A 72,089-nucleotide genomic window follows, 5' to 3' on the forward strand; every position below is an offset into this window, starting at 1 on the left:
AACCACCCCAGCACTTAGAACAGTGCTTCACACATAGTAAGTGCTTAACAAATACCATAATAATTAATTAATAATTAATTAATGATAAGTATGGCCAGGATATTGCCCAGAAGAGAACTTGGCATTTCATGGGCCATCAAACCCTGGTCCATGTCATCCTCTTGGCCCGGAATGCCCTCCCTCCGCACATCCACCAAACTAGCTCTCTTCCTCACTTCAAAGCCCTACTGAGAGCTCACCTCCTCCAGGAGGCCTTCCCAGACTGAGCCCCCTCCTTCGTCTTCCCCTCCTCCCCCTCTCTATCCCCCCACCTTACCTCTCTCCCCTCCCCAAAGCACCTGTATATATGTCTATATGTTTGTACGTATTTATTACTCTATTCATTAATTTTATTTGTACATATTTATTCTATTTATTTTATTTTGATAACATGTTTTGTTTTGTTCTCTGTCTCCCCCTTCTAGACTGTGAGCCCGCTGTTGGGTAGGGACCATCTCTATATGTTGCCAACTTGTACTTCCCAAGCGCTTAGTACAGTGCTCTGCACACAATAAGCCCTCAATAAATACGAGAGAATGAATGAATGAATGAATGAATCAGAAGTAGAGCTAAGATAGTAAGATGACAGCCAGCATTGCTTTTGACTTCAAAATGTGTTAGGGGTCACCAGTTAATTTCAGGGAGAGCACAAAGAGTATTCTGAAGTGCAGAAAAGTGATCCTACGATGTAAAACCATGGAAGTCTGCGAACATGAGTATGTTCTTGGAGCAGCAGTCAGAGAAAGGCAAACACTCAGATCTTCTGCAGTCTGTACTGCCTGTCAAGGAGAAACATGTTCTGCTGTGACCTTTAGAAACCAACAGCAAAGTTTCCTTCACTAGAGTCTTAAGAAGATTGACCAATCACTTGTTTTTAGTATCCAAGGGCTGGAACTGGCTAAATGTTTCAGCATCAGAGTTTCAGAAAATGTTGTTTTCTTGAAATATGATCTAGGTGTCACCTGGAAATTTGCTTCTGACTGAATATTAGATTTCAAATATTCATCTGTGCGGCATATCCTTTCACAGACCCTCAGTGCAAGAGGCATCATTTTTTAAGTATTCTCTTCATCAACGATTCACTCTCTGTTGAGAAAGAGGGAAGATGATCAAGATTCTACTAAAATTATCATTTCTGAAAGTTACTTGGCAAAGGGAAAAAAAAAACCCAAATGGAATATGGTTTTTCCTTTACTTCGGTTCTTCTATCTCACCCAGCTGCCTCAAAATATCAAGAAAAAGGCTCTTCCGTCGAATCGAGGTTACAGTTGGCATTTCCCCTAACACATCCTGTCCCTGTCTCCTCTTAGCTCCTGGAAGTGCTTGCAGTGTGACATAGAGAAGCAGCGTGGCTTGGTGGAAAGAGAATGGGTTGGGAGTCAGAGGATGTGGGTTCTAACCCCGGCTCCACCTCTTGTCTGCTGTGTGACCTTGGTCAAGTCACTTCACTTTTCTGTGCCTCAGTTACCTCATCTGTAAAATGGGGTTTAAGATTGTGAGCCCCATGTGGGATAACCTGATTATCTTGTATCTACCCCAGCTGTTAGTATAGTGCTTGGCACATGGCAAGCACTTAACAAATACCATTATTATTATTATTATTATTATTATTCTTATAGACTGTGAGCCCCTGGAGGGCCAGAGGCCAGGTCTCATTCCCACTTGCATACTTGCATACTAAGCACTTAATAAATACTATTTCCCCAAGCTCAGAGGGGAAAGAATCCAGTCTCTCCACTCTCCTTCTCAGTTCTCTGGCTACAGTTAGGGAACCAGATGGCCAAAACCTAATGTGGCAACTGCTTGAAAATTCTCTCTATTTTGAACACAAAAATGTGTATTAAAAAAATACAACACCCTGACAACCAAAAGTAAGCTGAGCAAGTGAATCCAGAAAATGACAGATAAGGAAACTCATTGGGTCTTCATTTACTTCCAGTCATGTCCCATCTTGGGGGCCATGCAGTAACTTAAATACCAGATCTTTTCATACTGAATCATGGGGATGGACACACACACACACACACACACACACACACACACACACACACACACACACACCACTAATAATAATGATGGCATTTATTAAGCGCTTACTATGTGCAAAGCACTGTTCTAAGCGCAGGGGAGGTTACAAGGTGATCAGGTTGTCCCTCGTGGGGCTCACAGTCTTAATCCCCATTTTCCAGATGAGGTAACTGAGGCACAGAGAAGTTAAGTGAGTTGCCCAAAGTCACACAGCTGACAAGTGGCACAGCCTGGATTAGAACCCATGACCTCTGACTCCAAAGCCAGGGCTCTTTCCTACTGAGCCACGCATCTTCTCTATGCTCACACACAATCATATACATACATTTACACACACAGAGAAGCAGCATGGCCTAATGGATAGAGCATGCCCTGGGAGTCAGAAGGACTTAATCCTTAATCAGAAGGACTTGTCTGCTGTGTGACCTTGAGCAAGTCACTTCCTTTGTCTTTGCCTCAGTTATCTCACCTGGAAACTGGGAATTAAAACTGGCAGCCCCATGTGGGACAGTGCATCCAACTGATTAGCTTGTATCTACCCCAGAGCTTAGTACAGTGCCTGGCACATAATAACAAATAACAAATACCACAATTATTATTATTGTGCACAGGTGCATGCTCACACACTGACAAATATAGACACACAAATACACACTCACACACACGTATACACGCTTACAAATGCACGCGCACACACACAAAGACATATCAAGCACCTGCCAAAGGGAACTAAGGCCCAGCCCACTCAGGTTTGTAAGAGTCCATTCTTCCCCATTCATTCAGTCACATTTAATCATATTTATTGAGCACTTACTGTGTGCACAGCACTGTACTAAGCGCTTGGGAAGTACAAGTTGGCAACAGAGTACAATCCATCATGCGTTTCATGCTTTTGATCTCTATAAGCATCTCTATGTGCTTCTTGCATAATACTGGCAGTGATGGGACTGAGATTCATATGTCTCTTCCAATGGGAGAATCCATCACCATCATCGATCTCTTAGTGGTATTCATTGAGCAGCTACTATATCCTGAGCACTGTCCCAATTGCCTGAGCACGACCATCATTGCTTGAGACAGGATATCATTAGCAAGGCACATGTTCCCTTTCTTCAAAGCTATCTTTAGCATATTCACAGAGAAACATAGAAAAATACTCAAAAACTGGAAACGGAGAAACAAATCCAGAGAGATTAAAGACGCAGAGATGGAGAGACACAGACAGTCGCAAAGACACACACCAATTTAAGCTCCCAGTCACAAAGCACTCAGATCCAGCCAGGACACAGACATATAGAGAAGGAAGATCCAGATCTTCCTGGAGATCGGAGCTACCGAGGCCCTGGGTACTGGGAGAGAAGGAGGTGCTGAGATGTACACTTGGCATTGTATAATATAATGAATGATGCTACTGAGATTCCATGAGTCATATTCCAGAGACAGATCCTATCCTTACAACATAAAGAAGAATAAACCGTTTTTAATTGTTACAGTAGAAGGAACAAGCCATTTGATACTGGGAAGATGCAGTGTGTGACTTTGGGCAAGTCACTTAACTTCTCTGTGCCTCAGTTACCTCATCTGTAAAATGAGGATTAAAACTGTGAGCCCCCCGTGGGGCAACCTGATCACCTTGTAACTTCTCCAGCGCTTAGAACAGTGCTTTGCACATAGTAAGTGCTTAACAAATACCATTATTTATTGAGCATCATACTTATTGAGCACTTACTGTGTGCAGAGCACTGTATTAAGCGCTTGAGAAAGTACAACATAGTAGAGTTGGTAGACATGTTTCCTGCTCACAAAAGAGCTTATAGTCTAGAGGGGGAGACAGGCATTAATATAAATAAATTATGAATACGTACATAAGTGCTATTCTATTCTATTTATTTTATTTTGTTAGTATGTTTGGTTTTGTTCTCTGTCTCCCCCTTTTAGACTGTGAGCCCACTGTTGGGTAGGGACTGTCTCTATATGTTGCCAATTTGTACTTCCCAAGTGCTTAGTACAGTGCTCTGCACACAGTAAGCACTCAATAAATATGATTGATGATGATGATGATGATGATATGTTGCCAATTTGTACTTCCCAAGCGCTTAGTACAGTGCTCTGCACACAGTGAGTGCTCAATAAATATGATTGATGATGATGATGATGATATGTTGCCAATTTGTACTTCCCAAGCGCTTAGTACAGTGCTCTGCACACAGTAAGCGCTCAATAAATATGATTGATGATGATGATGATGCTATGGGGATGAGAGAAGGGTGAATAAAGGGGGAAAATACAAGTGCTGGGGCAATAAAGAAGGGAGAGAGAGAAAAGGAAATGAGGGCTTAGGGAAAGCTTCTGCGAGGTGGTGTGCCTTCAATAAGGCTTTGAAGGTGGGGGAGTAATTGTCTGTTAGATATGAAGAGGGAAGGTGTTCCTGGCCAGAGGCAGGATGTGAGCTAAGAGTCAGTGGCAAGATAAGTGAGATGGAGGTTCAGTGAGTAGATTGGCATTAGAGGAACAAATTGTGTATGCTGGGTTGTAGTGGTAGAGCAAAAAAGTAAGAAAAAGAAAGGGGCAAAGTGATTGCTTCTGTTTGATGTGCAGGTGGATGGGCAACCACCGGAGGATCTCAAGGAGTGTAATTCTGTAATTTATTTATTTCTAATACTGTCTGTCTCCCCCTCTAGACTGTAACTTAATGTGTGCAGGGAATGTGTTTGTTTATTGTTATATTGTCCTCTCCCAAGCACTTAGTACAGTGCTCTGCACACAGTAAGTGCTCAGTAACTACAATTGACTGACTGAGTGGGGAAACATGGACTGAACAGTTTTGTAGAAAAGTGATCCAGGCAGCAGAGCGTAGTAAAGACTGGAATGGGGAAAAACAGGAGGCAGGGAGGTCAGCAAGGAGGCCAAAACAGTAATCAACTGTTTGAAGTAACTGTTCCCCTGGCCCCCCTCATGTTCAGCTTCCACAGCAGAGAGATAAGTCCCAGGCTGCTTCTAACACCAAGCCTCAGACAAAGAGATTCTGCTACCACGGTGGTTTATCCCTCCTGCTCCTTTCCCTCCTTGGCTTGTGATACAGGAAGGATGGTGATGTGGTCTACAATGAAAGGGAAAATCAAGGGGAGGACAGGGTTTGGGTGGAAAGATAAGGAGTTCTAATTTGGACATGGTAAGTTTGAGATGTCTTGAAGGCAGGATGAAATGTGAGAATGTAGAGAAGGAAAGAGATCAAAGCTGGAGAGATAGATTTGGGAATCATCCATAGTTGAAGCCATGTGAATGAATGAGTTCTCCAAGGTGGGGGGTAGGGAGTAGATGGAGAACAGAAAGGAAACCAAAACTGAACCTTGAAGGACTCCCACAGTTAGGGAGTAGGAGACAGAGGAGGAGCCCACGAAACAGAATGAGAATGAGAGGCCAGAAAAATAGAAGAACCAGAAGACAGTGTCAATATTCTAAATAAACTCTCCTTTGACGCCATGACTCCCTCTAGTTATTATCCCATCTTTCTGCTACCATTCATCTCCAAACTCCTTGATCAAGTTGTCTATCCCCACCATCTCATATTCCTCTCCTCCAATCCTCTCCTTGACCCTGTCCAATCTGATTTCCGTTCTGTTCCGTTCTCGTTTCCGTTCACTTCAAAGAAACTGCTCTCTCAAAGGTGACAAATGATCTCCTTCTTGCCAAATCCAATGGCTTCCACACTATCCTTATCCTCCTCAACCTCTGAGCTGCCTTCAGCACTGCCGCCCACCCTCTTCTCCTAGTAACGTTATCCAACCTTGGCTTCACTGACACTGTCCTCTCCTCCAATCTCTCTGGACGCTCATTCTCAGTCTCTTTCATGGGTTTCTTTCTGCCTCTCTAACTGTGAGTGTCCCTCAAGACACTCTTCTATTCTATTCTATTCTCTCTTCTATTCTCCATCTACACCCACTCCCTTGGAAAACTCATTCACTCTCATGGCTTCAACTACCACCTCTATGCAGATGATGCCCATAGCCTCAAATCCAGCCCTGATCTCTCCCCCTTGCTGCAGCCTTGCATTTCCTCCTTTCTTCAAAACATCTCTACTTGGATGTCCTGCAGACACTGCAAACTTAACACATCCAAAGCAGAACTCCTTCTCTTCCCACCCAAACCCTGTCCTCCCCCGACTTTCCCATCGCTGTAGACAGGGCCACCTTCCTGTTTCATATGCCCATAACCTTGGCATTATCCTTGACTCCTCTCTCTCATTCAACCCACATATTCAGTTCCTATCGATTCAGCATCATGACTTGGCTAAAATCTGCCCTTTCCATCCAAACTGCTACTACATGAATCCAAGCTCTTATCCTATCCCATCTTGATTACTGTATCAGCCTCCTTGCTGATCTCCCTGCCTCCTGTCTTCCCCACTCCAGTCCATACTTCTGGAAATGTTCAGTTCATGCTTCCTCAATCTTCAAGAACCTCTAGGAGTTGCCCATCCACCTCCACAGCAAAGAGAAACACCTCACCATCAGCTTTAAAGCACTCAAGCTCTTTGCCCCCTCCTACTTCACCTCAGTAATACTACAACCCAGCCTGCATGCTTGCTATTCTGGGGCCAGCCTATTCACTCATCTATCTCACTGCTGACCTCTTGCCCATGTCCTGCATTTCCCTGGAATGACCTCTTTTTTCATATTTGGCTGACAATTATTCTCCCCATCTTCAACACCTTATTGAAAGCACAACTCCTCCAAAAGGCCTTCCCTGACTCAAACCTCATTTCTTCCTTTCCCACTCCCTTCTGTGTTGTCTTGACTTGCTCCCTTTATTCACCAACCCTACCCCACCCCGCACCAGCCCCATTCATTCATTCATTCAATCGTATTTATTGAGAGCTTATTGTGTGCAGAGCACTGTACTAAGCGCTTGGGAAGTACAAGTTGGCAACATATAGAGATGGTCCCTACCCAACAGTGGGCTCACAGTCTACAGCACTTATGCACCTCCTGATCTAGAACATAAGCTCATTTTGGTCAGGGAATGTGTCGGTTATACTGTTGTGCGTTTTACACTCCCAAGTGTTTAGTACGGTACAGTAAGCACTCAATAAATATGATGTCACCCCCCTCCTCAAAAATCTCCAGTGGTTGCCTAGTCACCTCCATATCAAACAAAAACTCCTCACTATTGGCTTTAAAGCATTCCAACACCTCGCCCCCTCCTACCTCATCTTTCTTCTCTCCTTCTACAACCCAGCCCATACACTTCACTCCACTGGTACTAACCTTCTCACTGTGCCTCAATCTTGCCTTTCTCACTGCCAACCCCTGGCCCATATTCTACCTCTGGCCTGGAACGTCCTCCCTCCTCAAATCTGCCAAACAATTACTCTCCCTGCCTTCAAAGCCTTACTTAATGCACATCTCCTCCAAGAAGTCTTCCCAGACTAAGCCCCACTTTTCCTCATCTCCTACTTCCTTCTGCATCATCCTGACTTGCTCCCTTTGCTCTTATCCCCTCTCCCCACCCCATAACACTTATACATATATCTGTAAGAGATAGATATCTGTAATTTTATTTATTTATCTAGATGTCTGTTTATTTGTATGGATGTTGGTCACCCCCCACAGACTGTGAGCTCATTGTGGGCAGGGATTGTCACTCTTTATTGCTGTATTGTACTTTCCTAAGCTTTTGGTACAGTGCTCTGCACACAGTAAGCGCTCAGTAAATATGATTAAATGAATGAATGATTGATTGATTAATGGCTCAGTCGGGAAAGTCTTCTTGGAGAAGATGTGACCTTAATAAGGCTTTGACGGTGAGGAGAGTGATGGTCTGTAGGATATGAAGAGAGAGGGCATTCCATACCAGAGGCAGGATGTGGGCAAGAGGCTGGTAGTGATATAGACAAGATCAAGGTGCAGAGAGTAGGTTGGCATTAGAGGAACCAAGTATTCATTCATTCAATCATATTTATTGAGCACTTACTGTGTGCAGAGCACTGTACTAAGTGCTTGGGAAGTACAAGTTGACAACATATAGAGATGGTCCCTACCCATCAGTGGGCTCACAGTCTAGAAGGGAGAGACAGACAACAAAACAAAACAAAACATATTAACAAAATAAAATAGAATAAATATGTACAAGTAAAATAAATAGAGTAATAAATATATAAAAACCCAAGTATGTGGCCTGAGTTATACTAGGAAATCATGGAAGTAAGGTAGGAGGGGGCCACATGATTGAGTACTTTAAAAACTATCAGGAGTTTCTTTTTCAGGTGGAAGTGAATGGACAGACCCTGGAGGTTTTTAAGGAGTGGGAAAACATAGAGTGACCATTTTGTACAAAAATGATCTGGGCAGCAGAGCAAAGTAAAGACTGGAGTGCTGAGATACAGGAGGCCCTCAAATAACTATATATAGAGAGAGGAAGCAACAAAGTATATATACATGAGTGTCATGGAGACATGGTGACTATCAAATAAATGGCTTAGAAGCTACAGATCCAAGTGCATAGGTGACCCAGAAGTGAGGCAGAAATAGATGGGGATAAGAATGGCTAGGGAGAAAGCTTTCTAAAGGAAATTTTATTTGGGCTACGAAGATAGAAACAGTGGAAGTCTGTTGGATATGAAGGGGGATGGAGTTCCAGTAAGAAGAGAGCCTCCTCTCTGATCTCCCATCCTCCTGTCTCTCCTCACTTCAATCCATACTTCACGCCGCTGCCCGGATCGTCTTTGTGCAGAAACGCTCTGGACAAAATCAAAAATCTCCAGTGGCTACTGATCAGCCTACGCATCAGGCAAAAACTCCTTACCCTCGGCTTCAAGGCTGTCCATCACCTCACCCCCTCCTACCTCACCTCCCTTCTCTCCTTCTCCAGCCCACCCCGCACCCTCCGCTCCTCTGCCACTAATCTCCTCACCGGGCCTCATTCTCACCTGTCCCGCCATCGACCCCCGGCCCACGTCATCCCCTTGGCCTGGAATGCCCTCCCTCTGCACATGTGCCAAGGTAGCTCTCTTCCTCCTTTCAAAGCCGTCTAGCCTTGACACAAGACAGTTAGACACAAGAACAAGGTACAGAAAATAGGCTGGCATTAGAGGAGCAAAGTATGCAGGCTGGGATGTAGTCGGAGGGGAGCCAGGTTAGGAAGGACAGGGAGAGCCGACTGAGTGCCTTAAAGCGGAAAAGCCAAGGGTAGATAGTGTTTCCAGGAAAATGAGCCAGTCCAGTGTTCCTCATTCTCACTCAGAGAGCCTCAAGAGATATGGGACTTGAGCTGCCCCTTGACACTCGTTCTGCTGAGCCGTTCTTGGTCGGGCTCTGACATGCAGGCCTGAATTTCACACTGTAGGGAGAGACAGACCTCGAAATTCCTCTCGCAGACAGCCACAACACGACACCCTCTCCACTCCCATCTGGCCCAGAGAACCAAGCTGCAGTAGAAATAGGACCAGATGGCCAAGAAAACTGTGGAGGGCAGGGGATGCCACACCAGGGGGCTTAGCAGGGAAATACAGTCAGGGTCCACGGAGCCCTAACCATGAAATGTTCACGGATACCAACCAATTTGCAAGCATTCATGAATTTAAAGAGCTAAATATATCCAACCTCAAGTATGTAACACTAGTGATAGCTTTCAAATCCCTAGGAAGTCAAAGATTGTCCTTGATAGCTGGAGAAAATAATAGACTACTAAAAATACAGACTCCCCCTCATTTTCTCCCTCTTTACCTTTCTTCTTCCCTCCACGTAGTGTGGCTTGAATTTTGATTATCATAGGTTATTTAAAAGGGAAACTCCTCTAGTCTTCTCTTAAGGAAAGATGTGCAGAATCAATACTAAAACAACCATTTTGTGAAAGAGTACTTAAAAGATCCCAATCCCTGCCCCGACAGGGCAAAAATGATCAATACAGGAACAGACAACAAGGCAGTGACTCTTATTGATGCTCAGAACCAGCCTGATTTCACTATTCTCCCTCTCAGGTTTATTGGGAATTGCATTTAGTTTGGCGATTGCACCTTCTTACTGTAATTGAGTGCCAATACAGTCTTCTTCGTATGCCTCCAGCAACTGATGGAACAGCTCTAATTTTCCTGGAATTTCCTTCTAATCTCTATTGACAAAATACATTTGGAGACTACTTAATAGTCTCTGCACCAACAATCCATCTTTAGATTATTGACCAAATTCCTTTCCGTTATAGTCCAAGCAGACAACTGCATCCCAAGGAAACCCCACTGAGTCGTTAGTTCATCCTATAACTTCAAAATACCCATCACTGGTGTTCTCATGAGAGTTGAAAATTCTTTGGCATACTCTTGGTACCCTTTCAGATTACCATGGAAAAGCAAAAATACGTCTTTATAATGCTGGTAGTTCAAGACAATTTCAATTTCAATCAAGTATCCCAGATGATTCCTCTAGACTGTAATCTCCTCATCTAGACTGTGGGCAGGGAACATGTCTACCAATTTTGTTATATTGTATTCTCCCAAGAATTTAGCGTGGTGCTCTGCATACAGTAAGTGCTCAATAAATACAACTGATTTATTTATTGACTGATTGATTAAGCTCTTCCTACAACTATTAAAATTAAATGATCTAATAAAAGGTTGGATTTTACTATCTGTCTTATGAAATCATGAGATAATCCTCATGATCCAGAAAATTTTGAATGTAGCTTTAAAAATTCTAGAACTTATCCCATGTCCTGCAGTAGAAGCTACTATCTTTGTGTTGCCATGTAGATATTTAGGGACCTTAATCATAAATAAATAACAACAAACAAGCCTCTACTTACCCTTTAATGTACAGAAAATGTATAATGCAGCTGATTCAGGGAATGAAAAAAAAAAAAAACCATTCCTTGGTCCTATATTACAGCCTGAAAAGCATGAACATTGAATTAACCCAATAAAAGTGACAATTCTGACCCTGGGCTATATCAATTACTCGAAGGTTACAGCTTGCAAGCAATCTCAAATTGTTCTCAATGCGGTACTTTACTGAAATACTTATCATTTGGAATCTGTATATACCGCATATTCTTAATAAATAATAACACATTTTATTTTGGTTTACTGAAAATTAACAGGGCACTTGGGAAATTGCTGTTATTGTGAGAGGCTGTTTCACATTTGCCTTGGCAGTACAACAGTTATCTAAGTGGAAAACGAGAGAACCAGTGCTGGATATTTTTTCCCTTCACTGTTGGTATTCAGAGAAAACAATGCAGCTGGTAACATTAATGACATCCTATATCCTCAGAAGAGATGAAAGAAGTCAAACAAAGTTGTAATGGGCTTAACCGTATGAAATAGTCATATTGAGTTGATTAGTTTTGCATCCAGACCCTGTAAATCCATTTTCCTTCCAACTATATTCCAATCTGTAGTCCATTGGTCTGCAATGTTTCAAGATATTTTGATGATTTCCTAGGACAGTTTTGTTAGCATACTTTGCTATGTAGCAGAATGTAAAGAACCCTCCTCTTTGGTTTCCACGAGAACAGCCAATCTGGCTAATTCTGATCTCATGTAACAGAATCCTTCGCAGCTCTGTTTTCGGGAGTTTGCAATTATAACTCCATCACAAATGTCCTCCTGCCTGAAACTGAACAAATGAGAAAGCAGCCCAGAGGGGGTTTATTTTAATTAGAGAAAAATCAGTTCCACTATAGGGATGGAGGGTGGGGAGGGGCTGGAGGAGTTGGGAGGTTGCAAGCCTATTTTGATGGAGGAAGACAAACAAAAACAGATCCTTTGGTGGTTTTCAAGATGTTGTTGATTTTTTTCATTTTCTTCCTGAGAAGCCAAGACCATGTCAATGAAATAACCCGAGGGTAATGAGCTCCATACTTCAGAGGAAAGAATTGTTTACCAATTTCTCAACACCACCGCAACTCTTCCTGCCCCCCCCTTACTTTGTCTACCCTGTTGTCCCCATCATTGTCACCCCCCCGGAAGGGTTTTGATATTTCATGTCTCCTGACTGGACAGTGGCACTTCCAACAGAACCATTCCCTGAGCATGGCCCTTGAAAAAGACTACCACGAAACAAGCAGGCGGTTTAATTCCCTAATTCCCACCGAGACTGTGGGACTTTTGCTTTTGAATTTGGAATGTCAAAAATGTGCCGGCATCTTCTCAAATAAACAAAATACCATGGCTTTTTCCTATCTTCATGAGAATCTGCTTTTGCTGCTTTTAAGCCCCGTTTCTCCTTGAAACCACAACACAAAGCAATTCAAGTAGGAAGCTCTCACACCCCCTGCCAGCAAGCGAGGGGCGCCCAACTACTCTATATGCCTTGAAGCCCCTCCCTTCCCTCTGGCTAATCCAAAAACCAGAAAGGAGTCTGGCTGCACCTAGTAGGGAAGGGACTATTCAACAATGAGCACTTTCGTTGGCGGTGCTGCACTGGGAATGCCAATTAAAGCCAGACAGATTATGGAAGGCACAATCACTCCCAAGGCCATCAGTGCTTTATGTTCCTTATGTTCTGACAAGGGAACAGACTTCTACAGTTCTAATTTCAATTATTCCTAGGTTCATAGCACAATTTGAAGCATCCTTTGTATTACACCAGTTAGACTTGACTAAGGCTAAACCTTGCTTCAGAGAGAATGTATTATGGTTGTCTGAAATAAAAGTGTGAGGGAGTAAGGAGAGGGGAACAACATGTTCTTTCAGGATGAAAGGAGGAGGAGTGAAGAGTTTTTCATCCAGTGTTTAAGGAAAAGAGCAAACTGCCCCCATTAGCATTAAATAAGTAACAAAACAAAACCTGTCAGAAGTCAAAGCCATCAGTGACCTTGTACTCTATGAGCTCTGCTCAGGATTTGAGAGAAAAGGGATTTTTAATATGCCTTAGAATTCTTCAAATTCACAATTGCACAAAACAAAAGCAAACCCTTGAAACCAATTGGAAGGAGTCTGACCACAACCGTTTTATCTTAATTTACTTTTTCAGAGTCCTCTATGTCTTTCAAACAGAAAAGGCCAAGAACAAATGAAAAGCAGAACTTTCTAAAATTCAACCTTTGTTCGACAGGCTTGAATCTAGTCTATTTTTCTTGTAGTCCTTTGACATTTTTGCAGTTCATGATCAAAGACCGGCCCGTCTTTTCTACCCACTAAACATTAAGAAGATGTTAAAAGAAGAAACTTAATTTATGGCTGTAAAGACCAAGAACATTTTTCACATTACGTAATTAAAACTAGGTCAGATAGCAAGGAAGAGAGAGAAAGAGAGAAGAGGTTGTCTAAATATCACACTGATAAATGGCTAAACCACCTTGAAACAATTCCTCACCCATTTCTCACTTTATATAGACATGTCCTCAGGTGTTCATCTTTGCATTTACAGAATGTTTAGTTACTAGGATATCAAGTTATCCAAATCTCCCGTAGGTTTGTTTGTCAAATGTTGCAGATGGAGCTAAAATGATCCTTGGTAATTTGCTGTTCTCTAAATACAAAGGGCGAACTTCTTTGCAGTCAGCGCCACAGACCTCTATTGCATATTCTGCAGTCCTTCCCTGGGCCGAGAGCCCATTAATATTTGTGGAAGTCCCACGTGTAGAATCTATGTGACGAGATCTACAGTGCTGATCAGAGAGAATTCCGTCCTGAGCCCAGCTGGGCATTCCAGAGGGGGAAAAAGAAATAAACAAAAATAATATCAACAAGTGGGGGAAAAAATGCACTGACTCTGCAAGCTAAGGATTTGTGACTCTTCTGTGAATCATATAAAATATCCTCCATGGTGCAATGTGGTGGATGAGGTAAAGCCCAGAAATAACCGGGGGAATAAGATGCCAGAAAAAAAAAAGAAAAATAAGTCAAGGAAATCACTCAAAGTACTGTTTGATGGCCTTCCAGGAAGTCATTCTTCTGGAACACCCAGAACATTATTGACAAAGGGGTAGTTTTGTGTGTTCAGTTTGGGTTGGTTCTGAAACATGGAAGGGACTAATTGCAACAAGTAAACTGGAAGATGGATTAAGTTCTTCCCTGGTGGGGTTCTGCTGATTAACTTCAAAGCCAGTTTCTGCAGCACCTCCATTCCTACCCTTTACCCTCTCCAAGTAGACTATTCTCGCACAGACTGAAAGCGCCTCGTAGGCCAGGAATGGTGTCTGACTTGATTAACTTATATCTACCCCAGCACTTTATTATTATTATTTTATAATGGAATTCCCCATCTTTAACTGTCTTTCAAAATCATCTCTTAGAGTCCTGATAACTGTGAGCTCCCTTGAAAGAATGAACTATGCTACCAACTCTACCAAACTCTCCCAAATGCATGGTATAGTGCTCTATACTAGGTTATCATTCAAAAATATCACTGAATGACTGGCTAGATTGCAGGACAGTTTGGCTTGAGAATCAATTTCCGAGGGCCACTCAACTTCCTAGTTGACCTTAGCAAAGAGAAGCAGTAAGAACTGCTATCGCCAGAGACCAGAGAATGCATTTTTCTGAGGATAAAGGTGATGATGAACCCATCACTTCAACCTTCACAGCACCACTAAAATCCACTCTTTCCTCTCTATCCAAACTGCTACCACGTTAATCCAAGCATTTATCCTATTCCACCTTGATTACTGTATCAACTTCCTTGCTGACCTCCCTCCTGTCTATTGCCTTACTTTCCTCTGTCGACCGGATCCTTTTTCAACAAAAACATTCAGTTATTGTTTCCCCATTCCTCAGGAAGCTTTAGGAGTTGCCATTCTACCTCTACCTCAAACAGAAACTCCTTACCATCAGCTTTAAGCATTAAATCACTGTGCCCTCTCCTTCCCTTATTTCGATGCCACTACATAACCCAGCCCACACACTTGGCTTCTCTAACCTAGTCACTGTATCTTGATCTCATCTATCTCACCACCAAACCCTCGCTCACATGCTGCCACTGGCCTGGAATGCCCTCCCTCTTCATATCTTACAGACAATTACTTTTCCCACCTTCAAAGTCTTACTGAAGGCACATCTCTTCCAAGAGGCCTTCCCTGCCTAAGCTCCCATTTTCTCTACTCCCATTCCCTTCTGCTTCACCATGGAACCTGGATCTGCTCCCTTTATTCATCCCTCCATCATCTCCACAGCACTCATATACATATCCATAATTCATTTATTCATATTTATTATTCATAATATTCATATATCATTCATATTATCACTTCATATTAATGTCTCCCTTCATTTCATATTAATGTCTCCCCCTCTAGACTGTAAGCTCTTTTATGGGCAGGAAACATGCCTACCAAGTCTGTTACGTTGTGATAGTGTACTCTCCCTAGCACTTAGCACAGTGTTCTGCACACAGTAAGCTCTCAATACTATTGATTGATTGATGGGTGAAAAGACAATGAATCAAGAGTCAGACACCTTCAGCTGGCCACGCCACCCGAAAACGGGTCTAATCAAAACCCAAGAGTTTAAGGACAATAATGTAGGTGAAGTTAGCCGAAGTATGACATTTTTGGTTGATTCTCTGGCCTTATAATGCAATTAGCTCTGTGGGCTTCCTGATGCGAGAAAATATTAATCTAACTTTTACTTTGTGTTGAACCTGGGAAACTGGAAAGCAGGCTGAAAAAGGAAAGCAACTGAGTAAATTCACTGCAGTTTAATGGCAAACTGTCCTCAACCTCATCCTCAGTATGTCAAGCCAGGAATCAATAAACTTGTAGCTACTGATTTAGCTACAGCTGAGACCAAGTCACCATCAGATTGCTAGGTGGGAATTTGGAGACAAAGCAGTAGGACTACGATAGTGCTTTATGATATATTCTCCTTCTCCCAGAAATGCATGATTGGCAGGTGATGCCCTGTGATCTTTATCCTGCCCTTCCCCCAATCCTGACCTCAGGCTCAACCTACTGATCAATGCAAACTTTGCTGAATTGTGGTCAAGAAAACTAGTGACTAATCCCTTCTATTTCTGGTTTGAAAAAAAAAGGATAGAACTAAAGTCCTCAGACAACAAGTTATTGGTGTTAATTCCTGGATATTTCAGATTAGCTGCTACAGCACTAGATTTTATTTCTTAAATGCTCTGACTACCCCATGCTCTTGCTGATCACCCCATCACTGTCCCTCACACTCCTCCCCCATGTCTGGCCCCTATCAGCTTACTCCCATCTCCACATCTCATACTGTCTCCCTACCTGCCATTCCACACAAAAACCTCAACAAAGTGTGGCCTGAAGAACTCCTGCTCCAACATCCTTGACCTGTTCCTAATCCAGTCACTGCTCCTTCTCACTATCACTGAAACCTGGCTCTCCCCAAATCACACCCTGTCTCCCCTACTACTCTCTCCAGAGGGGACCTCATCTGCCACTTCCCAAGACTCACTTGGAAAGGAGGAAAGTTTGGCTTCCTTTCTCCATCCCTACACTAATCCTCAGAGTCCTCAACATCCACGTGAATGCTCCCAATGAACTTTCCACTGCCTGTTTCACCTCAGTCCTCAACTCCACCTACCTCCTTCTTAACTTCTAGACTGTGAGCCCACTGTTGGGTAAGGACCATCTCTATATTTTGCCAACTTGTACTTCCCAAGCGCTTAGTACAGTGCTCTGCACACAGTAAGTGCTCAATAAATACGATTGAATGAATGAATGAACTAACCTCCTTCTCCACCCAATCTCACCCACTCACCAACTTGGACACACACTTGGTCTCCATCTCTGCTCATTACACAATCTCCAACCTCACCAACTCTGACCTTCCACATTGTCTCCCATATAACCCCTCCCCACAAAGAAGTTCTGTTCCCACAAAAAGACCTCAAATCTTTGGATTCCTTCTAATTTTTAAATTAATCATGGCCCATCTGATCTCCATACCCAGCCTACCTTTTCTTGATACACAAATCCACATCCTCCAACACCAACCTCTCAACTGAACTCAATTCCCTGCTCCACTCTCCTTGGTCAATCCCGTACCACCAACCCACAGCCTTGGATCACCTCTATAGTATGCTTCCTCTACTCTTCCATCCTTATTGACTCCTGTGCCCATTGCCCACAACTGCTGTTTCAGACCTTTAACTTCTTCCTCAGACTCTGTCTCTCCTATCCCTTCTATCTCTTGGCCCTAATGACATGGTCACATACTTTGTTGGTAAAATTGAAATTATTAGGTGTGATCTCTCTAAAATCTCCAATGCTCCTCTCTAGTCCCTGCCTCCTCCTGCCCCTCTTCGACTATCCCATCCATCTTAACAGTATCTCAAGAGGTGATCCCCTCTCAAATTCTACCCTAACTGCTCTTTGGACAACAGCCCTTCTCACCTCAAGTGATCACCCCTTCCCTTTTTCCCTTCCTGACCACAACCTTTCAGTTTTCAACATCTCCCCCACCACTGCATTCAAATATGTCCATATATCCTAAAAACTAAAACCCCTCCCTTGAGCCAATGGCACCTCCTAGTTATCATGGCATAGTGGACAGAGCATAGGCTTGGGAGTCAGAAGGTCAAGGGTTCTAATCCTGACTCCACCACTTGTCTGCCATGTGAACTTGGGCAAGTCACTTCACTTATCTGTGCCTCAGTTACCTCATCTGTAAAGTGGGGATCAAGAGTGTGAGCCCCATGTGGGACAGGGTTAGTGACCAATCTAATTTGCTTGTATCCACCCCAGCTATTAGTACAGTGCCGGCACATAGTAAGTGCTTAACAAATACCATAATTATTATTATTATCCCATCTCCCTTCTACCACTCCTCTCTAAACCCCTTGAGCAAATTGCCTATACTTGCTGCCTCCACGTCTCCTCCAACATTCTTCTTAACTCCCTGCAATCCGACTTCCATCCCCTCCACTTCACAGAAACAGACTTCCATAAGGTCATCAGTGACTTTTTTCTTGAAATTTCCAATGGCCTATACTCCATCCTAATGTTCCTTGACCTTCTACATTTTTGCCCACTCCCTTCTCCTAGAAACATTGGCTTCATCAAGACTCCGCTCTCCTAGTTCTCCTCCTAAATCTCTGGTCTCTCCCCATTCTCTTTCACTGACTTTTCTGCCTCCTACCTTCTAACTGCAGGTAGGGACCGTCTCTAAATGTTGCCGACTTGTACTTTTCAAGAGCTTAGTACAGTGCTCTGCACACAATAAGGACTCAATAAATACGATCGAATGAATGAATGCAGGGGTGCCTCAAGGCTTAGCTATGGGTTCCCTTCTTTTATCCATATTCATTCAATCATTCATGCATTCAATCGTATTTATTGAGCGTTCACTGTGTGCAGAGCACTGTACTAAGCACTTGGAAAGTACAAATAGGCAACATATAGAGATGGTCCTTACCCAACAACGGGCTCACAATCTAGAATGGGGGAAACAGACACATTCACTCCCTTGGAGAACTCAGTTGCTCCAACCACTTCAACTGCCACCTTTACATGGATGATTCTCAAACCTACCTCTCAAATCCTAACATCTCTCTTTCTCTTCAGCCTTACATTCCTCCAGCCCTGAAGATACGTCTACTTGGATGTCCCACTGACACTTCAAAATTAACGTTTCCAAAACAAAACTCTTCATCTTCCCCTAAAACCTGTCCTCACCCTGATTTTCCTATCACTGTGGGAAGTACCACCATCTTCCATGATTCACAAGTTCATCAACTAGGCATTATCCTCAACCTATAGCTCTTAATCAACCTGCACATTCAATCTGTCATGAAATCTTGTCAGTTCTACCTTCACAACATCTCTAGAATCAGCACTTTCCTCTTCATCCAAACGGCTACCATGCTTATCCAAGCACTTATTTCCCATCTTGACTACTACATCAATCTCCTTGATGACCTCCCTGCCTCCTGTCTTTTTCCTCTCCAACATTTTTTGGAAAAGACACTCAGTCCATATCTCCCCACTCTTCTAAAACCTCCAATGGTTGCCTATCCATCTCTGTAACAAACAGAAATTCCTTTCCATCGACTATATCACACTCAATCAGCTCTCTCCCTCTTAAGCAATCTTGTTGATCTCCTACTAGAACCCAACCCACACACTCCACTCCTCTAACACCAACTCATTTTTTTTTTACAATATTTGTTAAGCATTTACTATGTGCCAGGCACTGTACTAACTTCTGAGGGAGACTCAACCTAACCAGACTGGATACAGTCCGTGTCCCATATGGGGCTCACACTTTTAATCCCAGATAAGGTAACTGAGGGAGAGAGAAGTTAAGTGACTTGCTCAAGGTCACACAGCGGACGAATGGTAAAGCCGAGATTAGAATCCTGGTCCTTCTGACTTCCAAGCCCAAGCTCTATCCACTAGACCATGCTGCTTCTTTTTGTACCTCAATCTTGTCTATTTTTTGCCGACTCCTTGTCCACCTATTGCCTCAGGCCTGGGACTTCCTTCCCCTACATATACATCAGTCCACTACTCTCCCCATCTTCAGAACCCTTCTGAAATTCCATCACCTCCAAGATGCCTTCCCTGACCAATCCCTCATTTCCCCTATCTGCCCTCCCCTCTGCCATCAACTATGGTATTTGGCTGTGTACCGCTTAAACATTTTGAGACTCATCTCAGCCCCATAGCACTTATGAAATATCTTTATGCTCTACTATTTCCCCAATCTTAAATTAATTTTAATGTCTGTTTCCCCCTGGACATTGTAAGCTCCTTATGGGCAGAGTTGATGTCTTGTTGTTGTTGTCTAATGCTGTCGAGTCATATCTGATCCATAGTGACACCATAGGCACATCTCTCCCAGAACACCTCACCTCCACCTGCAATCGCCTTGGTAGCATAGCCATAGAGTTTTTTTTTCGAAGAAAACATGGAAGTGGTTTACCATTGTCCCCTTCTGCACAGTAAACAAGTCTCCACCATCAACTCTCTCCCATGCTGCTGCCCAGAACAGGTGAGTTTTTATTTGTAGCAGATTGCCTTCCACTCACTAGCCACTGGCCAAGTTAGGAATGGAGTGGGTATACCTCTGCTTGACTCTCCCTCCTATAGACATGACTGGCAGAGTACTGGAAACTCTCCAGGTGCTCCCCTGAGAGGGGAGAGTTAATGTCTACCAACTCCATTATGTCGTACTTTCGCAAGCGCTTAGTACAATGCTCTGCACACAGGAATTGTTCAATAAATACCATTGAGTGATTGATTTGATTTTTTTTCCACCTCTGAAGAGTTCATCTTTAAAAAGCAAAAATTCAATTTTGTGTTGCTCTGTTTAGACTTCACTGATTGTATTTATTGACTGTCTACTCTGTAGATCACTGTACTAAGCATTTTGGAGAGTGCATTACAACAGAATTGGTAGGCAAGGAGTTCACAATCTACAAGGGTTGACAGATGTTAAAAAAATTACAGATACATACGTAAGTGCTGTGGAGCTGAGGGTGGGACACATATAAAGTGCTTAAAGGATACATAATAATAATAATGGCATTTGTAAAGTGCTTACTATGTGCAAAGCACTGTTCTAAGCACCGGGGAGGATACAAGGTGATCAGATTGTCCCACATGGGGCTCACATCCCTATTTTCCAGATGAGGTAACTGAGGCCCAGAGAAGTTAAGTGACTTGGCCAAAGTCACACAGAGGACAATTGGCAGAGCCAGGATTTGAACCCATGACCTCTGACTCCGTAGCCCGGGCTCTTTCCATTCAGGCACGCTGCTTATTCCAAGTGCATAGATGACACAGAAGGGAGATGGAGCTGGGGAAAAGAGGGTTTAACTGGTGAAGGCCTCTTGAAGGAAATATGATTTTAATATAGCTTTGAAGGAGGGGAAAGTGGTGTTCCGGTGAGAAGCAGTGTGGCTCAGTAGAAAGAGCACGGGCTTTGGAGTCAGAGGTCATGGGTTCAAATCCCAACTCCGCCAATTGTCAGCTGTGTGACTTTGGGCAAGTCACTTAACTTCTCTGTGCCTCAGTTACCTCATCTGTAAAATGGGAATTAAGACTGTGAGCCCCCTGTGGGACAACCTGATCACCTTGTTACCTCCCCAGCACTTAGAACAGTGCTTTGCACATAGTAAGCGCTTAACAAATGTCATCATTATTATTATTATTATTGTATCCCCCAGTGATTAGAACAGTGCTTGGCACATAGTAAGTGCTTAAATACCAACATTATTATTCTGGTGAGTGTGGAGGGGGAGGGAATTCCAGGCCAGAGGGAGGATGTGGGCAAAGTGTTGGCAGTGAGAAAGATGAGATCAAGATACAGGGAGTAGTTTGGTGTTAAAGAAGCAAAGTGAGTGGACTGGGTTGTTGTGGAATTCTTGTTGTGCAGAAGGGATATATGAATTTTCTGTGAAAAATTGAATACATTGTTTATCTTCTGTCAGTGCAGCATTCTTCTAGACTGTGAATCTGCTGTTGGGTAGGGACCATCTCTATATGTTGCCAACTTGTACTTCCCAAGCACTTACTACAATGCTCTGCACACAGTAAGCACTCAATAAATACAATTGAATGAATGAATGAATTCTTCTCTTTACAATGTGCTAATGAATTTTTATGTTGGTATGATCATTTTAAAGGCAATTCTGCTGATGTTTTGCTCTGAATCCATGGGTGTCTAGCTGACCAGAATACACCTGCAACATCCTTTCTAATTACAGATTGAAAAAATAAGTTGCATAGCACTTAAGTGACAATACTAAGCTTGCTCCAGAGCAAGTCAATGAAAAAGTTGAGAACAGCAGCAACGTGGCGTAGTGGAAAAAGCACAGGCCTAAGAGTCAGAAGGTTTTAATCCCGGCTCTGCCAGTTGTTTGCAGTGTGATCTTGGGCAAGTCACTTCATTATTTCTCTGGACCTCAGCTACCTCATCTGTAAAATGGGGAGTAAGACTGTGAGCCCCATGAGGGACGGGGACTGTGTCCAACCCGATTTGCTTGTTGTCTTTCCCAGCACTTAGAACAGTTCCTGGCACATAGTAAGCACTTAACAAATACCATAATTATTAGTAGTATTATTATCCAATTCTTAGTCCCTGCCAAGTCCCTGACCACATTTCCTCCCATCTTAGCTCTATTTGAATTCATGTAGATGCTCAAGTAATGGATTCTGGGCCAGTGTCAATAGTAACAAAATACAATTTATAATTTAATTAAAATAAGCTTACCCTAGCTAGAAGAAATTATTCCTTGATATTCTTGAGTCACAATAATAAACAGCCAGACTCTCACTGGTTCCCTCTTTTGCTTCAGGCCTTTAACTCCTCTAGTTCATCACAACATGGTGAAATATTTAGAACAAATTATTAATGAAGAAATATCTAGGGACTTTAAAAAGTTTTGCTTATCTGTATTGTTGCCAAAATGGCTAGGATTTATGTAAAGTTCTCAGAGATATTACTTGGAAACAGTATGTTTCTCAGCTTTATCTTGAGCTGATTTGTTTTTCTTTACTTTCAGTTTTGACACAAGGCAACAGTGACCTTTAATGGCTCTCTTCAGCTAGCATAATCATGGAATTCTCAGTCCCCTATGTTTCCCATTTGCAAATATATTTTCATAAACCTATGCACACACCTGCAGGCACAAACCAGTACATATTTGTGTCTGTGAACAATGTTTAGAGGAAGGAGCATGCTAAGGAAAAATATGGAGAAAGAGCAAAGGGAAGAGAAGGTTCTCTGAGAGGAGAGAGAATATTCTGGACAACCTACCTCCTCACTATCCCAACAGTGAGATATTTCTTCCTCTAAAGGCAGGAGAGAAAGCTCGGGGCCGACATTGAGAATTCTGCAGGATATAGCTTTTCTGTGGATACTTTTAAAAAGTTTTACATTTTTCATCTTCAGTTTGTTTAATGTGTGTCCAACTGGAAGGTGACATAGGAGCGCTCAGCTGTTATGGTATTTTGGGGAGTTAAAATCACTGGGGTGGTCTGAACTAGCCATCAGGTTAAGCAAATGTTTTCAAGTCACAGAAAGGACAAGTTGAAGAAAAAGGAATCATTTGAAGGAAAAAAAAAGTGGCAGCCAATATCTTCTAAGAGCCAGGGTCTGTTGTTGATATCCTTTTTCTTTCAGACAGAAAACAAGTGGGGTAAGGGCAGCTAAAACAGAGACTCAAGTGATAAGGAAATCCCCCACAAAAAGTACAAAAGGTTGAAACAACAAAAAGTAAATGGTTCAAATGGTCAGAGAAGCAGGTAAAAGGATTTGAATAACACACAGAGGAATAAAATGTGCACTGGCTACCATAACCAAGAAAAACACATATATACATCTAGACAGCCAGTGCACAATTTCTATATCATGATTCAGAGTTTTGATGTTTAGTGTTTACAAGTTAAATCTACTTATATGGCCCAGTTGGCCCAGAGTATGAAATTGCTGTTTGTTTGTACTCCAGGAACTCTACCGTTTTAGATCTTGCAGATTTTTAAAGGAAACAGTAAAAGAGTATCTAGCCTTTCTGAGTAACTTGCCCCAGAGAACACCCAGCAGACATCCCCCATAACACCTGTCCTTCAAGGGGACTCAGGGCTTGGGTACCCCAATAAACTGTGTCATCCTGCCTATCCTGAGGCTCAGACTGATTCACTGAGAATGAAAATTAAGGGCCTAACTCATACCGAGCACTCTGCTGAGCACCGAAGTAGATACAAACAGGTCAAATATCAATCAATCAATCAATAGTATTTATTGAGCACTTACTGTGTGCAGAGCACTGCACTAAGTGCTTGGGAAGTACAAGTTGGCAACATATAGAGACGGTCCCTTCACAACAGTGGGCTCATAGTCTAGAAGGGGGAGACAGAGAACAAAACAAAACATATTAACAAACTAAAATAAAGAGAATAGATATGTACAAGTAAAATAAATAAATAAATAGAGTAATAAATACGTACAAACATATAAATATATACAGGTGCTGTGGGGAAGGGAAGGAGGTAAGGCGGGGGGATGGAGAAGAAGAGGAGGGGGAGAGGAAGGAGGGGGCTCAGTCTTGGAAGGCCTCCTGGAGGAGGTGAGCTCTCAGTAGGGCCTTGAAGGGAGGAAGAGAGCTAGCTTGGCCGATGTGGGGAGGGAGGGCATTCCAGGCCCGGGGGATGATGTGGGCCGGGGGTCGATGGCGGGACAGGCAAGAACAAGGCACGGTGAGGAGATTAGCAGCAGAGGAGCAGAGGGTGCGGGCTGGGCTGGAGAAGGAGAGAAGGGAGGTGGGATAGGAGGGGGTGAGGTGATGTACAGCCTTGAAGCCGAGGGTGAGGAGTTTCTGCCTGATGCGTAGGTTGATTGGTAGCCACTGGAGATTTTTGAGGAGGGGAGTAACATGCCCTGAGCATTTCTGGACAAGGACAATCCGGGCAGTGGCGTGAAGTATGGATTGAAGTGGGGAGAGACAGGAGGATGGGAGATCGGAGAGGAGGCTGTTACAGTAAGAGGAGGCTGATACAGTAAATGTGATCTCTCACCCACAAGGGCTCACCATCCACAAAGAGAAGGGCACAAACAAAGGAAAAAGAAAGATTACCTGGCTCTGCTAAGGCTGCTGTGTAACCTCGGGCAAGTCACTTAGCTTCTCTGTGTCTCATTTACCACATCAATAAAAAGGGGAATTAAGACTGTGAGCCCTATGTGTGACATGCACTGAGTCTAACCTGGTTAGCTTGTAACTACCCTAGTACTTGGAGAATTGCCTGACACAGACTAAGCACTTAACAAATACCATAAAAAATGGGAGCCATTGTTGAACCAAAGATAGTTCAGAAATTAAGAATATTAATTACTTGGGAAAATAGAGTAGGAGGTCCTCAGAATCCCCATGACTCCCACTCACTTTATTTATATCAATACCTGCTTACTTTTATTGATGTCTGTCCCCCCGTCTAGACTCTGAGCTTGTTGAGGGCAGGGATTGTTTCTCTTTATTGCTGTATTGTACTGTCCAAGCACTAAGTACAGTGCTCCGCAACACAGTAAGTGCTCAATAAATGGGGAAGTAGCCTGGCTCAGTGGAAAGAGCATGGGCTTAGCAGTCAGAGGTCAGAGGTTCAAATCCCGGCTCCACCACTTTTCAGCTATGTAACTTTGGGCAAGTCACTTCACTTCTCTGTGCCTCAGTTACCTCATCTGTAAAATGGGGATTAAGACTGTGAACCCCACATGGGACAACCTGATCACCTTGTATCCTCCCCAGTGCTTAGAACAGTGCTTTGCACCTAGTAAGCACTTAACAAATGCCATCATTATTATTATTAATACATACGATTGAATGAATGTATATAACCATTTATTAATGAGATGATTTTGAGTTTGGAATTCCAGGCACAATTCTGGGAGTCCATTCTGAAAAAAAAAAACTATAGCATTCCCACTGAAATTTTAGATTTTTTTTTCAGCTGGACAAATCCCCCACTAAACAAATGGGTTCCATGAAGGAAATACAGCTTTATGTGGGAGACAGAGAGGAAGAGAGGAAGAGGAAACCAAGGCAGGTTCTAGGGAAGGGGCCAAAGAAGGGCCACCCATCTCTGACCTGCTGCACACTGCTTTTTATCTCAACAGGCGAATTGGCAGATGTGCCCATCAATCAGATATTGACGGTGGGAACCAATGAGAGAGGAAGCAGGCCATGACAACCCATAGAGCAATGCTTTTAACTCCTGGAATACGATCAAAGAAAATCCTCCATAAACGTGGCAAGGTGTAGCAACTCTTAGTTCATTGAATTTGCAGGCTTTTTGTGTACCCCAATGGAGCAAGCCTCTTTGTTTTCAATCCAGGATCACCTTGGCTGTTTCAAAACCTGCCGCAGAAACGTTCAGAAAGAGATCTGTATGAACCAGTTCTTTCAACACAAAAAAGCTGTGAAACCTATTCAGTTCACTGTCTTACTCCCATTAACAGATCCATACATAACTTTCAAACCAGTAGTGAGGGGAGGTGAATCTTGAAGGTTGCAAATGAAGTGATTTTAAGCCACTTAAATAAGGAAGAGACGAAAGACCTCCAGAACATGAACAAATTCTAAGCTTGGGGGGAAAATTAATGAAAGACAGCAAACAGCTAAAAGTAGCAGCTCCAGTAGAGTAGAGGGCACTAATAAAGAACATAGAGTATTGGGGAAAACCAGAGGGAATTCATTCATTCATTCAATTGCATTTATTGAGTGCTTACTGTGTGCAGAGCACTGTACGAAGCACTTGGGAAGTACAAGTCAGCAACATATGGAGACAGTCCCTACCCAACAATGGGCTCACAGTCTAGAAGGGGGAGACAGACAACAGAAAAAACATGTAGACAGGTGAAACATGTAGACAGGTGAAACAGAAATGAAATCAGACAGAGTATTCAGGAGGAAAGTTTACAAGAATAATGACTAAGCCCTTATAACTACAATAGCATCAGAGGAGAGAAAGGAAGTAGGGGAAGATTAATACAGTACCTGGATTTCCCTTTTCTCATTTCCCTGATTATCTTTCCAGCCTACATCTTAACCTAAGGACAGGTCAAAAGAGCCACTTCCAAGGACTGATAACTTCACTGAACATTTTTCTTGGGTTTCTTTTTGTTTGTTTGTTTGTTTGCTTTTAGGTATTTGTTAAGCGCTTACTATGTGCCAGGCACTGTACTAAGCACTGGGATAGATACAAGTTAATCAGGTTGGACATCATCCCTGTCCCACATAGGGATCACAGTCTTGAAAGCCATTTTACAGATGAGACATGGAGAAATTAAGTGACTTACCCAAGGTCACACAGCAGACAAGTGGCAGAATTGGGATTAGAATCCAGGTTGTTTGCCACAGAATGCTCCTTGAGGATAAGGATCATGTCTACTTTATTGTACGCTCACAAACACTCAGTATAGTTAGTGTTCCACACACTGCAAGCACTCAATAAGTGCCACTGATCAAGTGAAATCACATGGCAGGTTTTAACGTCTCTACCGGCACAGCAAGGAGGTTTCCTCCTGTCCTGGCCTAATATACGGGCCTATGCATATACCAAGCATATGGCCTTTTACTGGACATGTATCATGGTTCATTACTAGACGGGTTAGGTGCTAAGCCAACACCTACTAGTTTGTCTCAGGCTACGGATGGAGCATCAATCTCTGCCTGATCTGTGATGTGTCAAGGGCAGCTTGATAGCTCTGAAAGATGTGCGTTTACCAACTCTCCAACTGTCTGCATCCAGCTTTTCCAGTCCTTTGTAATCATTGTCATTTTTTAATCACCTTTTTCTCTCTGGTGTCCCTCCCACTATTCCATTCTGACTTCCTCTGGTGGCCTTTATATGTGATTCTCATCACTGTAAACCCTTGGCAATGTAGCTTTAGTTTCAAAAAGCCATTGCAGAATCACTAAAGTGTAACACACATTGGCCTAACACATCTCACGGAGATTTTTTATTTTGAAAGGGAGAGGGGAAGCTGAAGGCATAAATTATGCAGATTTTGGGATGCTTTTGAAACAATGTCTCACGAAAGATATATTACAGTATGGAAAGAACAGAGAAGGTTTTTTGACTAAATAATGAAGTAAAATTAATATTTGAGTGTAAGCAGTTAAAAATAGCCTCTCAAGATCGCGTCTGGAGAGTTTCCAGTACTCTACCAGTCTCAGCTATGGGAGGAAGAGTCAAGCAGAGGCCTACCCATTCTATTACTACCTTGGGCAGTGGCTAATGATTGGAAGGCAATCTGCTACAAGTCAAAACTCACCTGTGCTGGTATGTACCCAGCAGTGGTATGGAAGAGAGTCGAGGGTGGAGAGTCAATTTTCCTGTGTGGAAGAAGGCAACGGTAAACCACTACTGGATTTTTACCAATTAAACTCAATGGATACTCAACTAGAATGACTGCAGTTGGAGAGTGGGGCGTTCTGGGAGAGATGTGTCCATGGAATCAGTATGGGTCGGAGACAGATAGACAGCATAAGACAAATAAGAAATGGAGAGGGCAATGAGAGCAGAAAACAGGGACCAGCTTTAGGATTGATTTGCTTCATTTGGATTGATACAAGTAAGTGAAAGAAGTAATTTAAAAGACATGCTAGGGTTCGAGTGCCCCAGTGCCTAAGCTATTCTTGGGTTGCAAGCTCTGGAAACTGCCTCAGACCGCTTCCCATATTATAGTACCGTGAAGGCCTGAGAGATCTAAATCAATTGCCGAAGGTGCCATGTTTCCAAAGCAGGAGTAGCTTTGGCCCTGGAGGAGACTGAGTGATTCTGGGCTTTGCACCAGGTTAGTCACCTATCTGAAAGGCAGAGGAAAGAACAACCTGCCTTTACTGTCTCCAGGATCTAAAACATCATTCTACATGCATCTCCCCACTCCCTAGAAACCTCCAATGATTGTCCATTTCTCTCTGCATCAAGCAGAAATTCCAGACACCGGGAGTTGACACTCAGTCAGTCAACCAATCAATCAGTCAATGCTATTTATCGAGTGTTTACAATGTGCAGAGGACTGTACTACTACTACTACTACTACTACTAATAATAATAATAATAATAATTTTGGTATTTGTTAAGCACTTACTGTGTGCCAAGCACTGTTCTAAGCATTAGGGGAGATATAAGGTAATCAGGTTGTCCCACATGGGGCTCACAGTCTTAATCCCCATTTTCCAGATGAGGTAAGTGAGGCATGGAGAAGTGAAGTGACTTCCGCACATCCGCCAAGCTAGCTCTTTTCCTCCCTTCAAAGCCCTACTGAGAGCTCACCTCCTCCAGGAGGCCTTCCCAGACTGAGCCCCCTCCTTCCTCTCCCCATCCCCCCCGCTTTACCTCCTTCCCCTCCCCACAGCACCTGTAAATATGTTTGTACATATTTATTCTTCTATTTATTTTACTTGTACATATTTACTATTCTATTTATTTTATTTTGTTACTATGTTTTGTTTTGTTGTCTGTCTCCCCCTTCTAGACTGTGAGCCCGCTGTTCGGTAGGGACCGTCTCTATATGTTGCCAACTTGTACTACCCAAGCGCTTAGTACAGTGCTCTGCACACAGTAAGCACTCAATAAATACGATTGAATGAATGAATGAATGAATGAATGAATGAATGAACTTGCCCAAAGTCACACAGCTGATAAGTGGCAGAGCCGGGATTAGAACCCTTGACCTCTGACTCCCAAGCCCGGGCTCTTTCCACTGAGCCATGCTGCTTCTCTAAGTGTTTGGGAGGCTACAGTACAGAATTAGCAGAGACGTTCCCTGTCCACAAGGAGTTTACAGTCTAGAGGGGAAGACAGACATGAATATAATTAATATTAGTATGAATATTATAAATATTACATCAATATTAAGTAATTTCTAATTAAAAGATATGAACATAAGTGTTGTGTGGTTGAGGGAAGTGGTGTGGAGAGCTCAGTCAGCTCTCTCCCTCCTACCTCCCCTCCCTCCCCTCCCACTAACCCTCCCTCCTCTCCCATTTACTGTCTCCTGGATCTAAAGCATCGTTCTACATGCATCTCCCCACTCCCTAGAAACCTCCAATGACTGTCCATTTCTCTCTGCATCAAGTAGAAATTCCAGGCCCTGGAAGTTGACACTCAATCAACCAGTCAATCAATCAGTCAATGGTATTTATTGAGTGTTTACAATGTGCAGAGGACTGTACTTCCGTGTTTGTGAGGATACAGTACAGAATTAGCAGGCTAGCAGGCACATTCCCTGTCCACAAGGAGTTTACAGTCTAGAGGGGAAGACAGACGTGAATATAAGTAATTAATGTTAGTATTAATATTATAAATATTACATCAATATTAAGTAATTTATAAATTCTAATTCAAAGATATGAACATAAGTGCTGCGTGGTTGAGGGAAGTGCTGTGGAGAGCTCAGTCGGCTCTCTCCCTCTTACTTACCCTCCCTCCTCTTCCGCTAAACCTCATCTCTCATGCTTGGTTCATCTCAGGCCAGCCTATGAACTGTGCCTTGCTCTCACCTCCCTTGCTACCCACTTTTTGCTTCTCTGCTGCTTGGAACTCCCCCCACTTTGCTTCTGGCCGACCACTACCTCCTCTTGACCCCGACTAACCCCCAACACAAACCCACACATGCTTGAAGACCTTTCTGAAATCACATATATCCCAGCAGTCTTTCCCTGAATAATCTCTCATCTCCCCAACCTCTTTTCCCCTTTGGCACTTCCCTATCAACAAAGCTCTTTAGGTACTCACACTCATCCCAGTCCCCAGCACCCTTGACAGTTCTTATGTACTCAGTTGCCCCCCAACTTTCTGTAATTTATTTCAGGGTCTGTCTCTCCTATTAGATTATAAGATCCCAGAGGCAGAGAACATGTCTACCACCTCAATTGTCCTCTCCCAAGTGCTTAATGTAGTCTTCTGCACAGAGTGAGTGCTCAATAAGCACTACTGATTCACTGACTGATGACTACTACTGATTGGATCCTCTCTTTTCCCTTCACTGTGGCCAGATAAAAACAATGTGACTGGACACCCCCAGAAACGTCACTGCATAAAGTAGTTGGCTGAAAGCATGCTTTCCCTTCTAACTCTTCAATCCTTCCTCCACCCCCTCCAGAAGCAGCGGGTTCTGTCAATCAATCAATTGTATTTACTGAGCACTTACTGTGTGCAAAGTGCTTGGGAGAGTACAATACAATAATACACAGACACATTCCGCGCCCATAACAACCTTATAGTCAAGAGGGGAAGACAGCCATTGATATGAATAAATTACAGATAGGTTCATAACTATTGTTGGGCTGAGAGGGGAGTGAATAAAGGCAGCAAGTCAGGGAGACACAGAAAGGAGTGGGAGAAGAGGAAAGGAGGGCTTACTCAGGGAAGACCACTTGGAGGAGATGTGCCTTCAATAAGGCTTTGAAGGGGGAGAGAATGGTTGTTGTCGGATATGAGGAGGAAGGGCATTCCAGGCCAGAGGCAGAGTGTGGGCTGGTAGGGAACAGAGAGCCAGAAACTGCAGCCCAGTCACTCATTTTCTTCTATAGGAAGACAGGCGGCCAAGAGACATGGGTCCCTCTGCTCAAGTTTAGGGTGATCTTTTTTCTTCCAAACTCACCCCCATAATCATGTTGGCCAGGTTTTCAGCCATCTGGTCTACCTTCCAGTGGAAGAGAATTGGACAAAATAAAAAAATAAAGAGATAGTCCAAAGAGGAAATAGGAGAAGTATGCATATTTAAAGAAGTGGGTCTGGAAGCAGCTTGATATGAGCAACCTTACCTAGGTAAGACCTGATCAGCTCTTGAGGGACACACAGGGGATAAATCAATCTATCATATTTATTGAGTGCTTACTGTTTGCAGAGCACTGCACTTGGAGGAGTACAGTGTAACAAAGTTGGAAAAAAGTTCCTCGCCCACAATGAACTTACATTCTACAATGGAAACAGACATTAACATAAATGAAAATAAATTATGGATATATACGTAAGCATTGTGGGGCTGAGAAAGCATAAAAGAAAAGCATAAAAAAGGGAACCCCCGTCCCCTGTCGCTATACCTAATGATGGCGTTTCTGTGCTATCAATATGCCAATACCAATTGTGGAGTCCGTAAAAAAGAGGACAAGTAGAGGCAGCTCAGAACCACAGAAGGAAAATGCCCTGGAACCCAGGGGCCCTTTCTCTCTGTGCAGTGACCTTTCTATATAGGGACCAGGTTCTCAGACTATGAAATTGTATAGACTCTGGAGCTCATCCCTTTGGAATTGGAAAGAATGAGTTATTGTGCTGGACTGTTTCCGGGTGAGCATGAATACACTTCTAAAAATAGTTGAACACAGCAGTAAACCTAAGTGAAAGTGCTGAATATAAATTGGGTGGAAATGTCCCAGCGCAGGGAATAGTAAGGCCAAATCCAGTCTATTTTCTTCTCCTGGCCAACAAATGCATTTCAGAATGGAAAGTGAATAGCAGGAAAGGCAAAACATGAGCCTCTCTCCTTCCCCACGCACCACCAAGAATGAGGAGCAGAGATGGGGTTCTTGAATTTCCCTGCCAGGGACACAGCCCATTGTTGCTTGCGCTCTGGGCTGGGTTATTTGCCAGGGAACACGATAGAGGTATGCATTGGCTGGGCACCCTTTATCTGATCACATTCCACCCAGCTGAAGGGTTTTATTTATGACTCACTCATGAGTCACGTCCTCTGATTGGTTCCTGCAGGCAGGATCTGATCTGACAAGGATATGATCTGATAGAGAAGCAGTGTGGCATTATAAATAAAGCACAGGCTTAGGAGCCAGAAGGTCATAGGTTCTAATCCCATCTCTGCCACTTGTCTACTGTGTGGCCATGGGTAAGCCACTTCACTTTGCTGTGCCTCAGTTACCTCTTCTGTAAAATGGGAATTAAGACTGTGAGCCCTATGTGGGACAGGGACTGTATGCAACCCGATTTGCTTGTTTCCACCCCAGCGCTTAGGACAGAGCCTGGCACATAGTAAGTGCTTAACAATTGTCATAATTATTATCATTATTGTTATTGATTGGAAGATCTGCCAATCCTCTGATGTCTTAAATCATTTATTCATAGTGGGACACAGGGACCTAGAGACAGAGAGAATGTTCCTGAAAATTCAGAGTCAGTGTCTTTCCTTGTCCCTAGTCCTGCTGCCCCACTACACTCATCTCGTCCTGGCTTGGAGTGGAGAGCCACTGCTGCTGCCACCGTTACCCCCGTACAAGCCTCACAGTCCCCCCTCCATGAGGGTTCAATCCCAGGGCCAGAGGTGACTCCAGGAAGGCTAGGAGCCTGGCTCACCAAATGTCCCACCCTCCCTCTTCTCCAGCTCCTCAGAGTTGCGGGGAAGGGAGGTGTCATGTCTGTGCCATTGCTGTCCCCTCCTGGGGGGTGGGGGAGAGTAGACAGGAGGCAAGAGCAGATAACTACAAGCCACTGTGGTGAGGATATAGTCCAACATCCCTCTTTCACAACTCTGTCTCTCTGTCGCTAGGCTGATGACTAGTATCGTTTAAACCACTTAGAAAATGGATGAGTCCTTCTAGATTGTAAGTTCCTTGTGGAAATGGAACATGTCTGCTAACTCTATCATACTGAACTCTCTCAAGTGCTTACTACAGAGATCTGTGGACAGTAAGCACTCGAATACCATAGATTGATTGATGAGGCAGTGAAATACTATGGCAGCTTATTTGCTTATCTTGGAATAGTTCCCGAATGAAAGTATTGTCGTTCATAATGACCACAATCCTTCGGGAACCCTTTTCCGGTAAGGCCTACAATGTCTCCTCAGGTATGGAGGTGGTTGAGGGGCATCAGTAAACCTGCCTAATCTCTCTATGCCTTCGTCACAGAGCCTACTGAAGGATAGGGGAAACTGAGACTCAAGATTGTTTACCAAATGAGACTCCAGCCTTGAGAGAGAAAAATTTTGGCTGCTTTGCTGTACACTCATAATGAGGATTGAGTAAAATTAGCCATTCTGAATTTAGTACTGCTAAAGAAAAATATGAAATTAGGAACCTGAGTGAAAGTTCTGTGTAAGACCCAGTGTCCATGACAGAACCAAACAACCGAACCAGGTAAGAATTAAGCTGGGATCTAATTAGCAACATGAATGAAGAAAGGTCCCAACAGAGAATACTAAAGACAAGTTCTTCAAAGTAACATTTATGGACACTGAAGTATAATATTGTTCAGGTCAAACTCAGGATCTGATTAACAAAAGTCATTAGATTTGATCATGTGGTCTGCCCCAGAGCTTTGCTTGAGGAAAAATCTGAAAAATAAGGTTTAGTCTATGACAAGCCCAAATTATATCACCTAAATTAACATGCTCCAGCTCCCATTATACCCCAGATAGAGAAGCAGTGTGGCTAAGTGGAAGGAGCATGGGCTTTGGAGTCAGAGGTCATGGGCTCAAATCCCAGCTCTGCCAATTGTCAGCTGTGTGACTGTGGGCAAGTCAGTTAACTTCTCTGGGCCTCAGTTACCTCATCTGTAAAATGGGGATTAAGACTGTGAGCCCCATGTGGGACAACCTGATGATGTTGCATCCTCTCCAGCGCTTAGAACAGTGCTTTGCACGTCATAAGTGCTTAATAAATGCCATTATTATTATTATTATTATTATTATATCACTTAGGAAGAGAAATAAATTACTACATGAAGGTGTCTCATTCATTCATTCATTCAATCGTATTTATTGAGCGCTTACTATGTGCAGAGCACTGTACTAAGCGCTGATAGTGTCTCAGGGACAGAAGACGAGGGACATATGATAGTCAAACAGTCATCCCCAACTATCTCACATGCTTTCACTCTGCTCTTGGGAGAACTCAATTCCACCCTTAATTGAGTGGGGTTTTCCCCCTATTGGTGAAGAAGCCAGACCCCTCCCAGAATATTCCAAATAACCCTGGGAGGGTCACAGGGGTCAGTCTGTCTCTCTGCCAGACCAGCAGCCTTTGACAAAAGTCAAGCAGCATGACTGGAGAAGCAGTGTGGCTTTGTGGAAAGAGTGCGGGATTGGGAGTCAGAGGTCATGGGTTCGAATCCCAGCTCTGCAACTCATCAGCTGTTTTACTTTGGCCATGTCACTTAACTGTTCTTTGCCTCAGTTCCCTCATCTGTAAAATGAGAATTAAGACTGTGAGCCCCACGTGGGACAACTGGATTACCTTGTATCTATATCAGTGCTTAGAACAGTGCTTGGCACATAGTAAGCACTTAACAAATACCATAAAAAATACAGTCCCACAAAGCTGAAAGGTGTGGGAGGAATAAACGTGAATCGTGAAGCCACCACCAAGGTTAGAAAAACCATAGGAACACAGAGGCAGCCCTCATCCTAGCTATATGGGGCTTCTGGCTTTGGAGTCCTGGCTGTAGTTTTCAGCAGGAAGTAACACTATTCTGGGACCCAGTTTTGATTTTTCTGGGTTTGTAGCACCGCATTAATAAAAGATGGCACTAGAACCCAGGAGAGACTCTGCAGTAGGGCCTAAACCAGATGCTGAGTGGATTAATTTGTAGGGTAGGATGGGTGCAGCTAATGTTTGGAGCTTGCTGGAGTGGGGATGTCATGGGAGTGGGGACTGCCAAACCAGGCTCTCCTGGAGGAAGATGAACTCACCCAAACCCCAGTCCTGCCTGAATCTTGTATCTTGTAAAATATAGTTCCCCTAATGGTTCCATGATGGATGCCCTCCCTCCACACATCTGCCGAGCTAGCTCTCTTCCTCCCTTCAAAGTCCTACTGAGAACTCACCTCTTCCAGGAGGCCTTCCCAGACTGAGCCCCCTTTTTCCTCTCCTCCTCTCCAACCCCCCAGGCCTAACTCCTTCCCCTCCCCAAAGCACCTGTATATATATTTGTACAGATTTATTACTCTATTTATTACTTGTACATATTTACAATTTATTTTGTTAATGATGTGCCTATAGCTCTAATTCTATTTGTTCTGATGATTTTGACACCTGTCTACATGTCTTGTTTTGTTGTCTGTCTCCCCCTTCTAGACTGTGAGCTCGTTGTTGGGTAGGGACCATCTCAATATGTTACCGACTTGTACTTCCCAAGCTCTCAGTACAGTGCTCTGCACACAGTAAGCACTCAATAAATACGATTGAATGAATGAATTATCATCATTTTGAGCTACAACCTATTTATCTTGCAAAGTCCTCCAAGACAAAGTAGGATGATGGCTCACCGCCTCACCCATTGTCTAAGTGGTTTCATCTACAGAGTCCCTGTCCTACTAACAGTGAGGTGGAGCTGGGGAAGAGGGAGGTGGGACAGCCTCATGAGCCTGACTTCTACCCCTCCCGGGATTATGGAGGGGAATGTGCCAAATGGAAGCTGCTCCGGTTTTTCCTTCACCCCATGAAGAGCTGGGATCTAGCTTTCTGAGGCTCATGGGGGTGGTAATGTGTGGTTGGGAGGGGAGAATGTGGCAGAGTAATGGGGCTGTGGTCAACAGAGAAACAGCGTGGCTCAGTGGAAAGAGCACGGGCTTTGGAGTCAAAGGTCATGGGTTCAAATTCCTGTTCTGCCAATTGTCAGCTGTGTGACTTTGGGCAAGTCACTTAACTTCTCTGGACTTCAGTTACCTCATCTGTAAAATGGGGATTAAGACTATGAGCCCCCTGTGGGACAACCTGATCACCTTGTAACCTCCCCAGTGCTTAGAACAGTGCTTTGCACATCGTAAGTGCTTAATAAATGCCATTATCATCAACAGAGGAGGATGCTGATTTTGAATTTTCAGAAACATTCTCTCTGTCTTTCTCTCTATCTGTATCCATTTCCCACTATGATTTCACTGTGCCAGGAGATTGGCAAATCTTCTGATCAATCAGATTCTATCTGCTGGAAAGATTCAGAGAAGAGATGACATGTCTATCAACTCTGTTATACTGCACTCTCATTCATTCATTCAGTCGTATTTATTGAGCTCTTACTGTGTGCAGAGCACTGTACTAAGCGCTTAGGAAGTACAAATCGGCAACATATAGAGATGGTCCCTACACAACAATGGGCTCACAGTCTAGAAGGGGGAGACAGACAACAAAACAAAACAAGTAGACAGGGGTCAATACCATCATAATAGATAGAAGCATAGCTATATGCACATCATTGAAAAAATAGAGTAATAAATATGTACAAATAAAATAGAGTAATAAATATGTACAAATATATACAAGTGCTGTGGGAAGGGGAAGAGCGTAGGACAGAGGGATGGGGGGAGACGGGGAGGGGAGGAAGATAGGAAAAAGGGGGGGGGTCTCTGTCTGGGAAGGCCTCCTGGAGGTGGTGAGCTCTCAGTAGGGCTTTGAAGGGAGGAAGAGGGCTAGTTTGGTGGATGTGTGGAGGGAGGGCATTCATTCCAGGCCAGAGGTAGGACGTGGGCCGGGGGTTGACAGTGGGACAAGCGAAAATGAGGCCCAGTGAGGAGGTTAACAGCAGAGGAGCCTAGCACAGTGCTCTGATTGATTGAGTGACACAGCTCAAGAGTGTATCATAAATCAACCCCTTCAGCTGGGTGAAGAATGATCAGATATGGGCTCCCAGAGGCAGCAGTAATCCAATCAAAACTATGTTAAGCAGTTCTCACTTGTACCCACCAGCCTCTCTATACGGCTCCCAGCAAAGGAGGAGTGTTGCTCGTTAGCATTTTAAATAGTGTTCCTTGATAGACTAAAGAGAAATGTTTGTGATACATTAAAGACACAGAACCTAGAAATGCTTCTTGATTCATTAACCAGATAGTTACAAATTCACAGTAGTGACAATCGCTCTCTCACCACGCTTCACACTTAAGCTAAGAAGTCAGCGGAGAACTTCACACTTCATTGAAAATCCATTAAAACAATTACCAGGTCATTAGCATGGACTTTTAAGTATGAGCTTGGAAAACTCACTTACTAAATAATTTTCTTTGTTACACCCCTTAGCTCTATTAACTTGGCCTTCCACCATTTCTGGCCCTATTGCTACCCCTAATAGCAATAATGATATTTACTGCATTGGTTCAGTGCTTACTATTTCCAGGTACTGTATTAAGCACTGGGTTAGATAAAAAAATAATAAGGTCAAACTGCTGGCTCTATTCGATCAATCAATCACTCCTACTTTCTGAGTACTTCTGTGTGCAGAGCTCTGTACAGAGTTGGTAGACATATTCCTGCCCTCAAGTTTACAGTCTAGAGGTGGAGACCGATGTTAATATAAAAGAATAGATTCAATTATGGATGTGTGCATGCTTACTATGGGGCCAAGGGAGGGGTGATTACAGATGCCAATCCAAGTGTAAGGGTGACGCAGAAGGGAGTGGGAGAAGAGTAAATGAGGACTTAGTCTGGGAAGGCTTCCTGGAGGAGATGTGTCTTCAATAAGGCTTTGAAGGTGGGGAGAGTAATTGTCAGATATATAGAAGCAGCATGGTGTAATGAATACAGCACGAGTCTGGGAGTCAGAAGGTCATAATAACAATAATAATAATAATAATAATAATAATAATAATAATGGCATTTATTAAGTGCTTACTATGTGCAAAGCACTGTTCTAAATTCTGGAGAGATTACAAGGTAATCAGGTTGTCCCATGGGGGGCTCACAGTCTTCATCCCCATTTTACAGGTGAGGGAACTGAGGCTCAGCGAAGTTAAATGACTTGCCCAGAGTCACACAGCTGACAATTAGCAGAGTCGGGATTTGAACCCATGACCTCTGATTCCAAAGCCCACGCTTTTTCCACTGAGCCATGCTCCTTTTCATGGGTTCTAATCCCAGCTCTGCCACTTGTCTGCTGTGTGACTTTAGGCATGTGACCTAACTTAGAAGCAGCATGGCTCAGTGGAAAGAGCCCGGGCTTGGGAGCCAGAGGTCATGGGTTCTAATCCTGGCTCTGCCCACATGTCAGCTGTGTGACTTTGGGCAACTCACTTCACTTCTCTGTGCCTCAGTTCCCTCATCAACAAAGTGGGGATTAAGACTGTGAGCCATGTGGGACAACCTGATCACCTCGTATCCCCCTCAGCACTTAGAACAGTGCTTCACACATAATAAGTGCTTAACAAATGCCATTATTATTATTATTATTATTATTCTCTGGGCCTCAGTTACCTCATCCATATAATAGGGATTGAGACCGTGAGCCCTATGTTGGTCAATGACTGTGTCCAGTGTAATTTGCTTGTACCCACTCCAGCACTTAGAATAGTGCCTGGCTTATAGTAAGCACTTAATGAGGGCATTTATTAGGTGCTTACTATGTGCAAAGCACTGTTCTAACCGCTCGGGAGGTTACAAGGTGATCAGATGAGAAGCAGCGTGGCCCAGTGGAAAGAGCAATGGCTTTGGAGTCAGAGGTCATGGGTTCAAATTCCAGCTCCACCAATTGTCAGCTGTGTGACTTTGGGCAAGTACTTAACTTCTCCGTGCCTCAGTTACCTCATCTGTAAAATGGGGGTTAAGACTGTGAGCCCCCCGTGGGACAACTTGATCACCTTGTTACCTCCCCAGCACTTAAAACAGTGCTTTGCACATAGTAAGCACTTAATAAATGCCATCATCATTATTATTAGGTTGTCCCAAATGGGGTTTACAGTCTTAATCCCCATTTTACAGATGAGGGAAATGAGGCATAGAGAAGTGAAGTGACTTGCCCAAAGTGACACAGCTGACAAGTGTCAGAGTCAGGATTTGAACCCATGACCTCTGACTCCAAAGCCCATGCTCTTTCCACTGAGCCACACTGAAGCACTTATCAAATAACATTATTATTAGTATTATTCCAGGCCAGTGGTGAGACAGATGAGATTGGGCAAAGTGGGTACATTGACACTAGAGGAGCAAAGAGAAGCAGCATGGCTCAGTGGAAAGAGCCCGGGCTTTGGAGTCAGAGGTCAGGGGTTCAAACCCTGGCTCCGCCACTTGTCAGCTGTGTGACTTTGGGCAAGTCACTTAACTTCTCTGTGCCTCAGTTACCTCATCTATAAAATGAGGATTAAGACTGTGAGCCCCCGGTGGGACATCCTGATCACCTTGTAACCTCCCCAGTGCTTAGAACAGTCCTTTGCACATAATAAGCGCTCAATAAATGCTATTATTATTATTAGTATTATTATTTCAGCCCCCATTGTATTAGCAAGGAAACTGAGGTGTAGAGACATTAAGTGATTTGTCCAAGTTCACACAGCAGACAAGTAGCAGAGCTGGTATTAGAACCCAGGCTTCCTGACTTCCAAGTCCACATTTGTGCTTCCCCCTCGTCCCCCTCTCCATCCCCCCATCTTACCTCCTTCCCTTCCCCACTGCACCTGTATATATGTATATATGTTTGTACATATTTGTTACTCTATTTATTCATTTATTTATTTATTTTACTTGTACATATCTATTCTATTTATTTTATTTTGTTAGTATGTTTGGTTTTGTTCTCTGTCTCCCCCTTTTAGACTGTGAGCCCACTGTTGGGTAGGGACTGCCTCTATATGTTGCCAACTTGTACTTCCCAAGTGCTTAGTACAGTGCTCTGCACACAGTAAGCACTCAATAAATACAATTGGCAATGATTCGTGCTTTATACCAGGCATGTAGCGTTACACAGCATGTCACATGGTATACATTATAGAAGATTCTCAAGCCACAGAACACCTCCCAGGTCCCTGAAAACACAGACACAGATTCCCAGCCATGGAACCTGGTGAAAGGATTGGCAGGGAACATTTCTGCTGATTCCATTGTATTCTACTCCCCCAAGCACTTCATAAAGGGCTCTGCACATAGTAAGTGCTCGATAAATACGATAGATTGAAAGAAACCAAGGCTAGGGAGACTGGTCAGTTAAAATAAAAATACCAGACATTAAGGGCATCCAGAGCCATTTATATTTCCAAAGCTCCTTGTCCACAACTTCCCTACTGTAGTGGGTAATAATAATAATGGCATTTATTAAGCACTTACTATGTGCAAAGCACTGTTCTAAGCACTGGGGAGGTTACAAGGTGATCAGGCTGTCCCACGGGAGGCTCACAGTCTCAATCCCCATTTTCCAGGTGAGGTAACTGAGGCACAGAGAAGTGAAGTGACTTGCCCAAAGTCACACAGCTGTCAATTGGCGCAGCCGGGATTTGAACCTATGACAAGTGACTCCAAAGCCCATGCTCTTTCCACTGAGCCTCGCTGCTTCTCTGATACCCACCATTTGGTTTTCTTCTCTGATATTTCTCAAGAGGAGACCTCCTGTCTACTCTGTAAATCTATCCACTCCACATGCTCCACTGATTTTACCTGCTGTCACCTCCTAAAAGCATTTGCCTTCACTCTTCTCCCCGCTCTCACTGCCCCCTTCAATCTCTCACCCCATTAGCTCTTCCCTTCTGCTTCAAACCCAGTCCTGCCTTCCCCATACCTTAAAAGCCCTCTCTCTATCCCACAAGCCCTTCCGATTTTCACCCCACCTTCCCAATCCCATTCCTATTAAAATTCCCGGAACGAGTCATGTACCTCCATTAACTTCACTTCCTCAACTCCCTTCTTGACCCACTCTACTTAGGCTTTCCACCCTTTCACGCCACTGAGATGGCAATCTCCAAGGTCACCAATAACCTCCTTGTAGTTAAACCCTAATCTCTCCTCCTTTTGACTGCCTATGACCCTTTGGACCACTCCCTCCTTCCTGAAACACTTTCAAACCTTGTTTTTTTCTGATGTGGCACTTATCTGGTTCCCCTCTTCACTCTGACTTCTCAGTTTCATTTGCTGGCTCCCCTTGTGCCTCATTCCCTTATGGATGCTGTTCGACACAGCTCAGTTCTAAGTTCCAACTCCTCTCCCTCAGGGAGCCCATCTGCTCTCATGGCTTCACTTGTATCTACCCCAGCACTTAGAACAGTGGTTGGCACATAAGTGCTTAACAAGTCCTATAGTTATTAATTATTATCATTATTACCCATAACAGACAGCAGACCAGTTGAAAATCAAACTATCTCTTATAAAATTGGATGAATAGCCACCTTACCACTTACCCACTCCTTATTTTTCATAATAATAATAATGATGATAAATTTATTTATTAGCACTTACTATGTGTAAAGCACTGTAAGCCATAGGATAGATATAATGCAATCAGATCACACACAGTTCCTGTCCCGCATGGGACTCACAGTGCACAAAGAAGGGAGAACAGGAATTGAATCCCCATTTTACAAATAGGGAAACTGAGGCACAGAAAAGTTAAGTAACTTGTCCAATGTCACACAAAAGACAAATGGTGGAGCTGGCAGAACTCAGTATTCCTGACTCTAAGTCCTGTGTTCTTTACACAGGCCATGCTGCTTCTCATAACTATTTAATTGTGTTGGAGAAAAAGTGTTCGACAGAAGGATATAGATAAGTAAACAGATGTTTCCAAATGATAGACATCCAAAGTTACTAAGTTTCAATTAAACCACAAAAAGAAAGCCTAGGAAACAAGCAGAATAAATGCTTCTGCCTCATAGTGTTTGAGAATCTTGTTTCACATCCTTAATTCCGAAGCAAGAAAATGGCTTTGTTCTAGTCCATGATTAATGAGTTGTGTGATATCTTTGTGTTGGCTAGTTTGATGACTATACGACACCAGATGCAGACTGACTTCATTAGCCCCTTGGTCTTGTGGAGCAGTGGGATTCAGTCCCACAGATGTAGAGCAACTTGCTGTCTCCGCCATCAGATCCTTTAGGGAAAATTGGGCAAAGTAATAAACTAAAAGATAATCACTGTTAAAGGTATGTTAGGGTATCCTAACATAGCTAAATAGCTGTATACAATTGAACTAAATTTATGAGCATAGATATGAGGTTACAGTGACTGGTGATGGTTTTTCCTGTGTTCTTTAACGTGGAGAATGAGTTACCAGATTATTCGGTTTAAGCTTACTCTCAATTTCCTTTCCATGACTTGCACTGTTCAAGGTCTAAGCCTTTCCAAGGCAAAGTTAAATGGCAATTTCCCTCTAGACCGTGAGATCCTTTTGGGCAGGGAACATGTCTACCAACTCAGTTAAATACACCCACTCTTTTGGAGAACTAATTCACTCCCATGGCTTTGACTACCATATCTACGCAGATGATTCCCTAATCTACATCTCCAGTTCTGATGGCTCTCTTTCTCTGCAATCTCACATTTAATAATAATAATAATAATTTTGGTATTTGTTAAGCACTTACTATGGGCCAAGCACTGTTCTAAACTCTGGGGAGAATACAAAGTGATCAGGTTGTCCCATATGGGGCTCACAATCTTAATCCCCATTTTATAGATGAGATAACTGAGGCCCAGAGAAGCTAAGTGACTTGCCCAAAGTCACATAGCTGACAATTGGCAGAGCTGGGATTTGATCCCATGACCTCTGACTCCCAAGCCTGTGCTCTTTCCACTGAGCCTTGCTGCATTGCCCTGGATGATCTCCTAGCCAAGAAGAGCAGCATTTCCTCCAGTCTTCAGGACATCTCTATTAGCTATGCCGCCAACACCTCAAACATGTCAATCAATCAATCAATCGTATTTATTGAGCGCTTACTGTGTGCAGAGCACTGTACTAAGCGCTTGGGAAGTACAAGTTGGCAACATATAGAGACAGTCCCTACCCAACAGTGGGCTCACAGTATAAAAGGTCCAAAACAGATCCTCTCAAATTCCCACCCAAACCCTGTCTACTCTTTGACTTTCCCATCACTGTAAACTGCACCACCATCTTCCCTGATTCACAAAGCCATAGCCTTGGTTTTATTCAGTCTGTCACCAAATCCTGTTAATCCAACACTCACCATACCATTAAAATCTGCCCTTTCCTCTACATCCAAACTGCTGCCACATTAATCCAAACACTTATCCTATCCCATCTAGATTACTGCATCAGCCTTCTTGTTGACCTCCCTACCTCCTGTCTCTCCCCATTTCAGTCCATATTTCACTCTGCTGAGCGGATCATTTTTCTACAGAAATGTTCATGTTTCTCCACTCCTCAAGAACCTCCATCAAACAGAAACTCCTTAGCATTGGCTTTAAAGTACTCAATCACTTTGCCCTTTCCTTGCCCTAGCTCGCTACTCTCCTACAACCCAGCAAACACACACGGCTTGTCTAGTGCCAACCTACTGCACCGCAATCGCATCTTTCTCTCCACTGAGCCCTCCCTCTCACTCTTCCTCTGGCCTGGAATGATCTCCTACATATGACAGACAATTACTCTCCCCTCCTTTGGAGCCGAAGGCACATCTCCTTCAAGAGGCTTTCCTTGACTAAGCTCTCATTTCCTCTTCTCCCACTCCCTTCTGTGTCACCCTTGCACTTGGAATGACACCCTTAATCACCCCTCCCTCCACCCTATAGCAAGTATGTTTATATCTGTAATTGAATCTATTCATTTATGTTATCTCCTCATATAGCCTGTAAACTTGTTGTGGACAGGGAACATGTCTACCAACTCTGTTATAGTGTTCTCTTTCCAAGTGCTTATTAAAGTGCTCTACACACAGAAAGCCCTCAATCAGTATGACTGATGGACTGAACTGAAGAAGTTGTCCTTAGAAAATATGGACCAAAAAGCCCACTCCAATTGGCTTCTGAAGGCTTCAATTGGAGTAATAATAACAATAATAATAATGACAATAATAATGATGGTATTTGTTAATTGCTTACTATGTGCTAAGCACTGTTCTAAGAGCTGGGGTAGATACAAGGTAATTAGGTTGTCATTCATTCATTCATTTGTTCAATCGTATTTATTGAGCGCTTACTGTATGCAGAGCACTGTACTAAGTATGCTTGGAAAGTACAATTCAGCAATGGATAGAGACAATCCCTATTTGGCTCACAGTCTAGAAGGCTCACAGCCTAGAAGTTGTCCCACATGGGGCTCGTCTTAATCCCCATTTTACAGATGAGGTAACTGAGGCACAGAGAAGTGAAGCAACTTGCTCAAGGTCACTTCAAGGCCCTTCTGTCTCCCATGGCCCATGCTCTATCCACTAGGCCAAGTGGCTTCCCAATACTAAGTGCTTGGGTGAGTACAATATAACAATTAAACGGACACATTCTCTGCCCACAATGAGTTTACAATCTAGAGGGGGAGTCCTGAACAGTTCTGAACTGTAAGAGTTAAATGAAGGATTTTGTACCTAGGCACTTTATTTCCACTGATCTCCAGAATCTCAAAGGACTAGGGATTTATAAAGTTGGGCAATAACCTAGAGAAGCAGCATGGCTTAGTGGAAAGAGACGGGGCTTGGCACATAGTAAGCGCTTAACAAATGTCATCATTGTTATTATTATTTTTGGCTAGTTCTGGGGAAGTACACTCTGAAGCCTTTGCCTCCCCTCCTTTTCTTCCCCCACCATCCCATGGGGCTTCATCATGAGGGCCATTGCTAGGACAGAGCCTTTGGGTGGCTCTTTCACCACGAGGGCAGAGGGGGAAAGTTGGATTATCAGGAAAAAGGATAACTAAGAGAATTTGCACGGTCTAGTGGATAGAACACAGGCTTGGGTGTCAGAAGGATCTGAGTCCTAATCCAGTGGCTCAGCCACTTAATAATAATAATGATGGCATTTATTAAGTACTTACTATGTGCAAAGCACTGTTCTAAGCACTGGGGAAACCTCCACAAGGTGATCAGGTTGTCCCAGGGGAGGCTCACAGTCTTAAACCCCATTTTACAAATGAGGTAATTGAGACACAGAAAGTTAAGTGACTTGCCCAAAGTCACACGGCTGACAATTGGCAGAGCTGGGATTTGAACCCATGACCTCTGACTCCAAAGGCCATGCTCTTTCCACTGAGACACACTGCTTCTCACTTGTCTGCTGTGTGATCTTGGGCAAGTCACTTCTCTGGGCCTCAGTTACCTCATCTGTAAAATGGGGATTAGGACTCTGAGCCTCATGTGGGACGGGGACTGTGTCCAACTGATTAATTTGTATCTACCCCAGGGCTTAGAACAGCACTGTATATAACTGTAATTTTATTTATTTATATTGACGTCTGTTTAGTTGTACTGATGTCTGTCTCCCCCCACCCCTCTAGACTGTGAGCTTGTTGTGGGCAGGGATTGTCACTCTACTGCTGTACTGTACTTTCCCAAGGGCTTAGTATAGTGCTCTGCACCCCGCAACTGCTTAATAATAATAATAATAATAATAATGGTATTTGTAGAGAAGCAGTGTGGCTCAGTGGAAAAGAGCCTGGGCTTTGGAGTCAGAGGTCGTGGGTTCAAATCCCGGCTCTGCCAATTGTCAGCTGTGTGACTTTGGGCAAGTCACTTAACTTCTCTGGGCTTCAGTTACCTCATCTGTAAAATGGGGATTAAGACTGTGAGTCTCCCGAGGGACAACCAGATTGTCTTGTAACCTCCCCTGTGCTTAGAACAGTGTTTTGCAATCAATCAATCAATCAATCATATTTATTGAGCGCTTACTGTGTGCAGAGCACTGTACTAAGCTCTTGGGCAGTACAAGTTGGCAACTTATACAGTCCCTACCCAACAGTGGGCTCACAGTCTAAAAGGTGGAGACAGAGAACAAAACCAAACATACTAACAAAATAAAATAAATAGAATAGATATGTACAAGTAAAATAAATAAATAAATAGAGTAATAAATATGTACAAACATATATACATATATACAGGTGCTGTGGGGAAGGGAAGGAGTTAAGATGAGGGGGATGGAGAGAGGGACGAGGGGGAGAGGAAGGAAGGGGCTCAGTCTGGGAAGGCCTCCTGGAGGAGCTGAGCTCTCAGTAGGGCCTTGAAGGGAGGAAGAGAGCTAGCTTGGCGAATGGGCAGAGGGAGGGCATTCCGGGCCCGGGGGATGACGTGGGCCGGGGGTCGATGGCGGGACAGACGAGAACGAGGCACGGTGAGGAGATCAGCGGTGGAGGAGCGGAGGGTGCGGGCTGGGCTGGAGAAGGAGAGAAGTGAGGTGAGGTAGGAGGGGACGAGGTGATGGACAGCCTTGAAGCCCAGGGTGAGGAGTTTCTACCTGATGTGCAGATTGATTGGTAGCCACTGGAGATTTTTGAGGAGGGGAGTAACATGCCCAGAGCGTTTCTGGACAAAGATAATCTGGGCAGCAGCATGAAGTATGGATTGAAGTGGAGAGAGACATCATTATTATTATTATTATTAAGCACTTACTATGTGCCAAGCACTGTCCTAAGCACTGGGGTAGAAATAAGGTAATCAGGTTGTCCCACGTGGGGCTCACAGTCTTCATCTCCATTTTACAGATGAGGTAACTGAGGCCCAGAGAAGTTAACTGACTTGCCCAAAGTCACACAGCAGATAAATGGCAAAGCTTAATACAATAATAATAATAATAATAATAATAATAATGGCATTTATTAAGTGCTTACTATGTGCCAAGCACTGTCCTAAGCACAAGGGAGGTTACAAGATGATCAGTTTGGCCCACAGGGGACTCACGGTCTTAATCCCTATTTTACAGATGAGGGAACTGAGTGAGGCACAGAGAAGTTCAGTGACTTGCCCAAAGTCACACAGCTGACAATTGGCGGAGGCAGGATTTGAACTCATGACCTCTGACCCCCAAGCCCGGGCTCTTTTCCACTGAGCCACACTGCTTCTCTAGTGAATGAACAGTGCTTGGGACATATTAAGTGCTTAACAAATACCATTATTACCATTATTATTATCTTCCTGGGTCTTTCTTAACGCAAATACTAAGGGAGCACTTGGCAGCCTGACTGAGAATGTGAATCTGGTATTGTGCCACTCACTGGCATATTCCACCCAGGGCTTCTCTTTGGGAGGATCCAAAATCCTTCCATTTACCCAAAGCCATTAACAGATGTGTCACCCCATGGACTCAGCAATGATGGGCTGAAGGTCCTAATCCTGACTCTTCCCCTGCAGGGCTCTGTTCCACGCCCTCAGGCCCAAGCACGCTGTTCCTCAGAACCCCATTCCCTGTTTACAAAATCAGAAAAGCCACACTAACTTCCCATAGAGCAACAAAGAAAAGTCATTTAAATATTTGGCCAGATTTTAAGCTCAATAGCAAGGGGCGTCTCATTCATTTAGGGACCATTTGCATATTCAGTTTTCTAAAAACAAAGTCTGTTTTTTGTTGCCCCAGCTCTCATATAATGCTTTACGGTTGTAAGCCTGTTCCTGAATTCTGGCCTCAGAAATACGTATCCCTTTTGAAAAATGAAAGCATGGAAACGCTATTAAAGAAGGGATCTTTTCCCGTAGATAAAAGGAAAGAACGAAAGGTTAAAGTGCCGGGATATCAATCTTGACATCTTCCCCTTTAAAAAGAATCAAATTCAATCTCAATAACAAGGTGTCATTTTACAAAAATTATAGTCTGGTAAACTAAAAGTTGAATATGAATGCTTGCCCTTCATCTCTAATGAAAAACTTAAAGAGCTTCTGGAGATTTAGGCTTACACATACGGACACAAAAACCCTTCCATGTTCGATAAGAAATGTCACTGAAGATCATCAGCAACAATCTTGTTTTCAATTTTAAGGCCTCTTTGTTCCTTTAGATGTAGTCTCCTGTCTTTCTCTCATAGAATTTTTGTATTACAACCCAGTGTGTGTGGAACTAGAGCCAGGTTCCATTAGCAAACCATTCTGAAAGGCTGAGCCAGATAAAGGAAGCATGAGAAGGCTTTCGCAAAAGCTCCAGACTGCTCCGAATTCCTTTCTGCTGTTCTTCAATGGTCAGCTCAGAAACAGAACATGTTTTCCGATGATCCGCCTTACCCGGAATGGCAGAGGAGATTGCTTCTTTCCTTCCTGGCCCCGCATCTTATCTCTACCTCAGTTTGGAGCAAACCAAATATCATTCTGATTCTAAAAATATTTACCTTGGAACTCACCGGGAATCCCTATCGGTGAGAAACTGCTGTTTTCAAGAAGATGGGGAATAAATTACCCACATTCTGGATGTCCCTGAGAAATTGCCTTTTTCAGCTTGCTCTGGGAAGAAACGTGACCTCAAGTTACCTCCTTATTTGGTGGAGAGACCAAAGGGAAAGATCATAGTTGGCAATGAGCCAAGAAGAAGCTGAGCTGGGACCAGTGGGAGCTGAAATACCCAGATGTCATTCACCAATCACATCATCACTCACTGGAGGACCAGAGAAACCCGTAGTGGTGATGATTTCCTATTTATCCCCCTGAAATAAAGACGTCCTCACTTCCCCCTACAGATTTTAAGTCTGTGTGGGAACTGCACAAGTGTGCAGCCCCAAACGTTTAGTTGGTTGTTTTTTTTCCATTTTCAGGGCCACCCAGTCACTGATTAGCTGACGAAAGAGTCTACGGAACACCCTCAGTTAAAGCTGCTGGCTGCTCAGCTGCTAATTGCCTGAAGGCCCTACTGTGGAACTAACAGAGACTCTCCTATATTCCAACAAGGAAACTCCATCCCATCCTGCCTCCCACCACACTGGCAAAGAAGAGAAAAGTAGCCTCATATAATAATAATGATAATGGCAATTATTAAGCACTTACTATGTGCAAAACACTGTTCTAAGTGCTGAGCACTGTTTTAAGCACTGATATGTCTCCCTCACTGGACAGCCAGCTATGCTGCCTCCCCGGGAAAAGGAAATGACTCTCCTCCACAACACCGAAGAAACGCCATCCCATCCTGCCATCTACCACTTTGGTGGGAAAGAGAAAAACACCCACAGAATGAGGCCTCCACAGAACCCTGGAAGATTGGAGTCTACTGACTCCTGTGACTATAGTTGTGTCTTGCACTGTAAGCAAAGAGGAGCATGAAATCAATCAATCATATTTATTGAGCGCTTACTGTGTGCAGAGCACTGTACTAAGCGCTTAATGCTACTTTTCTAGCCATAGTACCCTACTGATTTTGTTTGAGTTTTGTGTATTTGTCTGGGTTGTGTTTAATGTTTCATTACTCCTGATTTGTCCATTTCTAGTTCTTTCTCCCCACTTCTACTCTTAGATTGTGAACCCCAAAAGGAGCAGGGACCATGGCTAATTCCTACTTTTGTATCCTCTTTCAGTGTTTAGTATAGTGCTTTGCACACAGTACATGCTTAATAAATATTACTACTACTACAACTATTCCTACTACTACTACTAGAGGTCCAGCAGAAAGAACATGGCCCTGGGAATCAGGAAGACTGAGTTCCACTCATGGTTCTGAAAATAAGAGTATCCCCACTGGGGCAATTTCCCAGGGATGAAGGCTTCCGACTGACTGAATAACAACCTAAACCATTCCGCAAGGAGAAGAGGCCCAGCAGAAATCCTGAAAATGGAATGGCTGATGAGGGAGGCAAAGACTCCAGCAGTTACCAAGACAACTGTCTGCCTGGTCATGGTGCCATGGTACAGCGATGGCACCATGCTGTGGTCACTCTGGCCCTATATGTGTCCTGAATGTAAAGAACCTCAGCGTGCACGCACTTCCCCCCAGCCTGAGGAAGCACACAGGGCTACTTTTGCAGAAGGTTCAGTTACTCAGGCAAGTCTTAGCTTTGAAAACCCTCCAAGGATTTTCCTCTGTTCAAGGGTAGACTTAGTTATCATTCACCTGCAGAAACCCCCTTTAGAGCAAGCCTCTTTTCATCCCTGCCACCAACACTCATATTAATAATGATGGTATTTTTTAAGCTCTTACCATGTATCAAGAACTGCTCTAAGTTCTGGGGTAGATATAAGCTGTGGTGAGCCCACAACAAGCTGCCTTATTAGTGACTGTTTGTGATCTTGCAAACAACAATAAGGAACAGTCTGGTGAAGCCACTGATGTGCTCTACTTGAGGCGTGTGATTGCGGGCCTGTGGGAGCAGAGCATGGAGAGAGAGGTGGCTTTCTCTCCCTGTTCTACCCAGTAATGGGCCTGGACCAATCAATGACTGCAACATCTAAGGGAGATGAAAGGCGTTCATTTTGAAATGCAAGGAAGCATGCTGAGGCAGGCTAGAGCAGCAGAAGCAGGAGGAGAGCAGCATTTGGGAGCAGCAGAAGGCAATGACACTTGGAAGCAGAAAGAAGAAACATTGGCAGAACGGGCTCCCTTGACTAGCATACTAGTATTGGACCTTTGGTGGAGTGAGTGAGTGTGTGTATGTGTCACTCCCTTGCACTTTGATAAAACTGAGTAAAAAGCTTTCCACAGTAACCTTGGTGATCAGAGGTGTGGTTGACTTTACTATGTGTCACTAAGGCTTCCCCGGTCCAGGAAGGGCCTGGTTGGTATGAACAGGGGGCTGGCAACACAAGCTGATCATTGATGGCACTACCATCCTTCCCATCTCACAAGCCCGCAACCTTGGTGTCACACTCGACTCCACTCTCTCGTTCACCCCTCACATCCAAGCCGTCACCAAAACCTGCCGGTCTCACCTCCACAACATCGCCAAGATCCGCCCTTTCTTCTCCATCCATACCGCTACCCTGCGCGTTCAAGCTCTCATCCTATCCCGTCTGGACTACTGCACCAGCCTTCTCTCTGATCTCCCATCCTCGTGTCTCTCCCCACTTCAATCCATACTTCATGCTGCTGCCCAGATTGTCTTTGTCCAGAAACGCTCTGGGCATGTTACTCCCCTGCTCAAAAATCTCCAGTGGCTACCAATCAATCTGCGCATCAGGCAGAAACTCCTCACCCTCGGCTTCAAGGCTGTCCATCACTTCACCCCCTCCTACCTCACCTCCCTTCTCTCCTTCTCCAGCCCAGCCTGCACCCTCCGCTCCTCTGCCGCTAATCTCCTCACCGTTAGGCCTCGTTCTCGCCCGTCCCACCGTCGACCCCTGGCCCACGTCCTCCCCCTGGCCCGGAATGCCCTCCCTCCGCACATCCGCCAAGCTAGCTCTCTTCCTCCCTTCAAAGCCCTACTGAGAGCTCACCTCCTCCAGGAGGCCTTCCCACACTGAGCCCCCTCCTTCCTCTCCCCCTCCTCCCCCCATCCCCCTGCCTTACCTCCTTCCCCTCCCCACAGCACCTGTATATATGTATATATTTGTACATATTTATTACTCTATTTATTTTATCAGTACATATTTTATTTTGTTAATATGTTTGGTTTTGTTCTGTCTCCCCCTTCTAGACTGTGACCCCACTATTGGGTAGGGACTGTCTCAGTATGTTGCCAACTTGTACTTCCCAAGTGCTTAGTACAGTGCTCTGCACAAGCACTCAATGAATACGATTGATTGCTTGATTTGGGCAAGTCACTTCACTTCTCTGGGCCTCAGTTACCTCCTCTGTAAAATGGGGATGAAGACTGTGAGCCCCGCGGGGAGCAACCTGATCACCTTGTAACCCCCCAGCGCTTAGAACAGTGCTTCATTCATTCATTCATTCCGTCGTATTTATCGAGTGCTTACTGTGTGCAGAACACTGTACTAAGCGCCTGGGAAGTTGGAAAGCAGCGTGGCTCAGCGGAAAGAGCCCGGGCTTTGAAGTCAGAGGTCATCGGTTCAAATCCCAGCTCTGCCACTGGTCAGCTGTGTGACTTTGGGCAAGTCACTTCACTTCTCTGGGCCTCAGTTACCTCCTCTGTAAAACGGGGATTAAGACTGTTAGCCCCACATGGGACAACCTGATCACCTTGTAAATTCCCCAGCACTTAGAACAGTGCTTTGCACATAGTAAGCACTTAATAAATGCCATTATTATTATTATTATATTTATTCTATTTATTTTATTTTGTTAATATGCTTTGTTTTCTTGTCTGTCTCCCACTTCTAGACTGTGAGCCCGCTGTTGGGCAGGGACCGTCTCTATATGTTGCCAACTTGTACTTCTCAAGTGCTAGTACAGTGCTCTGCACACAGTAAGCGCTCAATAAATATGACTGAATGAATGAATGAATGAATGAATGAAAGTTGGATAAAGTCCCTGTCCCACATGGGGCTCACAGTCTTAATCCCCATTTTAGAGATGAGGGAACTGATGCACAGAGAAGTTATGGCTTGCCCAGTGTCACACAGCAGATGAGTGGTGGACCCGGGATTAGAACCCAGTTCTTCTTGACTCCCAGACTAGATCATAGCAATCTTCTCTGGGTGATTGGGTGCAGTCCTCCAATGCAGCATGCTAAGGCTGAGACTGCGGTCCACACAAAGAGAACCCAAACCCTAGTCACATCCACAGCAGTGCAACTTAGGGGAAAGAGCACAGGACTGGGAGTCAGGAAACCTGCCTTCTAATTCCAGCTCTGTCACTTTCCTGCTGAAAAATCTTGAGCAAGTCATTGGCTTTTCAGTGCCTCAGTTTCCTCATCTTCAAAATGGGGGTTAAATTTCTGTTCTCCGCCCCCTTAAGACTCGGAGAACCATGTGGGACAAAGATTGGGTCTGATTTAATGGTACTGTACCTTCCTCAGTACTTGGCAAACATTAAGCACTTAACAAATACTATTATTATTATTAATATTATTTTAATTATTATCCCTCTCTGGTAGCTTGTTCTTCCAGAGTTCAGGTCCAGCTCCCCCCGCCAAATAAACAAATGATCATGCTAATGGGGAAAAAATGAGGGCTTAATTTACAAAGGATATTTAAAGGGGAAAATGCTTCTATACAGACAACAAGCAAAATGAAATCAAACTAGAACCATCTAGCCCTAAAATGTACTCAGCCCTTTGCAAACCAGTAGTACCTTATTAACAGCCTCCACTTCTAATAATAATAATAATTACAGTATTTGTTTAATGCTTACTATGTGCCAGGCTGTACTAAGCCCTGGAGTAGATACAAGCAAATTGGGTTGGACATAGTCCCTGTCCCACATGGGATTCATAGTCTCAATCCCCATTTTATAGATGAAGTAACTGAGGCACAGAGAAGTGAAGTGATTTGTCCCATGTCACACAGCAGACAGGTGGCAGAGCTGGGGTTAGAATCCATGAGCTGTGAGCCCTTTGTTGGGTAGGGATTGTCTCTGTTGCCTAATTGTACTTTCCAAGAGCTTAGTAGAGTGCTCTGCACACAGTAATGCTCAATAAATACAATTGAATGATGAATGAATGACCTTTGGACTCCTATGCCCATGCTTCATCCACTATACTAAGTTGCTTCTACACCAATGGCTCTCCTTTCCCATTCCTCAAGAGGTATCTCGTTCATGCCATCTGACTCTAGCAGCTCCCTTGGAACTAAAACTCAGATTCTGTGTTTTGCATACTTTGGCCAAGGTTGAGAAAAGTTGAGAAAAGTTTTGATTGTCCAACAGTCATCCCAAAGGTCACCTCTCTCTGGCTTTGCCTGCTGGGTGGCCTTGGGCAAGTCACTTAATGCCTTAAGTTGTTCATCTTTGAATTGGAAACGAAAAACCGGTTCTTTTTACTTCATATCTGGTTTTCCCATTTATGCCCTAGTGCTTAGCATAGTGCTTGGCACATAGTAAGCCCTAATAAATGCCAGTTTTGTTATTCCCAAGTGCCTAGTACAGTGAGTGTTCAGGAGGTATCTCGTTCATTCCATCTGACTCTAGCAGCTCCCGTGGAACTAACACTCAGATTCTGTGCTTTGCATACTTTGGCCAAGGTTGTGAAAAGTTGAGAAAAGTTTTGATTGCCCAACAGTCGTCCCAAAGGTCACCTCTCTCTGGCTTTCTTTTTATCCTTTTCTTTATGTTTTTAGCCTAGACCTCTTTTCTTACTTCTCCTGGTGATTAGCTCTCTCTAATTATCCAGGTTGATTTTGACAAATCAATAACTAACATACTCTGCCAATTTACTTGGGTTGGGTGGGGATTTCTGGGGCTTTCAGTTAAATTACCTCTCCTATGCAGCTTTCCATCTACTAATTGCAATATCCTGAATAGTTGAAGTACTATTTATGGAGCACTCACTGTACTAGGCACTTGGGAATACAAAACTGGAATTTATTAGGGCTTACTATGTGCCAAGCACTATGCTAAGCACTAGGGTATAAATGGCAAAACCAGATATGAAGTAAAAAGAACAGGTTTTTCGTTTCCAATTCAAGATGTGCAATTTAAGATGCTAAGTGACTTGCCCAAGGCCACCCAGCAGGCAAATAGTGGAACTGGGGCAGTACCCAAATCTAGATTTTCAGCCCCAGCTCTTTCCATTAGATTACACTGCCCCCTCTAAAGTAACACATCACTGATATATATTCAATCGATTAATTGTATTTATAGAGCACTTACTGTGTGCAGAGCACTGTACTAAGTGCTTTGGAGAGTACAGTATAACCGAGTTTCTAGAGTTGTTCCCATCCTACAATGAGGTTACAGTCTAGAGGTATGTTTTGAGCACTTTTACTCTGTGTAGAATAGACGGTAAGCTCGTTGTGGGCAGGGAATGTGAACTGTACTTTCCCAAGCACTTAGTACAGTGCTCTGCACACAGTAAGTGCTCAATAAATAGGGTTGACTGACTGAAGCACACCATACTAAGAAAATAGTAAGCCCATTCCCTATATAGTTATATATAATACATTTATATTTATATAACTAATCAATATAATTAGGTAACATATAGGTGTAGAAACAGATAGATATAGAAATATATGGGCTAAGGATATTGTAAATAACTTCCTAATTACTAGAGATAGCTGAAGGGATGGGCAACTGGGTACATGGACAGCAGGTAGAACCAAAATAAACACTCTTCTCTATGTTGTATTTAAATCAACTACTTTACTATCAATCAGTGGTAATGAATGTTTGTATGTGCAGAGCACTGTACTAAGCACTTGCAAGAGTACCATAAAAGAGAGTTGGTAGACTAGATTGTTTCCCACAGGGAGCTTATAATTTAGATGAGGAGAAAGTCATTGAAGTAAATTTCAGATGGGGGAAATAATAATAATAATAATAATAATAATGGCATTTGTTAAGCGCTTACTATGTGCGAAACACTGTTCTAAGTTCTGGGGGGATACAGAGGTGATCAGGTTGTCCCACATGGGGATCACAGTCTTAATCCCCATTTTACAGATGAGGTAACTGAGGCCCAGAGAAGTTAAGTGACTTGCCCAAAGTCACACAGCAGACATGGTGGGGGAGCCGGAATTAGAACCAGTGACTTCTGGCTCCCAAGCCGGTGCTCTTTCCACTGAGCCACACTGCTTCTCACAAAAGGCAGAGTGAAAGTTCATGCACAAAACTGCTGCGGGGCTGAGGGTGGGATGAATTATGTGCTTAGGGGTTACAGATCCACTTGCATAGGTGATGCCAAAGGGAGAGTGAGTAGGGGAAAGGAAGGCTTGCTATGGAGCCTTGCAGTAGTTAACTTAACTTCTAACTTCTCTTTCTCTATTGGATTGACCTGGAGTTCTCTTAATAAATTAACTCTGCCAAGTTGTGGGTCTCTGGAGTTTTTTAGGATTTCTGTGTCCTCCCTGTCTCCCCTTGCTTGTGTGTCACGCCAGTTTATAAAACATTATATGCACTTCACAATATGCTGCAGTACTGCCCGCCTACTGGCTCTTGCCATTCTAGGTCCCAGAGGAAACTGGGCAGGATGAGAGAGTATGAGTGGAGTTCACTGGCCCCGTGATTAATTCCCCTGCCCACGTTCTTCATCTTGAAGTCTTAGCTCCAAGGGCGCATCCACTGTACCAGACAGGGGACTTTGACATCGCAATCAAGTTTAAGGGCTTCTTGGAACCAGATGGAGTTTTCATTTCCTTCTGTCCCTATAGGCAGCCATTGTTTTTTCACCTGAGATGGCTATTCGTAGATGCTTTCCCAACCACTATAAATTTCAGGAGTAAACTCTTAGCGGCATCAGAGGAACCTGGGCGGTAGCAATGTGAACCGTAAGTATTGGTGCTCAAAATGTTTAGTTATGGTTAATTTATAACTAAACACACTGGTGTTTAGTGGAACAAAAAAGGTCATTAGTGTCTTACTAGGAGGCAATTAAATTAATGGCTCAAAGCTATTCATCAAATCACAAAACAGATGCTTAAACTTTTCTGTAGTTAATCACGACACTATAATGTAGGCAGGAACCAAAACACATATACACACAAACACACACACAAACATACTTTCTACAGTCTGAAACAAAAATCCACCCCATCCTCCATAAAAAGTGCATCCCACATCAAGACTTCTGTATTGGGGCTCTTTACATTTTAGAGGTTTTGCCAGGCCCATGACAGAGCTAGAAAACCGGGCAAGAACTTCTTCAGTACTCTCCATTTCCTCATCCATTTCTACAACTTCCAATCACCCACTCAGGTGCTATCCAAGCTAGGAGAGTAATGGCAAATGTCAAGACAGCTAGAAAATGTTCCAATAATTCTATGGTGTGTTTAAAACGAAACTGAGAAAATTTGACAAGGAAATGGTAATAATGGTGAATACTGCTTCTTCCCAAAATGGTGTGTCTTTCTACCCAGTTCAGCAAAAAAAAGAGAAAACAAATATCTACCAAGCATATGGCTACAACGGAACAGCTACTGGCTAGGTGGACAGTGCTATTGAGTGTTTTTTTTTAATGGGGTGAGGTCAAAGCTTACCTAGAGCAAGGCACATAACTAATAATTTTAAGATTTCAGTGGGAATTAAGAATTACAAGCCCAGTTCACTCTGAGGGACACGGAGATTTCCACACTTCCTCACCACTCCCCTTTAGGAGCAAACGAGACTCTTACTGACTGCCCCAATCCAACCAAGGGCCCAATTTTCCTAGTAGTAGGAGAACACTAATGCCAATTTAACTCTTTAGGAAGTGTAGGTGCTCATCGCAGAATCTGCAAGACCATGGCCTCTCAGGAAGCTCTGGGTTCCCCTGGGATTGAGGATGATCTGGCCCAGAGGTACAATTACTTTTTGGGGAGGACAGCTTGGTAAATTGGGAAGTAGCATATCCTAGCAGAAAGAGCACAGGCCTGGAAGGTAGATGACCTGGGCTCTAATCTTACATCTGCCACTTGCCTTCTGTGTGCTTGGGCAAGCCAATTTACTTTTCTGTGCCTCGGTTACCTCATCTGCAAAATGGGGGTAAAATACTTGTTCTCCCTCCTGCTGAGAATGTGAATCCTATTTGGGACAAGGACCGTATCTGATCTGCTTATATGGTATCTACCCTATAATTTAGCAGAGTGATGTGTATACAATGAGTGCTTAACAAATGCTACCACTTTTTTTTTATGATATTTGTTAAACTCTTACTCTGTGCCAGGCACTGTGCTAAGCACGAGGATATATACAAGTTGATTGGGTTGGATACAGTCCCTGTCCCACATTGTGCTGACATTCTTAATCCTCATTTTTCAGATGAGGTAACTGAGACACAGATAAGTAAAGACACTCATCCAGGGTCACACAGCAGACAAGTGACAGAGTTGAGATTAGAGCCCAGGTCCTTCTGACTCTGAGGGTCATTGTGAATCCAGTAGGACATGCTGCTTCTATGACTATTTCCCTGAACTATCGCAGGGGAGGGCAGTGACCCCAGGAAATGATTCCAGCCTACACAGAGGAACAGCCTCATCTGGCCAGATCAACTCTGCTCCTCCCAGGATTTCCTTCAGCTTGTCGATATGCCCTCAAACTACCGCAAGCCCCCGACAGCACTACAGACCTGGAAAGGTTGTGGGGCCTCTGAACCCCGGGAGCCCAGCTAGAGATCTTAGAAAATGCACAGCTAACGGGCTTTAAGGTTTGATTCAGTGGAGGGACCCAAAAGTCAGTAAACCTCCTCCAAATGCCCTCCTCCCTAATAACCCTGACTCCTCACGAAGTTGACCAGATGTCCTTCATTCAGTGGGACACCCCTGCCAAGAACTAGTAGTCAAAAGTTGCTATAATTGCTATAGCAATGATGGCAGCTCCTTCTTTTTCTGCCATGGAAAAAGGAGGCAGAGGAACTGTTCAAACCTCAGCCATCCCCGTTGCTGTTGTGTTTCAGGCTAGAAATGGGAGCTTCCAGTGTGAGTAGAAGGGCCAATTTGGGGGCAACCAAGCAACCTGCCACCTCTCATTGCTCTCTACCAGTGCTTACAATGCTCTGCCTTGTATCTGACGCCCCTGCAAGATTATAAGCTCCTTGAGGGAAGGTATCCTGTCTGTTTCCCTCTCAGGGTCACACCTGGAGAGTTTTGAGTACTCTACCAGTCTTGACTATGAGAGGGAGAGTCAAGCAGAGGTAGCAGAGAGTCAAGCAGAGGGAAGCAGCGTGTCTCAGTGGAAAGAGCAGGGGCTTTGGAGTCAGAGGTTGTGAGTTCAAATCCCGGCTCTGCCACTTGTCAGCTGTATGACCTTGGGCAAGTCACTTAACTTCTCTGGGCCTCAGTTCCCTCATCTGGAAAATGGGGATGAAGACTGTGAGCCCCACGTGGGACAATCTGATTACCTGGAATCTACCCCAGCGCATAGAACAGCTTGGCACATAGTAAGCGCTTAACAAATACCAACATTATTATTATTATATCCATTCCATTCCTAGCTTGGGCAGTGGCTAGCGAGTAGCAGGCAATTTGCTACAAGTCAAAACTCACCTGTGCTGGGCAGCAGCGGCATGAAAGAGAGGCGAGGGCAGAGACTCAAGTTTACCATGCAGAAAGAGGCAATGGTAAACTACTTCCGTATTTTTACCAAGAAAACTCTATATGCTATCAGAATGATTGAAGATGGAGGTGGGGTGTCCTGGGAGAGATGTGTCCATGGTGTCACTATGGGTTGGAGATTACTCAATTTCACAGGACAAGAATCATGTCTATTAATTATATTGTACTCTCCCAAATGCGTAGAATAGTGCTCTGTACATAGTAAGCCTTCAGTAAATGTCACTGATTGATTGCTGGAGAGGAGCTCTGGAAGGTGGCAATAGCCACCTACTCACTTCATTTCAATGAAATCTGGAAATTAAGCAGGCTTAGAGGCAGTGGAGAATGGTGGGCAGTATGGAAAAAGAGGTAGCATGGCCTAGTGGATAAAGCCCAGGCCTGGAAGTTAGAAAGGTTCTAACTCCGGCTCCACTACATGTCCGCTGTGTGACCTTGATTAAGTCACTTCATTTTGTGTCTCAGTTACCGCACCTGTAAAATGGGGATTAAGACTGTTAGCATCATGTGGTACAGGGACTGTGTCCAACTTGATTAGCTTGTATCTACCCTAGCTCTTGGTAGAGTGCCTAGCACATATTAAGTACTGAACAAGTACCATAAGAAAAAAAGCAGGAGGTAAAATCCCTCCCCTCTAAGGGTCACACCTGGAGAAGTCCCAGTACTCTACCAGTCTTGACTACAGGAGGGAGAGTCAGGCACAGGCATATTCATTCCATTCCTAGCTTGGGCAGTGGCTAGATAGTGGAAGGCCATCTGCTACAAGTCAAAACTCACTTGTGCTGGACAACAGCTGCGTGGGAGAGAATCGAGGGCGAAGATTTAAATTTACTGCATGGAAGGAGACAATGATAAACCACTTCCAAACTTTTACCAGGAAAACTATATGAATACACTACCAGAATGATTGCAGATGGAGGTGGGGCATTCTGGAAGAGATATGTCCATGGCGTGGCTATGGGTCGAAGACAACTCGACAGCATGAGACAAGACAAAATCCTTCTTCTCATCTCTACTTACCCTACTCCACTCTTCCCATTTTCTCCCACTCTGTGTCCTTTCTTTCCCTTTTCTTCTCTCCCTTTCCCTTTTTCTTAATTTCTAATTTATCCCTTCATCAATGGTATTTATTAAATCACTCATATTTATTGAGCAGTTACCATATGGAGACCACTCTACTAAGTATTTGCAAGAGTACAGTAGCATTATTGAATGCTTCTGTGTAACAAACACTGTACAAAGTGCTTGGGAGAGAACAACAATCACAGAGTTGGCAGAAACGGTCCCTGCCCATAAGGACATTACATTCTAAAGGGAGAAGCTCTTCCTCTCCCTGAATCATCTTCCCTTTCTCTCTCCCTCGCCCTCTTCCTTTCCCTCTCTTTCTATTTCTTTACTCTTTCTCCTAGATGGCTTAATATATTAAGTCAGAAGCATTTGTTTCGGCCCAGGGAGAATACAGAGTGTTTGAAAACATGTGGGACAGGGCTTCCCCTGTTGAGGCCTTTAAGGTTTCTTCTCCCACTGGATCACACAAAAGTGGGAGAAATTTAATCTCCCACTGGTCTCCTGATAATCTTCTGCCCAGGGCACAAGATCTTGGGGTTCTCCTCTCAATTTAAACTCACAAAGTGAAACAAATCTATACAGGCTTATTCTCCTCCCTACTCGGGAATGGAACGGAACTCATTTGATGTCAAGTATAAGCTAAAAAAACAATCACATACTGCTCTCCAAATGAAGGACCAGGCAAAGGTGAGCAGAGGAGGATAGAAAGTAGGATTACAGATTCCATGAAACGGAGTCCCACAGTCCATCCCAAAATGCCACTTTCCCCACTTTGAATAACTTCAAAAATAATGGTTTGTTGCTTCAGAGCAACTAAAATTTTTATTTCAACTTTAGAACCACCAAAATTTGTTTTCCCAATTCAGAACTGTTTTGACATTAGGGACATTTACGATGTTAACAAATGTGATTCCACTAAGTGTCATATTTTTTAAAAAAATAATAAGTAGCCCTTTTATTTGCTTATTACTTTAATTTCAGTCTAGGTTGCTATTGTTTGGCATATGACTATTTTTGTCTATTATAGACTAATGCTATAATGGTTTTATTGAAATACTTATAACCACATTGCAGAGTGTTCATAAACCTTTGTCATTAAAATCTTTAAAAATGTTAATCTGTGGAAATGACAAACAGTGCTTAGCTGCCTCGTATGTCTGATGCTAAAGGATATTTCAAAGGTGAATCTCAAGATTCCCCATTTCCACCATCTTGAACTTTGCAGTTCTCAACCTAAGTGCAGTGTGAAAGCACATTTTTAGGGTGCTGTGGTTAGAGGATCACTTTTGCCACACAACTCAGTCTTGAGATTCTGTGGTTGGGAACTAAGGCATCCTTTTCACATACCTCGGTGAGAAACAGATCGTGGGAGAAACACCCAGCATATTTTGGATTCCACAAATTTCTCACTAGTCTCTTTTTATTAAAATCTTGAAAAATATCATTTTAGAATTCTGTAAAACTTAGTTTGACTTTACTATTTGTTTTCTATGCAACATTTGAAAAAGTTCTTCATCAAAACCCACAAAGGGGCCCAATTCCCTTCTCTTGATTGCTTTATTTTTACAAGCAGTTTGGGACCTTTTCTCTACTTCTCTTCCATTCCACCACCTTAGAAATCTAGGGGGATGGCTAACTGATCACTCAGCAACTCTTTCTTTCCCACAGTCTCCACGTGAACAGAGCTGAGGATTTCAGTAGTTGTGCTGTCATTGCAGGACTAATCTTCTTTCCTGAATTCACTAAGTATTCCTCAACTTGGGGCCAAGAGCCCATTTTTGGGTAGGCACTGTCTCTGTTGCCAAATTGTACTTTCCAAGCGCTTAGTACAGTGCTCTGCACACAGTATACACCCAATAAATACCACTGAATGAATGCATCCACGCTTGATAACTGTCTCCATTGTCTCCACTTCCTCTCCTCCAATTCTCTCCAAGTTACCATCCCATTTGGCTTCCAGCCCCTTCATTCCACAGAAACAGCCCTCTCTAAGGAAACCAATGACCTTCTTACCAAATCTCATGGCTCTACTCTATCCTAATTCTCCTAGAGCTCTCAGCTGCTGTTGATACTGTAGACTACCCCCTTTACTTTGAAACTTTATCCAACACTATCCTCTCTTGTTTCTCCTATCTCTGACCACTCTTTCTCAGTTTCTTTTGCTGGCTTTTCCTTGGCCTCCCACCTGTTGACAGTGGGGGTTCCTCAAGGTTCAGTTCTGTGTCCCCTTCTATTCTCCATCTACACCCACTCCCCAGGAGAACTAATTTGTGCTCATGGCTTCAACTACCATCTTTATGCAGATGATTCCCAAACCTACATCTCCAGCCCTGACCTGTCTCCTTCCCTGTAATCTCACATTCCCTCCTGCCTTCAGTACATCCCTATCTGGATGTCCCACTGACACCTCAAACTACTCATGTCCAAAATGAGCTCCATACCTTCCCACCCAAGCCTCGTCCTCTCTGTGCTTGCCCCTTCATTATAAGCAGCACAACTATCTTCTCTATCTCACAAGCCTGTAACCTTGGCATCATCCTTGACTCATCTCTCATTCCACCCGCATATTCAATCTGTCACCAAATTCTGTCAGTTCAACCTTCACGACATTGTTAAAATCCACCCTTTTCTCTCCATTTAAACTGCTAACACACTGATCCAAACACTTATCCTTTCCAACCTTGACTATTGCATCTCCCTCTTCGCTAACCTCCCACCTTCCAGTCTCTCACCATTCCAATCCATGCATCACTTTGCTGCATGAATCATTTTTCAACAAAAATATTCAGTCCATGTCTCCCCACTCCTCAAGAACCTCCAGTGGCTGTCCATCAATCTCTTCATCAAACTGAAACTCCTTACCATTGACTTTAAACCACTCAGTCAGCTCGCCCCATCCTATTTCATCGAGCTAATCTCCTACTACAGACCAGCCCACACACTCCACTGTATCTCGATTTCATCTAACTCACTGTGAGCCTCTTTTCCACATTCTCCCCCTAGAATGGAACATCCTCCCTCTCCATATATTCCAGACCACCACTCTCCCCACCCTCAAAGCCCCCAAGAGTACTTCCCCAATTAAGCCCTCTTTTCCCCATCTCACTCTCCCTTCAGCATATCTATGCACTTGGATCTGTGACCTTTGGGCATTTGATATTCCACTCCCAACCCCACGGCACTTATGTACATACCTTTAAATTATGCTATAAATTATTTATTCATATTAATGTCTGTCTCCCCCTCTAGAATGTAAGCTCATTATGAGCAAGGAATGTGTCTGCTACTTCTGTTGTATGTTCAAAGTGCTTAGAACAGTGCTCTGCAAGTAGTAAGTGCTCAATAGTACCACTGACTGATTGATTGATTGATAACTGTGGGCTGCCAGGCGTCAATCGCTGCAATTTTACATTCCCCAACGTGGCTGCTTCCACATCCATACCCAACCCCATACAACTCAAAGTGAAAGATTACATTCTCTTTTAGCAATTCACAATGCCTTTTGCAGCACTTTGGACACAGTTCCTACCCAATAATATTACTGTGACTGACTAAATACCACTTCGCACAATGATGGGAAATGCTTAATCCAAGGAATGTGTCATTTTCCCCTGGACTGTCTATCCTTTTTCTTCTGCCTCATTCTAGCGGGTTGAATTGAAGAGTAATTTTCCAGTTAGACTTCAATGATTTGCACAATTCCTAAGATGGATGGGGCAGGTAAAACACACCGAACACGCTTTCAAAATCCAGAGATGGGAAATGAGCTTGAAGCTTTAGAGATATAAATATTTTTTTCCTAGAAAAATATGATTTTGTTTCTAAAGAAAAAAAATTCAAAATGTACAAGGGTCCAAATGGCTTTTTGGAAATCAAACTGATTTCAATATTTTGATGAATTGAGAGCAAATGACTTCAAATTGTGCCAATTAAAATTATTTCAAAATGCACATGGGCTGAAAAGTAAAACAAGGAAAGTGCTAGTAGGTTATAAGAAACCCAATTTGAAAAATCACTTGACTCATTTGGATCCCCCTGCATAAAGCTGGACAACACTTTCCTCTGTAATGTTTGGAGTTCCTGGTAATGTAATAAATTAGATTTTAATTAATTAATGTTGGTATTTGTTAAGTGCTTACTACATGTCAAGCACTGCTCTAAGCCCTGGGGTAAATACAAGCTAATCAGGATGGACACAGTCCCTGTATCACATGGGGCTCACAGTCTTAATCCCCATTTTACAGGTGAGGTAACTGAGGCACAGAGAAGTTAAGTGACTTGACCAAGGTCACACAGCAGACAAGTGGTGGAACCAGGATTAGAGCCCAGGTCCCTCTGACTCCCAAGCCTGTGCTCTTTCCACTAGGCCAAGCTGCTTCTCTTTGCCACATCTTGGGTGGAAATGCTATACAGGAGAGTACCTGTGGCTCAAGTCTTTCGACAGACACAAATGAAGCAAACCTGAGAGTTTCCAGTTTCTTACTCCACCAAAAATATAGACCCTCCTGCGTTCATTATCATTTGTTCCAGTTAACCCCCGAATTCACATTCCCTTCAATTGTGCACTGTTAAGAACTTCACATACACTTTCTTTTTCTCAATGCCATTTATCCAACAGGGAAAGAAGATTTCTGTAAAAAATAGAAGGGTTTCAAAATTGAAGTGTTCTGTTGAGACAGGATGATGAAATCTTGCCCAGGAACAGATGCAATAAGGGGCCTTGTAAAGAGGTTCGAAACAATTCTATCTGCCTACAGAAAAATATTACCGGCCTGTATAGATTTGATCACCAAATGTGTCTTGAAGTGATGCATTTGAAGAGCGTGAACTAGCCCAAGCTGTGACAGCCCTAATATTGAGGCCGCGGTTTCCATTGCCTCTGAGAGGTATTTCCTGGCAGCCACGTTTCTGGTAAGTCCATTTCTGATGGCCTTTCTCTCCGACTCAGGGCCTATGACTCTGTAGCCAAGATTTTGGTTTCATTTATGGAGGAATGATCTAGTCTGCCCCCTTAACAACCAGTCTGCACCTTCATCCACCTGTCACAAGAAACCTAATTCAATCAATCAATCAATGGTATTCATTAAGTGCTTACTGTGTGCAGAGCACCATATAAAGAAGAAGCAGCGTGGCTCAGTGGAAAGAGCCCGGCTTTGGAGTCAGAGGTCATGGGTTCAAGTCCTGGCTCTGCCAACTGTCAGCTGTGTGACTTTGGACAAGTCACTTAACTTCTCTGTGCCTCAGTTACCTCATCAGTAAAATGAGGATTAAGACCATGAGCCCCCCATGGGACAACCTGATCACCTTGTAACCTCCCCAGCACTTAGAACAGTGCTTTGCACATAGTAAGCACTTAACAAATACCATCATCATCATTATTATTATTATATAAAGCACTCGGGAGAGATACAACAGAGTTGGTAAACATGTTCTCTGAAGTCAAGGAACTTACAGTCTAGAGAAATTAGTAAATGAGCCTAATTGAATCCAAACTGGTTTAAGAAGCACTTTGGCTTTCATACTTCCAGAAGCTTCTTATTATTTAACCTTTGTCAGGAAAGGGAGATACCAAAATCCACTTCAAGGAAGATTAACTCTTACATTTTCAGCCTGGCAAAGCCAAAATACTAGAGCACAGGGCTGGGACTCAGAAGGTCATGGGTTCTAATCCCACTCCACCACTTGTCTACAGTGTGACCTCAGACAAGTCACATAAATTCTCTGGGCCTCAGTTACCTCATCTGTAAAATGAGGATTGAGACTGTGAGCCCCATGTGGGAGAGGTTCTGGGTCCAACTTTGATTTGCTTGTCTCCACCCCAGTGGGTAGTACAGTTCCTGGCACATAGTAAGCACTTAAATACTACAATTATTTGTTGATTATTAATTTCTATTTGAATAATGCATTGTTTCCCACTTCCCAAATCTTTGAAAAGATGTTTTCTTGGATTTACTGCAGATATTTCAGAATAAAGAAGGAAATTGCCCAGGGGGAACAAAGAACAAGTCCATTGGAGGCCCAAATTCTCCATTTGTTTGTCTAAGCCAAATCTTCAGCTCTCTTCAGGTTCGTGAGCAATTCTATATCACCCCAGTCAACATTGTGTCTTATCATTTAGCAGAAACTCTTCTATACTGGCAGAGAGTCTTGCAAAGGGAGTGTTGGATTTACCCTGAAGACAGACTGGCCCCTGAAGGTGAATTTTCCCTTCCTCCCAACCATTCTTGGCCTTCCTTAAGAAGCATGAGCATTAGTTAGAGAATTCAAGGCTCAGCTGGCAGAGCAAAATGCGGTTGAAAGTGAAGACAGCGTGTCTTTGTGGGGCAGCTGATTTTTATTCTTTAAGAGGGTTATTTAGTTTCTTATCTCCTGAGGATTTTAGTCTTTTCTGTTTTAAGTCAGATCTTCAGAATGATTTTGTTGTCTTCATGGCATCTCAGTCGTTTTTGCTTATTGACTGCCATCTTGTATTTCTCGCCCATGATTGACAGAGCAACCCGAAGCTACAAACAGAAAATCAATAACGCGGGACCTCAAGACAGTCCACTGACGCTCTTGAAGAAACCGGTTTAGTGGTCTCAGTGTCAGTCACTGATCAGAAAATGTAAAACTAGCCAGGCATGAATAGAAGGAATGTAAAGACAGCTGCATGGTTTCTTTGCATGAGAGGGTTTTTATATTGGTTTCCTGTGTTGAGACTCTGTGATGTTCGACAAACCAAGGAAGAGGGGAATGGGGGTGGGATGAGGGTGGACAGAGATGGGGGTGCAAAAGAAAATTGTAAAGCTGTGCAGATTTGTATGCATTTGTTTTCTCATTGCCACACTAACCTTCACCAGTCCTGAAGCTTTAGGGACCCTAAATGTAAATTTGTTCTTTAACATAACATTTTCCTTCTTCATGTTTAAGTGACACTCGAGTAGACATGAAAGATTCGGAACTTATTACTTGCAAGTTAGCATTTTACTGCTAATGCGTTCTGCCACCCTTTACCTCCTAGTTTTATGGTACTCTAATTATAGCCTGCAGGTCTTTGGTGGCCCTCTGCTACTTCAACTGGAATGTGGCTTCAAGTGAATTCTCCCCATTAGGGCCACCTACTGAGTTATTGATTATTAAGGTAATGCACTTTTAGTGCAGTATCTTTAACATGGAAATAAAAAAATGAATGGCTTGCAATGGGAGGATTGAAAAAAAAAAAAGTCATCCCTAATGACAGCTCCAGCATGCTATTTAGGTTACTGTTAATTTAAAAATTTGTAAGACAAGGCACAGTTTACCTGTCAAGGGATTATAAGAATGGCATTTTTTAAAAAATCTCCAAATAAATGAGAGTTGACATCGAAACAGCTGGTGGTTTCCTTTTTTTTTTTTAATAGAAAAAAGCACATTTATCAAATTCAACAGACGTTTTAAAATAAAGAAAGAGTGGCATACAGATTTCTCAACAGCCTTATTAGGTCCTTTCACGAGCAAAAAAATAGGCGGTGACCTCAGTGTTAATAAAAATGTTCTACTTATGGATTTCTGATCTCAACAGCAGGGAACAAAAGGGAAAAAAACCAGTTATGGGCTCTTTATTATTTAGATAGAAAAAAGAAATGACTCTAGGTTAGGATAACACAATGCTTTGTGACTTCACTCTACGAAAACTCACATATAAGATAAATACCTGCAAATGGCACACAGGAAACAAGGTTTCTTAGATAAATTGTTGACAGATGCGGCTTTAGTAAAATATGCTCTTCTTTTCTCTATACATTGTAGGCACTTTCATTTGCAGAATGCTCAGCTAAAGCCATGTAATGAGTGCTCAGCACGTAGAACAGTGTTCAACGTTTAGAACGTGCTTGGCACATAGTAAGCGCTTAACAAATACCATAATTGTTAATAGACAGAACAAGGGAAAAGCAAAATGGATGAACTCAAATGGAATCTCATAGTCACTGAGGCTCAGCAATCCCTCTCAGATCCAGGTCTGGAACATATGTGACTGAGTAGAGGGAGATGGGTTTGGGAAGTACACCCATTCATTCATTCAAGCATATTTATTGAGCGCTTACTGTGTGCAGAGCACTGTACTAAGCGCTTGGGAAGTACAAGTTGGCAACATATAGAGACGGTGCCTACCCAACAGTGGGCTCACAGTCTAGGAGGGGGAGACCAGAGCAAGGCAGAAGGGAGATGCAGGATCTCTTTTAAAAAACAACAACAACTATAATAATGCTATTGCAAATGGCTAAGAGCATCCCACTTAGGGTTAGGGAGTGATCCCTAAGAAGTCAAGAATCCTGAACCAAAGAGACGAAACTGATTATATGGAAAAAGCACCAGCCTGGGAGTCAGAAGAACTTGGTTCGAATCTCACCTCTGCCACTTGCCTGTCATTTGACCACTGGCTAGTTTTTCTGTTCCTCAGTTTCCTTAAATGTAAAATGGGGACTCAATACCTGTTCTCCTTCCTATTTAGACTGTGAGCCTCTTGAGGGACAGAGACTGTGTCCAATATGATTATCTTGCATCTACTCTAGTGCTCAATAAGGTGTTTGGTAAATAATAAGCACTTAACTACCACAATCTTTCAGTAACTGAAATGCTCGACCTTGCACTTGTAATGAGAGGGAGACTGATTTGGGAAATTGGGAGGAAAGGAGAAATATTGGTCACAGTTCAAGCAATGATAATAATAATAACATTGGTATTTGTTCAGTGCTTACTGTGTGCCAAGCACTGTTCTAAGCACTGGGGGAGATACAAGGTAATCAGGTTTTCTCAGGTGGGTCTCGCAATCTTCATCCCCATTTGACAGATGAGGTCACTGAGGCACAGAGAAATTAAGTGACTTGCCCAAGGTCACACAGCAGACAAGTGGCAGAGCAGGGATTAGAACCCATGACCTCTGACTCCCAAACCCAGGCTCTTTCCACTAAGTCACACTGCTTCACTAGTAGTAACACTATTTATTATGTGGATACCCTGTGCAGAGCACTCTACTAAACACTGGGAAGCTATACAAACACTGGGAATCACTTGGTGAAACATCTGAATTTCAAATACTGCAAAGTCGATTATTATTATAATTATCTTTTTTTGTACCCTTCATCTGCAGTTTTGAAAGCTTTTATATACCAATATCATTTTCTTCCCTGTTTTATAGAAGGAGAACCTGGGGTTAAGTACCCAAATTTGTGTTGGATACCAATGAAAGAGTCAGTAATATATACAAGGCACCTGATTCCAAAGCCTGTGACCTAACCACTAGACTATGCGTATTCTACAAAGGCTGGTACCTAGGAGACCCTTGAAATCAAATAAGGTGCTAATAGACCCATTAATTAACTTAAGGCTGAACCCTCTTCCGAAGGGAAGGTGCTGACTTTTACAAGGCAGGAAAGAGAATTTTTTAAATTGGATTAGATAATGTCACTGGCTGAGTCCTGAGACTAGCTGAAGGTTTCTTAGGCTATAAATTGTAAATTCCAGATCTGAGTTGATTATGGAGAAGGACAAACTACGCTTTGAGTAAGGGAGAGGGTGAAAACGGTAGGATTTGGGGGCAACTCTAAAGGGAAGATGGTGATGTTAATGGGGTGTGGGGGGCTCCCAACACTAAATCCGGGCTCAAAGAGCCCCAGGAGTAATTTTAGGAGCACTGGGATTCCGATCAGCAGACTCTGGGTCTTAGAGCCCTCCAAGTATCTCATTTTTCTAATGCAAGCTTGGGAGTGGCCTGCTCCATCTCTGCCACAACTCAGATAATGATGTGTAGATATCTATAAGTCTGTTTATTTATATTGTTGCTATTGATGCTTGTTTACTTTCTTTGGGTTTTTTTGCTCATTCATTCATTCATTCATTCATTCAATTGTATTTATTGAGCGCTTACTGTGTGCAGAGCACTGTACTAAGCACTTGGGAAGTACAAGTTGGCAACATATAGGGACAGTCCCTACCCAACAATGGGATCACAGTCTAGAAGGGGGAGACAGACAACAAAACAAAACATGTGGACAGGTGTCAAGTCATCAGAATAAATGGAAGTAGAGCTAGATGCACATCATTGACAAAATAAACCGAATAGTAAATATATACAGGTAAAATAAATAGAGTAATAAATCTGTACAAACATATATACAGGTGCAGTGGGGAGGGTGCTGTCTGTCTTCCCCCTTCTAGACTGTGAGCCCATTGTTGAGTAGGGATTAGCTCTTTGCTGCTGAATTGTACTTTCCAAGTGCTTAGTACAGTGCTCTGCACACAGTAAGTGCTCAATAAATACGATTGAATGAATAAATGAATGAATCCTTGTTTCTCTCTGGCTTGAGAATTTCTTCTGCAGCCCCTTCCGCAAGCAGGCACTGACATCTGAGAGATCAGCAATATTTAATTCTTTCTTAAATTAATAATGAGTCAGAAGGACATGGGTTCTAATTCTGGCTTTGCCACTTGTCTCCTGTATGACCCTGGGCATGTCACTTAACTTCTCTCTGCCTGTTATTTCATCTTTTAATCCCCATTTTACAGATGAGGTAACTGAGGCCCAGAGAAGTTAAGTGACTTGCCCAAAGTCACATAGCTGACAAGTGGCAGAGCCGGGATTAGAACCCATGACCTCTGGCTCCCAAGCCCATGCTCTTTCCACTGAGCCACACTGCTTCTGCATGCTGTGTAATAATAATAATAATAATAATAATAATGGCATTTGTTAAGCGCTTACTATGTGCAAAGCACTGTTCTAAGCACTGGGGGGGAAATAAGATGATCAGGTTGTCCTGTGTGGGGCTCACAGTCATCATCCCCATTATACAGATGAGGTAACTGAGGCTCTGAGAAGTGAAGTGACTTGCCCAAGGTCACACAGCAGACACGTGGCGGAGCCGGGATTCGAACCCATGATCTCTGACTCCAAAGCCCGTGCTCTTTCCACTGAGCCACACTGCTTCTCTTAGGCACGCTGCTTCTCTTAGAGTGAGTAGAGTGCTGTACTAAGCATTTGGGAGAGTACAACAATAAACAGATACATTCTCTGCCCACAGTGATCTTACAGTCTAGATGGGGGTAGACCGACACCAATACAAATAAATAAATTACAGATATGTACATAAGTGCTGTGGTGCTGGGAGAGGGAAAGGACCAAGGGAGCAAGTCAGGATGATGTAGAAGGGAGTGGGAGAAGAGGAAAGGAGGGGCTTAGTCTGGGAAGGTCTCTTGGCACAGTGAAAAGGTTAGCATTAGAGGAGGAAAGTGTGTGGGCTGAGTTGTAGACGAAGAGTAGAAAGGTGAGGTAGCAGGGGCAAGGAGGTGGAGTGCTTTAAAGCCAGTGGTGAGGAGTTTTTGATGCAGAGGTGGATGGGCCACCACTGGAGATTTTTGAGCAGTTAGGTGACATCCTGAACATTTCTGTAGAGAAATGATCCAGGCAGCAGAATGACATATGGACTGGAGTGGGGAGAGACAGGAGGCAGGGAGGACAGCAAGGAGGCAGAAAAAGTAATCCAGGTGAGACAGGATGAGTGATTTTATTAACGTGGTAGCAGTTTGGATGGAGAGGAAAGGGTAGATTTTAACAATGTTCTGAAGATGGGATTGACAGGATTTAGTGATAGATTGAATATATGGGTTGAATGAGAGCGAGGCATCAAGGATAACACCATGGTTATGGGCTTGTGAGACAGGAAGGATGGTGGTGCTATCTGTGGTGATGGGAAAGTCAGGAGGAGGACTGGGTTTGGGTGGGAAGATAAGGTTTGGACTTGCTAAACTAGAGGTGATGAGAGGACCTCTAGGTCTTGAAGGCAAGAGGGAATGCGAGACTGCAGAGAGGGGACAGATTAGGGCTGGAGATGTCGATTTGGGTATCATCCTCATAGAGGTGGTAGTTGAAGCCATGAATAAGTTCTCCAAGGGAGTGGATGTAGATAGAGAATAGAAGGGGACCCAGAACTGAACCTTGAGGGACACTTACAGTTAAGGGGTGGGA

General features: G+C 43.4%; 2 non-coding genes across 2 annotated transcripts; one reads left to right on the top strand and one right to left on the bottom strand.

Annotated features, from left to right (window-relative positions):
* Positions 1-19,979: 19,979 nt before the first annotated feature.
* LOC119927971 lies at positions 19,980-20,117 on the bottom strand. Its single transcript, XR_005450934.1, has one exon. It is a non-coding gene; the product is annotated as a small nucleolar RNA SNORA7 (small nucleolar RNA).
* A 7,483-nt stretch (positions 20,118-27,600) lies between these two features.
* Positions 27,601-27,738, top strand: LOC119928048. Its single transcript, XR_005451007.1, has one exon. It is a non-coding gene; the product is annotated as a small nucleolar RNA SNORA7 (small nucleolar RNA).
* The last annotated feature ends 44,351 nt before the right edge of the window (positions 27,739-72,089 follow it).

Source organism: Tachyglossus aculeatus, chromosome 4 (assembly GCF_015852505.1).
Source record: "Tachyglossus aculeatus isolate mTacAcu1 chromosome 4, mTacAcu1.pri, whole genome shotgun sequence".
NCBI classification, from domain to species: domain Eukaryota; kingdom Metazoa; phylum Chordata; class Mammalia; order Monotremata; family Tachyglossidae; genus Tachyglossus; species Tachyglossus aculeatus.